General features: G+C 36.1%; 5 protein-coding genes across 5 annotated transcripts; 2 read left to right on the top strand and 3 right to left on the bottom strand.

Moving 5' to 3' along the window:
* The first annotated feature begins 20,046 nt into the window (after positions 1 to 20,046).
* On the top strand, positions 20,047 to 21,365 carry LOC144555128 (uncharacterized). Its single transcript, XM_078303359.1, has 4 exons — positions 20,047 to 20,302; positions 20,448 to 20,542; positions 20,879 to 20,997; positions 21,275 to 21,365. Exons 1-4 carry the CDS (start codon positions 20,104 to 20,106, stop codon positions 21,354 to 21,356), a joined length of 495 nt encoding a protein of 164 aa, XP_078159485.1. The 5' UTR covers positions 20,047 to 20,103; the 3' UTR covers positions 21,357 to 21,365.
* A 1,453-nt stretch (positions 21,366 to 22,818) lies between these two features.
* On the top strand, positions 22,819 to 24,850 carry LOC144555280 (uncharacterized). Its single transcript, XM_078303560.1, has 4 exons — positions 22,819 to 23,086; positions 24,145 to 24,239; positions 24,324 to 24,442; positions 24,739 to 24,850. The coding sequence occupies exons 1-4, from the start codon at positions 22,819 to 22,821 to the stop codon at positions 24,848 to 24,850; spliced, it is 594 nt and encodes a 197-aa protein (XP_078159686.1).
* Positions 24,851 to 25,461: 611 nt separating this feature from the next.
* LOC144555077 (beta-glucosidase 22-like) lies at positions 25,462 to 33,153 on the bottom strand. The gene is made up of 13 exons (XM_078303288.1): positions 32,966 to 33,153; positions 32,068 to 32,131; positions 31,261 to 31,319; positions 30,026 to 30,101; positions 29,786 to 29,857; positions 29,615 to 29,702; positions 28,532 to 28,790; positions 27,639 to 27,754; positions 26,914 to 27,134; positions 26,800 to 26,828; positions 26,571 to 26,679; positions 26,295 to 26,385; positions 25,462 to 25,819 (listed from the first exon to the last, which is right to left on the bottom strand). The coding sequence occupies exons 1-13, from the start codon at positions 33,104 to 33,106 to the stop codon at positions 25,594 to 25,596; spliced, it is 1,551 nt and encodes a 516-aa protein (XP_078159414.1). The 5' UTR covers positions 33,107 to 33,153; the 3' UTR covers positions 25,462 to 25,593.
* A 1,640-nt stretch (positions 33,154 to 34,793) lies between these two features.
* Positions 34,794 to 37,244, bottom strand: LOC144555082 (beta-glucosidase 5-like). The gene is made up of 4 exons (XM_078303294.1): positions 37,082 to 37,244; positions 36,755 to 36,863; positions 36,492 to 36,582; positions 34,794 to 35,193 (listed from the first exon to the last, which is right to left on the bottom strand). Exons 1-4 carry the CDS (start codon positions 37,106 to 37,108, stop codon positions 34,968 to 34,970), a joined length of 453 nt encoding a protein of 150 aa, XP_078159420.1. The 5' UTR covers positions 37,109 to 37,244; the 3' UTR covers positions 34,794 to 34,967.
* An 8,705-nt stretch (positions 37,245 to 45,949) lies between these two features.
* LOC144555078 (beta-glucosidase 22-like) lies at positions 45,950 to 52,970 on the bottom strand. Its single transcript, XM_078303289.1, has 13 exons — positions 52,778 to 52,970; positions 50,735 to 50,798; positions 49,766 to 49,824; positions 49,410 to 49,485; positions 49,203 to 49,274; positions 49,041 to 49,128; positions 48,568 to 48,826; positions 48,230 to 48,345; positions 47,487 to 47,707; positions 47,361 to 47,389; positions 47,160 to 47,268; positions 46,897 to 46,987; positions 45,950 to 46,417 (listed from the first exon to the last, which is right to left on the bottom strand). Exons 1-13 carry the CDS (start codon positions 52,913 to 52,915, stop codon positions 46,192 to 46,194), a joined length of 1,548 nt encoding a protein of 515 aa, XP_078159415.1. The 5' UTR covers positions 52,916 to 52,970; the 3' UTR covers positions 45,950 to 46,191.
* Positions 52,971 to 72,089: the final 19,119 nt, after the last annotated feature.

Genomic DNA, 72,089 nt, shown 5'->3' on the forward strand with positions numbered 1-72,089 from the left:
TTAAAAATTAATTAATGCTAACCTCTTCTAAAATTTGGTTTCAATGTCTATACTGGAAGAGAAATTATGGTCTCTGGCACTAATCTGTCAACCATAAGCTGCTGTCTGCCACTAATCTGTCAACCACTCAACCAACCAACCAAGCAAAAAGAAAAAGAAAAAGAAAAAGAAAGAACGAACGATGGAAATTAATAGGTTAAGATGGATTCTTATATTATTTGAAAAGGGATAGTGGTAAATTGGTAATCATGAATATTCTCCAGAGAAAGAATGGAGGATATCACACAATAAAGATATCATGATATAAGCGAGAGAGTAAAGAATGTAATACCGACAACATTTTGTTTTTTGAAGAAAAATTTTAGGTACAAAAATTTAATTGGGTCTAGACGTCAATGCATCTGTTCAAATGGTTCAGTTTGTTTGGTTTTTAGTCAAACCGACCGGTTTATATTAGTTCGACTCTAATTTTATTAGTGTCATAATGATTTTATTAAATCAAATTGGACCGAATCAAACCAAACTTCAATTGTTGTGTATGACAATGTATTATTTTCGTTAATAATGATATCAATAGATTTACTTTGATTTGAACCGAATAAACCAAAATTTACTTCGGTTTGTTCAGTTCGGTTCTTAATCGGTTGATAGGTTCAATTGGTTCGGCTCAGTTTTATTTTTATAAACCGAAGAAAAGTTTAGTTTGATTATTTTATTTCGGTTTGAACTGAACCGACTGTTTTAAAGACCCCTAAATGCAAAGATTGGTTGACTTCAAATATAAAATATTACGGAATTATACGGAATAAATTATAGAATTTACGAAAATTTACAAAATAAATTATTAAATTTATAGAGTACAACTAGGGTGTTCTTAAGCTCACCAAAGTGTTTGGTGAGCTTGACTCCAAAACTTGTCAAATCGGTTTCAAATGACGAATCTGAATCGTTGGAACCCGTCTATTTTACGTGTGATGCGTCTACATGTGAAATTTTTTAACTTTCGAATTAGTTTAGTATAAAGTCAATTGGTCAAAATTAGAAGGTTAATAAATTAATTTTAGTGCATTCATTTTTTGAACATGTTTTGACCGCTTGACTTTATACTAAACTAATTCGAAAGTTTAAAAATTTCACATGTAGATGCATCACACGTAAAATAGACGGGTTCCAACGGTTCGGATTCGTCATTTGAAACCGATTTGACGGATTTTGGAGTCAAGCTCACCAAACACTTTGGTGAGCTTAAGAACACCCTAGTTCTACTCAAATTTATACACATAAAATGAACAATAATGATTATTGAAATGTGCGGAAATAATTGCTCGGTTATATGTCGAAAACTATTAGAATATCTTTCTTTTCAAAATGATTGATATTAAATTATTAATTCACATACCTTTTAAAATTTGTACTATTCTATAACGAACTTGGTTGTAACAACAGAGAGATGGTTTTGCTCTCTGTTTAGCTCTTTGCAAGAAAACAACAATATTCTGATTTTGCGAGATGAAGGAGAGAAACTGGTTGCCATACAAAAAAGGTATGTGCTAAATTCTAATATAAATCAAGTTTAAATATGTTATTTTGATGGAGCCTGATAATTATACCTCAAACAAAATCTCCGAGCGTGTCCCCCAAGTAGTTTAATAGAAGAAAACTTTCAATGTTATATAACTTATATTTCCAGCGCTAATATCCAAACATTTAAAGCTCTTCTTATAACATTTTACAATGCTACTCGCAAGCATTTAAATCTCTGTCTGTAAGCATTAAAATTCTAAATCTGTATAGTTTTAACTCCTAATTACATTTTTTTTTCAAGTCAAAAACGGAAAGATTCATTTCACCCACTTTTTTATTTTATTTTTTCTCTGATCATTCTCATCTATTTTCTCGACGATTCGTGATGGATTTTGCGAACCTAAAAATATGAACGTTTTTTATCTGATTTTCTCTTTCAAATGAGATCCATGAAGAATAACTTTCGAGTTATATTTGTGTCGTAATTTTTTTTACCACTTTAAATCGTTGTGGCTTTCAGTTTTTTATTTATTTTGCTTCAAAATAATTTAAACATCTGTTTACAAGCATATAAACCTCATGTACAAGCATATAAACCTCATTAATAACACTTTAAATATCTAGAATAAAACATATAAACCTCAACAATAAGTCAATAACATTTCAAAGTATATAAACCTCAACAATAACACTGCATTTACAAAGCATATAAACCTAATGTACAAAGAATTAAAAGCTCAACAATAACATTTCAAAGCATATAAACCTCAACAATAACACTGCATTTATAAAACATATAAACCTCATATACAAAGCCTTGAAAAATTAAATGGTTGTAGACTGAGATTTAAAAAATTGAAATTTTAAAGTGCTTATTAGTTTTACTTAAAAAAAAAACAAATGACTTAAAAATTACTCAAAAGTATTTCTTTATGGATCTTATTTGAAAGATAAAATCGAAAAGAAAACGTTCGTATTTTTAGATTCGTAAAATTCATCACAGATCATCGCGAAAATAAATTATAATGATCAGAGAAAAAATAAAAAATAGTGGGTGAAATGAATCTTTCCGTTTTTGGCTTGAAGACAAAAGTAGTTAGGAGTTAAAAGTATGCAGATTTAGAATTTTAATGCTTTCAGACAGAGGTTTACATACTTACGAGTAGCATTGTAAAATGATATAAATATAGTTTTAAATGTTTTGATATTAACACTGGAAATGGAAGTTAGACAACATTGGATGTTTTTGCTGTTAAACTACTTGGGGGGATGCACTCAGATATGATGGCTCGGGGTACCAGAACATTTCTCTATTTTGATAGCGGCGGGTTAAATAGTATTCTGATAAAAAATATTGTATATAGTCAATTTTGTCCTCAATTGAAAATGATCATTACAAATTGAAATATATTAATTAGTACTAATGTGCCATACAAGATGTGTGCCTTTATCTTTTAATGCGCATACCATAAAATGTAATTAATAATGACTAGATAGTCCAATAGGATGGTTGGATTATAATTGTGGTTTGGTCTCCATAATACAATGTATTTTGAACTCAGAGCGGACCCACATTGACCCAGAGGTGACAACTTGGTGGATTTTTGAATTTAGTGGAAAAAACTTGCACATTTCGTTTTTGCTCCTTCTGAAAATTTGTTTGCCCTTTTCTAAATTCAATAAGTCCAAATGTGAATAAAAAGTTCAAATATAATAGTTCAAATTGACTGTTTGAACTTTTAAAATTAAAATATGAATGCATAATATAAATCGATCCGTAACATGCATATTACCATATCCTTCCTTAGGGCTGGCAACGAGCCAGCTCTGTTCGAGCTAGATCAAGCTCATGGCTCGCTCGTTTTAGCAATGAGCGAGTCATGAGAGAGCTAACATTCGGATCTGAGCTGAAAAAGTGGCTCGTGGTTTGCTTGTTTTATACTTTTGCCTTGGGTTTTATATCAATAACTTGACCAATTTTCATGCATTTAGGTTAATTTAGTTTAATTTAGTCTAGAATTACACCAAGAATCAAGTTGCTGCCCAAGTCTATTTAAATTACAGGAAAAAGAGTAAATTATAGATCTTCTCGTAAGCTTTCCGAAAAGTGGTAGTACACTGAAAACGGAGTTACGGATAATGAGTTATGCCAATTTGAAGTTTGGTTCACAGTTGAAACAGAGGCTCCATGCGGGTAAAGGTGCGGGCACCCCTGGCCGCACATATATTCGCAGAAATTCCAGCTTCCGATACCCTTTTGTATTTTGACCATATCTGGGACATACGAACTCCGTTTTAGGCAAACACAAACTTGCTGGAAAGAGGACAACGAGATCTCCAATTATAGGAAGGTAATAAATCAGAATTTGTAATGTCCAAGTCACAGAAATCTTTTTAGAGAGGCACCAGCTGGTATCTAAGTAAGATAAAAGAGCATTTAGAACCCTAATAGAACACTCCAATTGAAGGTATTTGGATTACTCTAGTAGTGTCTCGAGATGGCGAGATAATAGGGCATTTACAAACCTAATACCACACTCCAATTGATGGTGTTTGGAGTACTCTATTAGTATCTCCAGATGGCAAGATAATAGGGCAGTTACAACCCTAATACAACATTGCAATTGAAGGTGTTCGGAGCACTCTAGTAGTGCTTCCAGTTGGCAAGATAATAGGGCATTTACAACCCAAATACAACACTCCAATTGAAGGTGTTTGGAGGACTCGAGTAGTGTCTCCAGAAGGCAAGATAATAGGGCATTTACAACCCTAATACAACACTCCAATTGAAGGCGTTTGGAGCACTCAAGTAATGTCTCCAGACGGCAAGATTATAGGGCATTTAAAACCCAAATATATCACTCCAACTGAAGGTGTTTGGAGCACTAGAGTATTGTCTACAGATGACAAGATAATAGGACATTTACAACCCTAATACCACACTCCAATTAAAGGTATTTGGAGCAATCTAGTAGTGTCTCAATTTGGCAACATAATATGGCATTTTCAACCCCAATACAACATTCCAATTGAAGGTGTTTGGAGCACTCTAGTAATGTATCCAGATAGCAAGATAATAGGGCATTTACAACCCGAATACAACACTCCGATTGAATGTGTCTTGAGCACTCTAGTAGTGACTCTACATTGCAATATAATAGAGAATTTAAAACGCTAATACAACACTCCAATTGAAGTTACTTGGAGCACTCTAGTAATGTCTCCAGATGACAAGATTATAGGGCATTTAAAACCCGAATATATCACTCCAACTGAAGGTGTTTGGAGCACTAGAGTAGTGTCTCCAGATGGCAAGATAATATGGCATTCACAACCCCAATACAACACTCCAATTGAAGGTGTTTGGATCGCTCTAGTAATGTATCTAGATGGCAAGATAATAGGGCATTTACAACCCTAATACAACACACCAATTGAAGGTGTTTGGAGCACTCTAGTATTGCCTCGAGATAGCAAGATAATTGGGCATTTACAAGCCTAATACAACACTCCAATTGAATGTGTTTGGAGTACTCTAGTAGTGACTCTATCTAGCAAGATAAAAGAGCATTTACACCCTAATACAACACTCCAATTGAAGGTATTTGGAGCACTCAAGTAGTGTCTCCAGATGTCAAGATAATAGGGCATTTACAAACCTAATACCACACTCCAATTGAAGGTGTTTGGAGCACTCTAGTAGTGTCTCCAGTTGGCAAGATAATAGGGAATTTACAACCCTAATACAACACTGCAATTGAAGGTGTTCGGAGCACTCTAGTTGTGTTTCCAGATAGCAAGATAATAGGGCATTTACAACCCTAATACATTACTCCAATTGAATGTGTTTGTAGCACTCTAAGCGTGTCTCCAGATGGCAAGATAATAGAGCATTTACAACCTTAATACAACACTCAAATTAAAGATGTTTGAAGCACTCTTGTAGAGTCTCCAGATAGCAAGATAATAGGGCGTTTACAACCCTAATACAACACTCCAATTGAAGGTGTTTTGAGAAGTCGACTAGTGTCTCCAGATGGCAAGATAATAGAGCATTGACAACCCTAATACCGCACTCCAATTAAAGGTGTTTGGAGCACTGTCGTAGTGTATCCAGATGGAAAGATTAGAAGGCATTTACAACCCTAATACAAGACTCCAGTTAATGGTGTTTGGAGCAATCTAGTTGTGTCTCCAGAAGGCAAGATAATATGGCATTTACAAACCAAATACAACACTCCAATTGAACGTGTGTGGAGCACTCTAGTGGTGACTCTATATAGCTACATAGTAGGGCATTTCCAACCCCAATACCACACTACAATTGAAGGTGTTTGGAGCACCCTAGTAGGGACTCTACATAGCAAGATAGTAGGGCATTTACAACCCTAATACAACACACCAATTGAATGTGTTTGGAGCACTCCAGTAATGCCTCGAGATAGCAAGATAATTGGGCATTGACAAGCCTAATACAACACTCCAATTGAATGTGTCTGGAGTACTCTAGTAGTGACTCTATATAGCAAGATAACAGAGCATTTACAACACTAATACAACACTCCAATTGAAGGTATTTGGAGCACTCTAGTAGTCTCTACAGATGGCAAGATAATAGAGCATTTACAAACTTAATACCACACTCCAATTGAACGTGTTTGGAGAACTCTAGTCGTGTCTCTATATGGTAAGATAATTGGGAGTTTAGAACCCAAAGATAATAGGGTATTTACAACCCTAAAACCACACCCCAGTTAAAGGTGTTTGGAGCACTCTAGTTGTGTCTTCAGAAGGTAAGACAATAGGACATTTACAATCCTAATACAACACTCCAATTGAACGTGTGTGGAGCACCCTAGTGGTGACTCTATATAGCTAGATAGTAGGGCATTTGCAATCCCAATACCACACTACAATTGAAGGTGTTTAGAGCACCCTAGTAGTGACTCTATATAGCAAGATAATATGGCATTTACAACCCTAATACAAGACACCAATTGAAGGTGTTTGGAGCACTCTAGTAATTCCTCGAGATAGCAAGATAATTGGGCATTTACAAGCGTAATACAACACTCCAATTGAATGTGTCCGGAGCACTCTAGTAGTAACTCTATATAGCAAGATAAAAGATCAATTACAACCCTAATACAACACTCCAATTGAAGGTATTTGGAGCACTCTAGTTGTGTCTCCAGAAGACAAGATAATAGGGCATTTACAAACCTAATACCATACTCCAATTGATGGTGTTTGGAGCACTCTATTAGTGTCTCCAGATGACAATATAATAGGGCAGTTACAACCCTAATACAACACTGCAATTGAAGGTGTTCGGAGCACTCTAGTAGTGTTTCCAGTTGGCAAGATAATAGGGCATTTACAACCCCAATACAACACTACAATTGAAGGTGTTTGGAGCACTCTAGTAGGGTCTCGAGTTGGCAAGATAATTGGGAATTTACAACCCTAATACAACACTGTAATTGAAGGTGTTCGGAGCACCCTAGTTGTGTTTCCAGATGGCAAGATAATAGGGCATTTACAACCCTAATACAACACTCCCATTGAAGGTACTTGGAGCACTCTAGTAGTGTCTACAGATGGCAAGATAACAGAGCATTTACAAAGCCTAAAACAACACTCCAATTGAAGGTGTTTGAAGCACTCTTGTAGAGTCTCCAGATAGCAAGATATTAGGGCGTTTACAACCATAATACAACACTCCAATTGAAGGTGTTTTGAGAAGTCGACTAGTGTCTCCAGATGGCAAGATAATAGAGCATTTAGAACCCTAATACCGCACTCCAATTAAAGGTGTTTCGAGCACTGTCGTAGTGTATCCAGATGGAAAGATTAGAAGGCATTTACAACCCTAATACAACACTCCAGTTAAAGGTGTTTGGAGCACTCTAGTTGTGTCTCCAGAAGGCAAGATAATAGGGCATTTACAAACCAAATACAACACTCCAATTGAACGTGTGTGGAGCACTCTAGTGGTGACTCTATATAGCTAGATAGTAGGGCATTTACAACCCCAATACCACACTACAATTGAAGGTGTTTGGAGCACCCTAGTAGGGACTCTACATAGCTAGATAATAGGGCATTTACAACCCTAATACAACACACCAATTGAAGGTGTTTAGAAGGCATTTACAACCCTAATACAACACTCCAGTTAAAGGTGTTTGGAGCACTCTAGTTGTGTCTCCAGAAGGCAAGATAATAGGGCATTTACAAACCAAATACAACACTCCAATTGAACGTGTGTGGAGCACTCTAGTGGTGACTCTATATAGCTAGATAGTAGGGCATTTACAACCCCAATACCACACTACAATTGAAGGTGTTTGGAGCACCCTAGTAGGGACTCTACATAGCTAGATAATAGGGCATTTACAACCCTAATACAACACACCAATTGAAGGTGTTTGGAGCACTCTAGTAGTGTCTCCAGATGGCAAGATAATAGGGCATTTAAAACCCTAATATATCACTCCAACTGAAGGTGTTTGGAGCACTAGAGTAGTGTCTCCAGATGGCAAGATAATATGGCATTTACAACCCCAATACAACACTCCAATTGAAGGTGTCTGGAGCGCTCTAGTAATGTATCTAGATGGCAAGATAATAGGGCATTTACAACCATAATACAACACACCAATTGAAGGTGTTTGGAGCACTCTAGTAATACCTCGAGATAGCAAGATAATGGGGCATTTACAAGCCTAATACAACACTCCAATTGAATGTGTCTGGAGTACTCTAGTAGTGACTCTATACAGCAAGATAAAAGAGCATTTACAACCCTAACACAACACTCCAATTGAAGATATTTGGAGCACTCTAGTAGTGTCTACAGATGGCAAGATAATATAGCATTTACAAACCTAATACCACATTCCAATTGAAGGTATTTGGAGGACTCGAGTAGTGTCTCCAGATGGCAAGATAACACTGCAATTGAAGGTGTTGGGAGCACTCTAGTAGTGTCTCCAGTTGGCAAGATAATGGGGAATTTACAACCTTAATACAACACTGCAATTGAAGGTGTTCGGAGCACTCTAGTTGTGTTTCCAGATGGCAAGATAATAGGGCATTTAGAACCCTAATACAACACTCCAATTGAATGTGTTTGGAGCACTCTAAGCGTGTCTCCAGATGGCAAGATAATAGGGCATTTACCACCCTAATACAACACTCCAATTGAAGGTGTTTTGAGAAGTCGACTTGTGTCTCCAGATGGCTAGATAATAGAGCATTTACAACCCTAATACCGCACTCCAATTAAAGGTGTTTGGAGCACTGTGGTAGTGCATCCAGATGGAAAGATTAGAAGGCATTTACAACCCTAATACAGACTCCAGTTAAAGGTGTTTGGAGCACTCTAGTAGTGTCTCCAGAAGGCAAGATAATAGGGCATTTACAAACCAAATACAACACTCCAATTGAACGTGTGTGGAGCACTCTAGTGGTGACTCTATATAGCTAGATAGTAGGGTATTTACAACCCCAATACCACACTACAATTGAAGGTGTTTGGAGCACCCTAGTAGGGACTCTATATAGCTAGATAATAGGGCATTTACAACCCTAATACAACACACGAACTGAAGGTGTTTGGAGCACTCTAGTAGTGTCTCCAGATGGCAAGATAATAGGGCATGTAAAACCCTAATATATCACTCCGACTGAAGGTGTTTGGAGCACTAGAGTAGTGTCTCCCAGATGGCAAGATAATAGGGCATTTACAACCCCAATACAACACTCCAATTGAAGGTGTTTGGAGCGCTCTAGTAATGTATCTAGATAGCAAGATAATAGGGCATTTACAACCCTATTACAACACACCAATTGAAGGCGTTTGGAGCACTCTAGTAATGTCTCCAGACGGCAAGATTTTAGGGCATTTAAAACCCAAATATATCACTCCAACTGAAGGTGTTTGGAGCACTAGAGTATTGTCTACAGACGGCAAGATAATAGGACATTTACAACCCTAATACGACACTCGAATTAAAGGTATTTGGAGCACTCTAGTAGTGTCTCAATTTGGCAACATAATATGGCATTTTAAACCCCAATACAACATTCCAATTGAAGGTGTTTGGAGCACTCTAGTAATGTATGCAGATAGCAAGATAATAGGGCATTTACAACCCTAATACAACACTCCGATTGAATGTGTCTTGAGCACTCTAGTAGTGACTCTATATTGCAATATAATAGAGAATTTAAAATGCTATACAACACTCCAATTGAAGTTACTTGGAGCTCTCTAGTAATGGCTCCAGATGGCAAGATTATAGGGCATTTACAACCCTAATATATCACTCCAACTGAAGGTGTTTGGAGCACTAGAGTAGTGTCTCGAGATGACAAGATAATATGGCATTTACAACCCCAATACAACACTCCAATTGAAGGTGTCTGGAGCGCTCTAGTAATGTATCTAGATGGCAAGATAATAGGGCATTTACAACCATAATACAACACACCAATTGAAGGTGTTTGGAGCACTCTAGTAATGCCTCGAGATAGCAAGATAATGGGGCATTTACAAGCCTAATACAACACTCCAATTGAATGTGTCTGGAGTACTCTAGTAGTGACTCTATATAGCAAGATAAAAGAGCATTTACAACCCTAACACAACACTCCAATTGAAGGTATTTGGAGCACTCTAGTAGTGTCTACAGATGGCAAGATAATAGAGCATTTACAAACCTAATACCACACTCCAATTGAAGGTATTTGGAGGACTCGAGTAGTGTCTCCAGATGACAATATAATAGGGCATTTACAACCCCAATACAACACTGCAATTGAAGGTGTTGGGAGCACTCTAGTAGTGTCTCCAGTTGGCAAGATAATGGAGAATTTACAACCTTAATACAACACTGCAATTGAAGGTGTTCGGAGCACTCTAGTTGTGTTTCCAGATGGCAAGATAATAGGGCATTTACAACCCTAATACAACACTCCAATTGAATGTGTTTGGAGCACTCTAAGCGTGTCTCCAGATGACAAGATAAAAGGGCATTTACAACCCTAATACAACATTGCAATTGAAGGTGTTTTGAGAAGTCGACTTGTGTCTCCAGATGGCTAGATAATAGAGCATTTACAACCCTAATACCGCACTCCAATTAAAGGTGTTTGGAGCACTGTCGTAGTGTATCCAGATGGAAAGATTAGAAGGCATTTACAACCCTAATACAGATAGTAGGGCATTACAACCCTAATACAATACTGCAATTGAAGGTGTTCGGAGCACTCTAGTAGTGTTTCCAGTTGGCAAGATAATAGGGCATTTACAACCCAAATACAACACTCCAAATTGAAGGTGTTTGGAGGACTCGAGTAGTGTCTCTAGAAGGCAAGATAATAGGGCATTTACAACCCTAATACAACACTCCAATTGAAGGCGTTTGAAGCACTCTAGTAATGTCTCCAGACGGCAAGATTATAGGGCATTTAAAACCCAAATATATCACTCCAACTGATGGTGTTTGGAGCACTAGAGTATTGTCTACAGATGGCAAGATAATAGGACATTTACAACCCTAATACCACACTCCAATTAAAGGTATTTGGAGCACTCTAGTAGTGTCTCAATATGGCAACATAATATGGCATTTTCAACCCCAATACAATATTCCAATTGAAGGTGTTTGGAGCACTCTAGTAATGTATCCAGATAGCAAGATAATAGGGCATTTACAACTCTAATACAACACTCCGATTGAATGTGTCTCACTCTAGTAGTGACTCTATATTGCAAGATAATAGTGAATTTAAAACGCTAATACAACACTCCAATTGAAGTTACTTGGAGCACTCTAGTAGTGTCTCCAGATGGCAAGATAATAGGGCATTAACACCTGTAATTCAACACACCAATTTAAGGTGTTTGGAGCATTCGAGTAGTGACTCTATATAGCAAGATAATAGGGAATTTACAACCCTAATACAACACTCCAATTGAAGGTGTTTGAACCACTCTAGTAGTGTCTCTAGATGGCATAATAATATGGCTACAACCTTAATCCAACACTCCAATTGAAGGTGTTTGGAGCACTCTAGTAATGTCTTCAGATAGCAAGATAATAAGGCATTTACAACCCTAATACAACACTCCAATTGAATGTGTCTGAAGCACTCTAATAATGACTATATATAGCAAGATAATAGGGCATTTACAACCCGAATACAATACACAAATTGAAGGTGTTTGGAGCACTTTAGTAATGTCTCCATATGATAAGATAATAGAGCATTTAGAACCTTAATACAACACTACAATTGAAGGTGTTTGGAGCATTCTAGTATTGTCTCCAGTTCACAAGATGATAGGGCATTTACAACCCTAATTCAACACTCCAATTGAAGGTGTTTGGAGCAATCAAGTAGTGTCTCAAGATGGCAAGATAATAGGGCAGTTGCAACCCTAATACAACACTCCAATTGAAGGTTTTTGGACTACTCTAGTAGTGTCTCCAGATGACAAGATAATAGGGCATTACAACCCTAATACAACACTCAAATTGAAGGTGTTTGGAGCACTCTAGTAGTCTCTCCAAATGGCAAGATAATATGACATTTACAACCCTAATACAACACTCCAATTGAAGGTGTTTGGAGCAGTCTAGTCGTTTCTCTAGATGGCAAGATAATAGGTCATTTGTAATCTTAATACAACACCCCAAAAGAATTTGTTTGGAGCACTCTAGTCGTGTCTCTATATTGCAAGAGGCAGTTGCAACCCTAATATAACACTCCAATTGTAGGTGTTTGGAGTACTCGAGTAGTGTCTCCAGATGGCAAGATAATAGGGCATTTACAACCCTAATATAACACTCCAATTGAAAGTGTTTGAAGCACTCTATTAGTGTCTCTAGATTGTAGTAGGGCATTTACAGCTTCAATTGGAGTGTTGTATTAGGGTTCTAAATGCTCTATTATCTTATTGGAGGTGTTTGGAACACTCCGATCCGAACCGCTCAACATGATCTCCATATTGAAATGTGGTTGGAGACCAAATTTTAGATTTTTTGAGCTTTTTTTACTATTTATTAAGCATTTTTGAAAATTGCTGATCTGATGATCCCGAAAATTTTACTGTTCATAGCAAAACAACAATTTTAAAAAATACTTAATAAATAGTAAAAAAATTCCAAAAAATGTAAAATTTAGTCTCCAAGCACATTTCAATATAGAGATCACATCTAACGGTTCCGATCGGTCGTTTGGATTTTCAAAATGAAAATACAGCGTGGAGTACAAACGCGTTTTACTCCATGGCTCACCGCAGCCCATCCCTATATATATACACATATGGCCTTCTGCATGCATGAACAAAACCGCATTTTAAAACACTGGTGTCTCCAGATGGCAAGATAATATGGCATTTACAACACTAATAAAACACTCCAATTGAAGGTGTTTGGAACACTATAGTCGTGTCTCCAGTTGGCAAGATAATAAGTCATTTAGAACCCTAATACAACATCCCAATTGAATGTGTTTGGAGCACTCTAGTAGTGACTATATATAGCAAGATAATAGGGCATTTACAACCCTAATACAACACTCCAATTGAAGGTGTTTAGAGCACTCAAGTAGTGTCTCAAGATGGCAAGATAAAGGGCAGTTGCAACCCTAATACAACACTCCAATTGACGGTGTTGGAAACACTCTAGTAATGTGTCGAGATGGCAAGATAATATGGCATTTACAACACTAATGTAACACTTCAATTGAAGGTGTTTGGAGCACTCTAGTCGTTGTTGTGTATTTTAGGTGTAATTATTTTTGGGTCTAATTCGTACACTTTTTCGCTTTAAATTTATAAAACCTAAGTACGCAAAGAAGATTGAATTGCAAGCGTATAATCTATCTTTGTAGTAAATGAGGTATTGATCCAAAGACTAAGGCAAATATATTTTCTATTTTAACTAAATTAAAACTAATTAAATGTAAGTAAGTAAATGGGAGGGGGGTTTGTTGCAAAGTAACCAAATTTAGGTTCAATACCCGAATAAGTTGGTTTGTAACAAGAAGCTAAATTAAAGGTAAACAAAAGGGGTTTTGTAAATCAAGTTAACAAGGTCTAAGGGCTTTTGGTCTATAACCACTAGGTTATTCTATTTACTTTTGGAGTTCTCTAAATTCATGTCATCGTCTTGATGGGAATTCCAACTAAGTTGGCCTATTTCTAGTTCTTACATATACCTTTCGTAATTCATGACTTCATGTTAATATACCTCTTAATTAGGGCTGTCACCACCTAATTGAGTTATTTAATTTAAGGCATCTACTACTACTACTACTTGGTACAATATTTGGTTCTATGATTCCGGGGGTAGATTTAAGTCCACCTTATCTGCCATCCTAAGGTTATTTGTGTACAATGAAATGGTTTCTTCTTTATCATCATGCATAACTCACAAATATATATAATAAAACCAAACATCAAGCCAAAATAATACATCATAAAGATAACATTCAAGTAAATAAACTAACACAAGTTCATGCTACAACCTAAGCCCTTAGAGAGAAAATTAGCCTCTCATGAGTGCAATCACAAAAACAATAACATCCATGATAGAAAACAAGAAATCTAATACAAGTAAAACAAGTAAATAATAAGAGAAATATAGTACACCAATTCCAAAGTTATGCCTCAGTTCTTCCTTGCAAAGTCCTTGAGATCCGCTAAGTTCTTCAATCCTTCGCACCTTTGATTCACTTGAGAGAGATGAGATGAATGAAAAAGATGATTAGGGTTAAGTGGAGAAGAATGGTGGTATCCAAAGATAAGTCTCCAGATGGCTGCCTATTGTCTTTTATAACAAAATTCGTGACTTGGGAAAAATTCAAGTGCAATCTGGAAGTGAATCGGGCGAAGATTATGTAATTAAATCATGAAATCTGCCAAAGATCTGGCTAGTGCGGCCCATGGTGCGGCCTAGGGAGGCCTCACAGGCAGGGGTAGCCGCAGCTCAGGTCGCACCTTAGGCCCTGTCTTGGGGTTTCAGCTGAAAGTGCGAGCCAGGCAGGCCGCAACTTCACCCGCAGAAGCTTTCTGCCTTTTTGGGTCCATTTGTTGAGGAGTGCAGCTAGTGGTGCGGGCAGGGGTGGTCGGATGGGAGGCCACACCATCTGTTCTGTGCATGTCATTTGACGATTTTGAGAGGTGTGCGGGTTGGCTAGGCTGGACCTTAGGCCACACAACCTCTCTGACTTGGCTGATTTTTGTTCATTTTGATCGAGGCTTCTTCCAAAAAATTGGACACGGTCGCACCAAGTGCCCCAGAGACCGTTCCAAAGCTTGCAAATGCTCCAAAACTACAAATAAAATGAGCAAATGGCAGTAACTTAGTTCTTGGTGTATTTCAAAGCTAAATTAAGTTAAATTAACCTAAATGCATGAAAATTGGTCAAGTTATCGATATAAAATCCTAAGCAAAAGTATACATAATTTATGCTTATCAAATTTCTCCAAGCTTAAACCTTGTTTGCCCTCAAGCAAAATCCAAACCTAGGCATCGGGCCGGTATCTAAACTTATCAAAGTTCCATTTAAATTCCTAAATGCGAAAAACTCACATGATCTTGCCATTATTAAAAACCTTGATAACCCTTTTGGATAACAATTTGGACTTTCCTTGATTAATTTTAAGTCACCCCACAATTTGATTAATCAAATTTCATATTCAAACATGCCTTAATATTTGCAAAAACTAATCATTTGAACTTATCAATATTTCATTTTTCTACCAAAATTATGCCAAAATTTTCACCCCCTAAGCTTGGAACAAGTTTAGGCTAGAAAGTTATGGACTTCGTGTGTTGATATCATGCAAAATTCAATTTTTTTTTTCTTTTGTTGCTTTTATTTTTGTGACAATATAATCTTTATTCTTAGTATAAAACCGGCTAGTTATAGGTAGTTAACCATACCCAACCGTTATAATTCAAAAGTACATTTGCATGCTCTTGGTTCAACCCTTCCATGACACGAGCTGACACTTGTGATGTAAACTCGGCCACTTTATCGGGCAAACTAGCGGAGCAAAGTGTCAAAGACTCATTACCATAAGTACATCATGTCGCCGTAACATAGGCAAGCGAAGTCCTAATTTATTTCTAAAAATTTTTCAATTTAACCCTTTTTTCAACAATTTTTGCAAAAATATCATGAATACATACATCCAAAGATATTATTTCATACATATGGATATCCAAATCTTTTTATTGTCTAAAAATATCAAATTCTCTATTTTAAAAGACATAATTCGGTTTCAAATCTCCAAATTCATATAAACATAGTTCACAAAATAAATAAATGCATACAAAATTCACACAAATTCATACTAATTTACAAATTCATACTTGGACCGAGCTGGCTCGCGAGCGAACCAGGCCCCAGCTCAAACTTGTTAATTTGGGATCGAGCTAGTGATGAACTGACTCGTTAATAGCTCAGTCCACTAATGAACGAGTTGTTAGCGGTGAGTCAGATACGAGTCACTATCGATCCACGAGCTACAAGCTTTTTTGCCACCCCTATCCTTCCATGATATGATAATTATATTTTCCATGTTTATGGTAGTAATTTATCTCTGATAAGTAGGGATGTCAATTTAATCCATCAGCTCAGCGGCCCGCTCGTACCCACTTGGCCCGGACCTTTACTCGTTCGGCCCGACACAATAACAGATCAGGCCAGGCTGGGCTTATCGGCGATAAGTATCTAAAGCTTCAATTGGGCTTGAATTATAATAATCAAGCAATGCTTTTTGTGATGCCTTTCTCTTATTCAAGAATGTATGAAATTGTCTGACATTTCAAATTTAATTCTATGCATAATAACAAGCTCGTTAATTAATTTGGAAAATAATAATTTCAAGTTGGTGATTTAGATATAATACAAATATAATTCGATAACAATTGTTTTTATAATTAAAGATAATATATCAGAATACTAATATTAAAAAAGTAAATAAAATTTTGGTATATTTTGTGAATAATATGAAATAAATCATGCAAAAAAATTGTAAATTTTGTTGAATTTGATCAAAATAATTTTGAGGAGGTTAAAAATTATTGTAATAGTAGTATTCTGATATATTATTTGACCTGATCTTAAGTCTAAAAAAAAAATCTAAAAACTGACTCAATCCGATCGAATCCGACGCGTCCGATTCACATCTCCACTATCGATCCGCTTCATTGGATGCTGAATAAATGGTATAATTTATAAATGTTTTCTTTGAATATATATATATATATTTTTAGAGCAGCCTGCCATTAGAAGGTATCTTGTCCCTGAAACGAAAAAAAAAAAAAAATTCTAAATAGAGTCAAACCAAAGAGGCTCATTGCAAGATCTAATTTAACTATTCCATCAATTTATTCTTTTTAGTCTCTTTCCAATTTTTTTTTTTTTTTTTGAAAAACATGGTAGGAGCTACCAGCATCTCTCTTTCGAATTTTCTGATCCAAATATACTTCCATGAAAGTTTTAAATGAGATATGTTACAAGTTGTGAACCTTCGTTGGTAATTATGACAATGTAATTAAAATGTCAAAATTAACGAATATCTTTATATGATATATAAAGAGTTGGGCTATGGTGAGTTGCAAATTAAAGTAAGATGCTTGTTTTATTTTACGTTTATATCTTCGTTTCAAAGTCTAAACAGTCGATTTGAACCGCTCAACATGATCTGCATATTGAAATGTGCTTGGAGATCAAATTTTACATTTTTTGAGATTTTTTTACTATTTTTTTAGATGGGTAGAAAATCGTTGTTTTGGATGGATTATGAACTATAAAAAAACATTGATTTAAAAAATTTCTAAATAAATAGTAATAAATTTTTAAAAAATGTAAAATTTGATCTCCTAGCACATTTCAATATGTAGATCATATTGAAAACTCTTATTTTGTAACTCACCATAATCGAGCTCGATATATAACTATAATATACTTTCGCAACTCACCATAGACCATCTCAATATATAAATATAACAATATATAAATTTAATATGCTTCCGGAAAAGAGCAATGAAGCTCCGTAGCTTTGAGTTTCTTTGACAACATATATAATTGAATTATTTTATTATTTTTATGTACTGTCTACTAAGTTGAGGATGAAGATGAACCAAAGGAAGATACCAGAAGTTGAAGGAAGATATAATTGAAACTAAAAAATGTTCAAAAACCTAGCTAGTACAAGTAACTTATGGAACAAAACAAAAAGAATGTTCCAGATCCAAATTAATGTAATAAACTTAAGGAATTGACCAAAGTTATAGAAAAAAAAAAAATTCAATCTTTCTTAAATAAAATAATATGTTGAGAAGTCCCAAGACAAACCATTTAATTAAAAGTATGAATATCAAATTCTATGTAAATAATTATTTGTTTCTGGACGACCAAAAGGTTGTTCTTCATTGGATCTCTCTCTAAATGCTATCGGAGAGAAGGTAATTAATGTTTGAGTGAGTCTATGGTAATATGCATATCACGATTTGGCACCGTGCTACGGCTCTATATTTGAGTTTTCAAATCCTAACGGTCGATCTGAACCGTTCATCTTATTCTCCATATTAATATGTGTTTGGAGACCAAATTTTGCATTTCTTGAAATTTTTTTACTATTTTTTTAGATTTATTGAAAATCACTGTTTTTGGATGGTCCAGAATTTTCAGATCAAGTGATTTTCTAAATATCTAAAAAAATAGTAAAAAAATTTCAAAAAATGTAAAATTTGGTCTCCAAACACATATTAATATGGAGAACAAGATGAACGGTTCGGATCGACCGTTAGGATTTGAAAACTCAAATATAGAGCCATAGCACGGTAACAACCCGTGATATGCATAGTACCATAGACTCACTCTGTTTGTTTTATCTACAAGCTATGCATAAATTGACACATTAAATTGGAATTTGCAGCTCAGGCAGTGCACTAGCAAGCAAGAAATGTTATAAACCAGAAACATTATTACTGATCCGTGCACGGATGGAATACAAGCAGCCAAATCACTGTCTTACAGCATTTTTTTTTTAAGAAATTGAAACATTGATTTGTCAAAAAAATATATTGTTGTTTTTTATTATTTGAAAAACAAACAAGAACTGAACTATGAGTGAGTCTATGGTACTATGCATATCACGGGTTGTTACCGTGCTACGGTTCTATATTCGAGTTTTCAAATCCTAACGGTCAATCCGAACCGTTCATCTTGTTCTTCATATTAATATATGTTTGGAGACCAAATTTTACATTTTTTGAAATTTTTTTACTATTTTTTTAGATTTATTGAAAATCACTGTTTTTGGATGGTCCAAAATTTTCAGGTCAAGTGATTTTCTAAATATCTAAAAAAATAGTAAAAGAAATTCAAAAAATGTAAAATTTGGTCTCCAAACACACATTAATATGGAGAACAAGATGAACAGTTCGGATCGACCGTTAGAATTTAAAAACTCGAATATAGAGCCGTAGCACGGTAACAACCCGTAATATGCATAGTACCATAGACTCACTCCTAAACTATTGATTCGGTCATAATAGTTTGGTCCGACTTTATTGACAACTCCATACGGCTGGTCACACAGATTCTCCTCTGAAGTGACTGAACCATTGATTCGGTTCAAGTGCAATTTTAAGGAAGAAAGAAAGGGAAAGGGCCCAAATTTGAAATCCTTTGTGGAAGGAAACAATGGTTCGGGTACCCCTTTTGAATTTTTATGTCACCAGTCGTGTAAAGATGTGATAAATAGTGATTGAACTATTGATTCAGTCACTTCACTTGGATCGAATCAATGGTATCCTTGCTATTTTGGAGAAAAAAAACCCATCAATCTGTTTCTGGGCAAATCAACTTTTTTAATTTCTAAATATAAAAAAAACTAGGAGGCCGGGTTCAAATGCCTCCATTTTTAAAACGTTAATAATTCAAAATTTAAAACATAAATGTCAAAATAAAACATTAGATGTGATCTATATGATGTTCACTGCGTGCTTATATAAAAATATCACATTTCAATTTTGTTTTTATAAGAATATATAAGTTGAAACTGAACGTCTAAACATTATTCAAATCACTACATTTTTACAAGCTCTTGATGACAAACACAACAAAGTTAAAATATCATAATTTTTTACATGTGCATAGATAAAATGATGTAGATTATATTTAACGATTTTATTTTGACTTCTAAATTTTATTTTTGAATTATTAAAGTTTTTAAAACTGAAGACATGAAGAAACAAAAAAATGAAATCATTTAAATCCTCATAAAAGAAATTGCGCTTACATACCCAGTTGGGAACCCACCAATCAGTGAGTTATAGATTCATGCACCTAGTCCAAATTTGTTATCTTTCTTTTACTTTGTAGTCATCAAAAGAAAATTTCTTCTCAAGTTATGATCAGCCTCAGTTGTATAAACACCTGTGACGGTTCCATATTTTGCTTCCTTCCTAACAAACCAAATTTCATCATTCTTGGTTTCTCCAAAAGTATCAAAACTATCTTGACCAACAAAAAAGAAGAAGGATGGCATCAAGTTCAAATGGAAGCAGGATAGGAAACATGGTGCTGATGGTGGCACTGAGCAACAGCGAAACCAGCTATCACGCGCTCGAATGGACACTGGAGCATTTTTTCTCTCCGATGCGTGCCGGAAACCACAATCAGCTTGTTCTTATCCATGCAAAGAGACTCGCTTCATCTGTCGCTAAAGTAGCTGGCCCTGGTATGCATATATACCCAATTTCTAACTCAATGCCAATTATCAGACACAATGTATTTCATGTTTTGGATTTCTTTCTATTTCTGAAGTTCAAAAAGTTCCAAATGAATCGTATATATTTATTCATTTCTTTTTATAAACAATGCAGGTGCAACTGAGATTGTGCCAGAGGTGGAATCTGAATTGAGGAAGATTGCCATGGAGACGGTACAGAATGCGAAAGCAATATGCGCAGCGCATTGGGTATGTAATCAATCATTCAAACACTGGTTTATTTGGTTAATTTGTTTGTGTTCAAGCAAATATCGTACTACGGATTATTTGCACTATTAGAATGAGGCAGCAAATAGGTCCGGTCGGGTCGACTTTGGGTTTGGTCATACAGGGTTCTGATAATTTAGCATTCGGTCAGGTCAATTGATGTTTTAAACTTTCCTTATGTTGTTTTTCGGTTTGGGTTCGCATGCATAGAGAGGCATCCATCCAGCAACATTATCTATTGAGCATTTTACATTAAATTCATTTTATTTTCTTGATTACTGGCAATCCTGTATAATACTGACACTAAGAAGTAAACAGGTTACACCCCTAGTTGAAGTTATAGAAGGTGATCCCAAGGTTGTTCTCATGGAGGCAGCCAAAAGGTACAAAGCCGAGATACTCGTAGTGGGTAGCCATGGCTTTGGAGCAATTCAAAGGTTTCCTTTTAATTGTCATGCAATCTTTGATTAAATTCAGTCTTAAATTGATACTACAGTTCGGTACCGATCAGGTTGGAGACCTTACCAGTATCTGCATGCATAACAAATACTGTTACAGGACATAATCTGCAAAATAATTTTGATGCGAACATAAGAATGCTTTACATTACAAAATAACAATGCGCAAAGCCAAAATTAAATGCTGATATATATATGAACTTGATCAACTGAACTTACTAATTTCTTTTGCAATTTGCAAAATCTTGATTCGCAGATTTTTTCGGGGTAGTATCAGCAACTACTGTGCAAATAACGCGCAATGTCCAGTGATGATTGTGAAGACGCCGAAATCATAATTATTTAATTGATGGAAATACTATTTCATGTATGGTGATATATAATCAATGTATGAGTAGTATATGAAATCAAAATTCCCATATTGGTTTAATTCCTTTTATCTCTGTACTTATTCCACAAACAAAACATAGCCTCATGTAAAGAGTTGACTTGGATTAATGTAAAAAGGTGAAGTATTTTCATTGAACCTTGTATTCTATATCTCAATTTGGTAAGGGTTAACTTATAATTGATACTTTTCCAGTATTCAAATTTGTCACCCAATCAGCCCTAGTTTGAAAAACAGAGCATATGAAGTGAAAACAGAGCATTAGAATGGGTCCAAGACGGATCCGAATCGGCTGAAATCCGAGACCAGTGAACAGTATCTCTAAAATTCCTGAAATCTAGCTATCGTTTCGAGATGCGTTCTTGAAAAAAATTCGACTTCTGAATTCGAATTACAAAGATTTCAGAGTTACTGTTCACTGATTTCAGAATTGCAGCAGATTTATTTTCAGCCAAGACAATCATTGACAAATAGTGCAGTTTAACTTTTAAGCAATTCTATGATCAAAATGAGATTTAACATCTGAAAAATAATTGAAACACACTATTGATGCGGCTCTAAAAACCTACACATGGTGAAATTATACCATTAATGTAGTTCTATCTATTTTTTGAAGGAAAAAAAATAATTATTAAATGTAAGCATTGTATCATTAGTGGGGTTTACAATTTGTTTTTACAATATTTACTCTCGGCTTTAATTTGTTATTGAAGGGAAAAATGTAAGCCCCAACATTTTGTTTATTACTAAAAGAAATTGATACATACACAATGAAATTTATTTGAGAATTCTATTACTACCAATCTAAGTAATTATAAAAATTAAAAAAAATTATAAATATTTTCTCTACGTTATTGATAGGTTGCGTATTAAATTTGATATAATTTAAAATTAAACATTTATTTTTTGAAAAAAAATCGTTCGACGAATATCAATGAAATTTCAAATTTTACAAACTTAATACATAAACTATTTAAACTATAAATTCTTGTTTATTCTTTAATAATAGGTTAATTAATTATTATGTTGCGTTAACGTACGTGAGACATCTTAATTAATTTAATAGCACGCATTCATACTCCAAAATATAGACCTGATTCAACCAATTAACATTTACACCATTGGCCATTAAAATGACTCTCTGAGTTGTGGGCCACAATTGTGTGGGACCCGCCATTCAGCTTGCCTCAATGCGGTCAAACCTTATTGTACCCAATAAGAAATTTAGGAGCCAAGTTGACCTAACTGGACCTGCACTCAGCTCTCTTATTCTAATTACACAAACCAAACCAAAAAGAAGTCTTCTTCTCTTAATTAAAACCCAGCTGTTCTTTTCCAAGTCTTCTCTCTCTCTCTCTCTCTCTCTCTCTCATTTCAAACAAACCAAACTTGATCAAAGACAAAGCGAAAAAATGTCGTCATCAGGATCATCTCGAGGTGACCACATCACACCCGAACTAGATGCGAGTAAGGTGGAGAAGGGATTATACCACCAGGCAAAACAAGGGAAGATAACTATGGTTCTGGCATTTGACGACAGCGAACATAGCTTCTATGCGCTTGAATGGACTCTCAACCATTTTTATTCACCTGCTACCGGAGGCGGAATGGGGTTCCAGCTCGTGATCGTGCACGCAAAGAGAGTGATGTCGGCAGTCAATGTCAGCGGGCCTGGCACGAGTGAGCTCCTTTACCTCTAAGTCCTTCAAATTCTCTTATTTATTTTTCTCTCTGTTCATTGTTTTGAGGGTAGAGGTACTCAATTAAGCCCCTCTTGGAGGTAATTGTGTTTCCTGATTCCATTTTTCTCTTGCAAATATTTTTGTTAGTTCTAGGTATATAACTCTATGTCTGTGACATGTAAATTATGCACCAAGGACCAAGGTATTTTGAGGTAAGAGTGATGCTATGGTACTATGTATAGCGCATATTGATCAGTACTGTAAATAAATTTTCTCATTTTTAAAGTCCAAATAGTCGATCTAAACCGTTTAACATTATCTCTGCATGAAAATATACTTGCAAACTAAATTTTATATTTTTATATTTGTTTATCTTTTAGATAGTTAGAATATCACTACTTTTGGATGATCTATAATCTTTGGATCAAATGTTTTCTACATATTTAAAAAATAGAAAAAAAATGTAAAAAAATGTAAAATTTGATTACAAGTACAATTTCATATGAAAATCCTGTTGAGCGGTTCAGATTTACTGTTTAAACTTTAAAAATAGAGATATCAATCCATAATATGAACCAATATGTACCATAGCCTCACTCTTGATGTAATATAATACATTCTCATCCTGGAAAACAGTTTTACATCTAAGAGGGCTAATTCATAGATTATCATCCTATATTTTCTGTTAGGATTTTAAGTAAAAATTGGTCTAGCATCCCAATAGCCCTGATACATGCCCATATTGGACAAATTATTTTAGAAAAGTTTTTAAATCTTAATCAATCTTTGTTTGTTGAAAAAATCATCTAAATATACCTGATAAAGAAGAATTTTTATGATAAGGTAATTGTAATGGCAAACACCCTAGTTCTACTCAATAGCTAATTGAAATGGCAACTTTAACCACACAGGAGGTGTTCGACAAATTGCCAAATCTAACCTGTGTTAGAGAAAATAAAACCATAACAAATTGGTTATTTGCATGTTAGTTGTTATTTTTTTAAAACTAAAGAAGTACAATTCATGACATTTTTCTTCCCGACAATATGTACATAGGTGCCGAGGAGGTGTTACAAGATGCGGAGATGGATCAGAGGAAGCTTTCTGCAAAGACAGTTGAGAAAGCGAGAGCAATCTGCGCTGCTCATTCAGTACTTTTCCATATACAATTAAGTCTGATTTTATTTAAATTTAGCTTAATAGCAATAAATAATGACAAAAATATATTTCAATAGGTAGCAGCTGTGGTGGAAATCATGGAAGGCGATGCGAAGCATGTGCTCATGGATGCAGTTGCAAAACACCATGCTGATATTCTAATTTTAGGAAGCCATGGTTATAACAATGTTCAAAGGTTTCCTTTATAAATCATTTTTTTACCACTTTATAATCTTTTTTATCCTTTATTAGTAGGTATTTCTTTACCAAACAACCTCATCATTTATGGATGTAATTAAGTGATAACTTTTATTGTACCTTTTTTACTTAAAAAGATACTTTTATTGTATTTTGGAAACACCGATCGAGTCAGTCAAGTCCTTTGCTGGTACGAAGCCAGCTTACCACAATACCACCATACAAGAATGAATCTAAACTCCAACATAAAGAAAAACATATTGATTTATAACAATTTGAAATTATTGTTTGCAGAGCTTTTATGGGCAGCGTGAGCGATCACATGGCGCACCATGCTCAATGCTCAGTAATGATCGTGAAGAAGCCAAAACAAAAAGATGCCAAGAAACAGCCACAGAAGGCATAATGCATGGTGTTAAAACATGTATGAAATTAATGTGTTGGTACTTTATATTGCATTATTTTTTTCATTATTTTCTCCCCTCAAGTTTTGTTCTTAATGTACTTTAGACCGCAGAAAGATGTGTGTGTGGGTGTGTGTTCGGATGGATATTGTGGTGATATGTCTCGATTCATTTTATGCGATTTAGAACTTGCAGAGGTACGTACCAGTAAGATGTAAGGCATTTTTTGTTTTGCAAAGACGCATATGTGCAGTTTAGATTGAAGTTTAAACCCCAGTAAGTATATACAAATTGTGAAATACATGATTTTCTATATTGTTTAGAGTAAAATATTATGGGTACTGTAAAATTAATCTCTATACTTTATATGATTGATTCTAATGTGTGTTTGAACATCATAGCTTGAAAATTTGTGGTTCCTCCATGAAAAGTAGTACTAAAAAAAGTTCTAAAATGTAGAATATCCTAAAAAATGTTCTAACTGGTACTATAAAAAAAAAGATCCTTATGTCTAGAAAAGTTCTAAAATGAATGTATCCTCTTACACCAACAATTATGCAAACTTCCCCAAAACAAAGGTATTATTGATTACAAAATTACTAAGTTGGTCTTGCAAATAACATTCTTATTTTATTTATCAATCAGTTTATACTACATATTTTCCTTTGATTAATATAGAAATGATTGAATTTAGAGCATTTTGAGTAAATAAGAGAACTATAAAAGAGTAAACTATAAACAAAAGTTATTGTTCAGATCGATGCTTTCCACCTGGCAAAACAAAGGTTGTATTCGTGCTGTTGTTTTTTAGGAATTGGGAATACCAATGAGCTGAATGCTTCGGCCTTCTTGTTAGATCATCAGAGTTGAAATCTACTGAGAATAGACCAAAAGTTGTTTCATACCCCGTCATGTATTCAAAAAGATCAATGAATGACCATACAAAGTATCCTCTTACGTCAACACCGTTCCTTAATTTGAACAAAATTTGGAAGAATACATAGTTAGCATTTTGGTTTTAATGAAAGGTTAAAAGGTGTTCTTCAGTTTCTGAGCAGCTGTTTTGTTCTGTTTTTTCTGCTCTGCTCTGTTCTTTTCTTTCTGTTTTGGTGTTTGTACTCAGATTAATTATGACTGATAATTAAATGCTAAAATGAAATGGGTAATTCCATTTATACCTATGCAAAAAGGGAAAGGGTTTAAAACAAAAAAAAATAATGTATACTCTTAATAATTAGACATATGAGATATATGTGTGTTCCAATGAAACATGAAATTGATAATTATCAAGAAGCATGAACAAGAGAAACTTAATTTTGAAAGTTAGTCATATGTACCAGACGGTCCAGACCACTATACCAAATGACAAGATACAATCTTATATTTTTATTGATTTTTTATTAGGGGCTGTATTCTCGGATAAAGAAGTAGGTTCTAATTTTTTACCTGATAGCATTTAGGGTTCTGCCGATGTAACTCCTGACATACTCTGTCCTCTCTGTATCTTCTAAACTGCTGTTCGATGCCAATCCACGGCCTAATTGTAGATATTATGAAAAGTAATGAAATCAAATTAAATCTGCATTACAAGGTACTGTTACATATAGTTATTAATGTGAATCAGAATTTCAAGGTTAATAGATGACTGGTTAAGTATGATCCAACTTTATATGTTATAACTTGTATATATAGATATACACTTCTGTATTATGTAGAACTTACCATTTTCTTGGATATATATAGGAGGATTGCCGTATACTTTTTTTAGATACTCGAGCATATGCTGCAAGCCATCAGGATCTGGTTCCACATTCCTTCTATCCGGAGTAAACTGAAACCAAATTCTAAAAATTACAAACTCTAAAATCCAAAAAGATTAAAAAAGAAGAAGTCGGGATTAAAGCAAATATTATTGAAATCACAAAAGACACTAAAAAACAACGAATAGTACCTGACTACCCGGTGTTGCATTCCTGTTATCTGCATCAAAAAAGTATAAAAATAACATATATTTTTCCCAGTAAGCATTCTGATAGAAGGGAAATGAAAAGAAAAAGGGACTAACCAGTAATTCGCACCATGGTATCAGCACTGTAGTCACGTGGGCCAGAGTTTTTTTTGTTGGAGTAATCCATGACATACACAGTCATATAGTGATTTAATCCGATAAAATCAAAGGAACCCTTCAATATTTGAGATTCTTGTTTGGTAAATGTCGGTAGCCTGGAACCCACTGCTTCTCTCATTACCGAAGGATAATGTCCGAAAGCTAAAGGATCTAAAATCCTGATGTCACATGAAAAATTATATTATGTGGATTGATAAAATAGGAAATAATACAGAGAAGTTTTTTCTTTATTTAATGGACATGAATAGTCTAAACAGTATATTGTAGAGCAATCTAATAGTGTTCCTCTTATTGCATTAAAAGTGAAAATTACTCCAGTACAGTTAAGTTTTTGTGGATGGTTATGCTATGTTGTTGAGATTTCCTCAAATCAAATGATACTGATACAAGTAATTTTATTAGAATTCATACTTATTAGTGAATATATTTTACTAATGATTAACATCAGTTTGATCAATCTTAGTCTCCAGTTGGCCTAACATGTTAATCAAGAAAGATACAAGTGAAGAACAACTACAAAAGGAAATCAGAACATAAGAATTTTCCAATTTGGCACCAAGTTTCTGTGGATTATACAAAAAGGGTCTATATAATCACATAAATAAGAAAGATTAAAATCTTTTACAAACATTTCCATAAACCGAAATACAGGGGCCACATACCAACCAATAAAGAAATCACGAAATCTTTGGGCAGCTTTTAGGTCAGCAGCTGAGTCTGAAAATGGGAGAAGCCCAAAGGAGTAAACATTGATTCCTACCATTCCCTTTTGCGCTTCCTGTATTTAGAGGTAATTAGCATAACAGGTACCAGAGATGTACTAGGAATAACTGGCCAGTACGGACTGCAATACTGGTCTTTTCCAAGCTGGATCACACAGGTACTGGAACAATCCGGTACAATAATGGGACCAGAGAGTCTTGGATTAAGGGCTTAGAGGTAGGTCAAAAAAAAATTGACAAAATTTTAGAGGAGATCAAAACCTAACCCAACAAGTAAACATGGTGCTTGTTAGATCCATATTATCTTGTAACAACCCAATTCTCAAGCAAAGAATTTAATATTAAATTTTCTTAATTTAAAAAAGAACTAACTGTCAGTTTAATCTCCAATATGTACATCAAAACACACACAAAAAAATGGATGAACATGTATCCAATAGGTATTAAACCCCATACACAAATGGCATTTCTACAATTTGGTATGTTTTTATTAACTTGCACTGTTAAAAAATTGATGTGAGAGATTAGCTCGTCCAAGTTGATCCATATCCTCTGAGGTAATTGAATATTTCTGCTTAGATTCGGACCGTCCGATCAAATTCTGGGCCAATTCAGTGTGAGGTTGAATGCACAGGACTCCTTTAATAGTTGTGCTTATTATGATCGAACGGTCTGGATCGAAACAGAAATATTCTGTTACCTTAGGTGATATGAATTTGGTCCAAGTTGGGTATGGATCAGTTTGGGTCTGACCCAATTACATTCTCAATATAAAGTTTCTCATGCAATCCAACTCAAAAAATAAAAGAAAAAAAAATGAGAGAGAAACTCACATAATAATTATTGCGGTAGAGATTGTACACGGAAGCATGAGACAAAAGGAGGTTGTGCATGACAACATAGGGCTCCACAGTAGAATTCCCACTTGTGCAATTTACTACACCAAACGGCTTTGAACATCGCGATGGTGGCCAGCTGCCTTGGTCATAACCGGCAAGGCTTATGATGTTGGGTTCGGCCAAGGTAGTCCAGTGCTTGACCCGGTTACCAAATTCGCGGAAACAGACGTCTGCATAAGCTGTGAAGTCGTCTCTGTAAATGTTATAATTTAAAAAGAAACAATGGTTAATTAAATTTTTTTTTTTTGGCATTGATTGGCATAGTGATGTCTTTTTTGGTAACCAACTGTTGTGGTAAAGTTCACAGATTAACCAAGAGTGAGGCTAAGGTACTATGCATAGCACACACCGGTCTGTACTATAGATTCATAACTTTATTTGCAAAGTCTAAACAGTCGATCTGAACCATTCAACATAATCTCCATATGAAAATGTACTTGTATGACAAATCTTACATTTTTCTAGAATTTTTTTACTAATTTTTTAGATATGTAAAAAATCACTTGATCTAAGGATTCTGAACCACTCAGATGTAGTGATTTTCTACCTATCTAAAAAATAGTAAAATAATTATAAAAAATGTAATATTTGACCTCCATGTACAATTTTATATGGAGATCATGTTCAACTGTTCGGATTGACTATTTGGACTTTAAAATTGAAGATATAAATCCATAGTATGGATCGATGTGCCCTATGCATAGTACCGTAGCCTCACTCGACCAACCAAAGACTATTATTGGAAGAAACTTATTTTATTCTGGCCAGGCAACAGCCTTGCACGAACATCATGTCGACAATAAAGGAGACTCATGTAGTACTTTATTTGTTAATAGTAGCCAAAATAACATCCGCAAAGGGGGTAAAGAATCACACAAAAATTTCTTGTATTTTGTATTTAATTTATCCACTTGTGTAGCTTTTACTCAATCACATCTGAAATTATCCTAATATAGCCTTGTCTACCTTAATTTGTGCAGAGAAAACATAAAACCATTTAAAAATTAGATATCTTACATGATTTCGGGGCTCATCCAGCCTCCGTACTCATCTTGTAGTATTTCGGGGAGATCGAGTTGGTAAAGCATTACATGAACTTGAATTCCTGCTTATTATTTAAAGGACTCTGAGTATGAGAAATATCAAAGAACTTTTCATTTGCTTAGTTATGTTTCCTTTTTAAATTACCATGTTTCACGAGTTCGTCTATGAGATTGTTGTAGTATTCCAATCCTGCTGGATTAGGATCTCCTGTTCCACCTATGCAGTAAAAATAAATAAGACAGTACTTTAACATCTCATAGGAGATTACCATCTTTTTTTTGTTTGTAAATTGCATACAAAGTTTGAAGGTTATATCAATAATGCTTTTAAATATTGTATGGTTATGCAAACATTTTTTTTTTCAATTTTTTTTTTATCGAGTACCAGGAATGAGCCTCGACCAGGATATGGAGAACCGATATGCCTCTAGACCCATATCAGCCATCAGCTTCACATCATCCTGAAATTTGTAAGCATGTAATTAATCTAACTAACAACCAAAAAAAGTTATTATAATGTCTCCCAATTTTTCCCTTGAGTTGTGGGTGTTAAATCAAATACGATAAAGAGTAAAAGACCTTGGCCATATCACTATATCAAGGTAGGCAAGTGCCTACCCCAGGACCTCTTTGAATCTGCTCATGTGTATATGAAATAATTCATCGAGTACCTTGTGGTTCAACTCTCAAAGGCAATTCATCAAGCATTATGTGTGCATTCAAGACGACGCACACACCATAACATACATATTCAACCCAACTATATGCGTACAATTAATACTAACACAAAGCATCCAAGACACCACAAGTAGAGAAATTATAAAGCCAAAAGCATGAAAACAGGCACAATCAAGAAAACAATTGTCACTCTCTCCCTCTCTCTTATGTCTTTCTCTTTGTGTGTGGAGATGACCATACAAGAGATCCCACAATTTGTCAGTAATTAATAAACTAGGTGGACTATTTTGGGTCGTAAGTCCAAAATTTTGTTAGTTTATCATTGAGAAAGTATGATGCTTTATTAAACAAATAAATATAAAAAAAAAATTCATCAACATGAAAATATTTACGATGTCCGGTAGTGTTGTGTGATCCAATTATTATAAAAAAAGATATATAGACAACCATACTTTTTTGACAATTTTAATATAAATATTATGCTCAATTATTATCAATAAAAAAATTAATTGTATGTTGTCTAAGATTTAAGTAATTGCCAATTATTTTTAAGTGTAATTTGGAACCTTTTGCCATTAATATTTTTATCGCTTGTGTAGAATATTATCAATGATTTTCCAATTGAACTAAAATTTAGACATAACATATTTAAATCATAGAAAATTTTAATTCCTTATTTTGATAATCTTTGAGTCGGTTGTCATGGTTTTAAAAAAATAAGTTATCAATATACTTTTTTTTTTTTTCTAACTTTGTCATCCTTAACTGATCAGTACTTAAACTTTATAATTTATAAATAATAATTAAATAACTACATAATATTATATGAACCAACAATGCTCGCAATAAGACCACTATCAACATAGTTAAACCCAAGAAAAGTTGAGGAGTATATATATATATATATATATATGGCGTGATAGTTCTTCATAAGCAAAATACCTTGTATTTGTGGTATCCATCTGCAGCAATATCACCTGTACTTTTGTCCGGCATCATTCCTGAGTTAAAAATGGGTTTAGTTAGTTAATTATATATATATATAGACACACACACACGAGGTAAAGTATATATATTCCCGCTTCAGTATTCTTATATATGAAGATCAGAATTTTCATTTGGTTGTTGTTGGATAATAAAATCCTAACACAACAGGTCATGCCACTTATGCTCAAGCTCGGATATGGAGACAAAGGATCATATATTGTGGGAATGTAGATATGCTTCTATGTTCTAGCAGAGTTTACGGGCACACTACAATATAAGGTTGCGAGGGGTCACAAACATAGAGGAGGCTTGGATACAAACCGGAATACCTATGTCTCAACAGCAGAGGGTGCACTGGAATGTTATCTGGGCTGCAGGTGCCTGAGCACTCTAGAGGGAGAAAAGCAGAAGACTCTTTTCTGATAAGAGCAAATTGGTGTCGCACCTAATCAATGAGTACACGACTTTGGAAATTGAGAGATGGCTAGACAATGGCTAGGTTTGAGGCGTGATGGATTCCCCCTAACGGGTCCGTGGGATTTAGTTTGTAATATAGCGTGTAAATAATCAGCTAGTTAGGGAGATCAACATCTTACATTTCTTTTTTTGAATGTATATAAACCTTCTTTCATTATCAATATATCTGTTGTCGCCGACAACCATAAAAATAAAATGTTTGTAAAGTGTGTGTGCGTGGGTGGGTTTGGAGAGTGAAAGAGAGATTAAATAATTGAGATTAGAGAGATATATATATATATATACCTTGATGGGTAAACATATCCCAAATGCTGGGAGTCCTCCCATCTTCATATGCAGCTCCCTCTACCTATAACAGCCAGACCAATAAAATTCCTATTTAAAAATGTATGAAATGGACATATATATATATATATATATATATATATATATATATATATAGAGAGAGAGAGAGAGTAAGGCTACGCTACTTCGCCAATTAAATGGGCTGTTTTAATTCGCGCTCATATCTCTAGTTTTGAAATCCAAATAGCCGATCCAAACCGTTAGATGTTTAATCTATATTAAAATGTGCTTGGAGACCAAATTTTACATTTTTTGGCATTGTTTTACTATTTATTAAGATGGTTTGAAAATCGCTATTTTTATTAAAATTCTGCACCATTAAAAAACAGTAATTTTCAAACCATCTTAATAAATAGTAAAAAAATTCAAAAAAAAATGTAAAATTTAGTCTCCAAGCACATTTTAATATAGATTAAACATCTAACGGTTTGGATCGGCCATTTGGACTTCGAAATTAGAGATATGAGCGCGAATTAAAATACCCCATTAATTTACGAAGTAGTGTAGCCTTACTCTTTCTCTCTCTATATATATCAACCGAGGCGGTACCAATACGTACACCTGAGGTACATAGTTGCTTAATGATACATTTGCACATAATTATACATGGCTTGATGAACTGGGATCCTTATATATATTAATATATGGTGTTACTGTTAGAATTAGCATTTGATACATGTATTGAACATATATATATATATATATATGAACTTTTTATTATATTCAACAAATAACACCAACATCTTACAGACATAATATATTAGAAATTTACTATATACCTTAAAGTGGGAAAATATATTTACAAATTAAATATATATATATATATATATATATATACCTGATAAGCGGAGGTGGCAGAACCAAAAACAAAACTGGAAGGAAAATCAGACCGTGTAAATTCCAAGCCAGTGGCTTTTACCAGTACAAACAAGCAGCAAAGCACACCAACTGAGGAACACAATCTCCTTTCAAGTTCCATTTCTTTCCTCTTTTTTTCTTGTAAGGTCGCAGGATTATAACAGCAAGTATATATAGACAAAAAAGAGCTGAGGCAGTAAAGATCAAAAGTCTAGAAAGAGACCATAGAAAGCACCACAAGTCAATAAAATAAAAAAGAGAAAAATATTCACACATCTTACATGTCAGCAAATTTAGCGAACCATGTAGATGTTGTTTTCGTCTTTTTGCACCACCGTGATTAGAACGCCGCAGAAAAACATAAAAATTCGCACCAAGGTCTAGAGTGGAAAAATCGTGTGGTGCCATGGTTTTGGTTTCGGATCAAGTTAATTTTTTATGTGCCATGTCATGTCGTGATCAAAATAATAAGAGATGATCACGGCACGTGAATGGTTAGGTCACGTGAGTCACGTTGTGTTTAAACATGCTGTGATTAAATGTGACTCACGTGACCATCATAATTTATGTTAGTTTATTTAAAATTTATCATTTAGTCAAGATATAACGGTTCTGATTACACGTGACTTGCGTGACCACGTGTCGTACTGTGCTGTGAGTAAATCTTTCGCGTGACGTGCCTTACCAAGTTTATAAAAAATGATCATGACATGCGAATAGTTAAGGCACATAACACACGAGTCATGTCACGTAATTACCGACTCTGTCATGTCATTTTCTCACTTTACCTAGGCCCTAGCACAGGACAACACACAATGGGTGGGTTACTTGTAAAAAATTAAAGTTGATCGGATGATTTGAATCCGACTTTAACTAAAATTTATCTTAATTTTTTTAATACAATCTAATTATAAATAATTTTTTGTTAGGTTTGCAGTTATTCCGTGAATTTTTCTTGGAAACACTCTTCGTACTTCAATTTTTTTATCTGGAAAGAAAGACAATTCCGGAGTGGTGTCACAAGTTCTTCTACCATCCAATATTTACAAATTGCAAACTTTTATTATTTTATTTAAAATTAAAATATAAAAAATGATCTTGTTTTTATTGCTAGAAATTAATATGTCCCGCAAAATGAATTAATCTAGTTGAATATTATATATTAATTTAAGTGCATTTACTTTTTGGCTTGTAATTAAAATTATAAAAATTTATATGGATGCATCCACCGAAAAAGAGAACAAGATCAATAATTAATGCAAAAATAATTTAATTATATGTCTTATATATTTCTGTTTGCAAGAAGACTCAAGAATAATTAGAATTGAGATTTGCTCTTCCATAGAATACATAATAGAATACATAATAGTTTAGAATTAAAATTTTGAAAAATTAATACAAAATGTTGTGGCATTTCAAATGCTAATAATTTTGAAATAATAATAATAATATTATAATCATTATTATTGTTATCGTTGTTATCGTTGTTTATCAGCTATTGTGGGTTCTTTGTTTTCTCCTATGATGGACCCTTGCATCTCTCGACCACTAAGCACTCTAGATGCAGCCTTTGCCCATGAAAGATAATTTTTGCCATTGAACAGAGTGTTTGTGAGCTTGGAGGTATAATTGGTAGCCTCGTGTTCTCTTGAGCCATTTTACTCTTTTGCTGATTTTTCTGTTATGGGTTTTTGCTTGTGTTGTGAATACCAGTTTACTGGTACAGTATTGTAGTTATAGTTGCGGTCACAAAACTTGATGCTCTGATACAATGATGATTTTTGTAGAGAGATGGACAACTGAGGAGAAAAAGATTGTATTTTGATATGATATATTATTTGTTGAGTTACAAGATGGCTATTTATATTAATTACAAGGTTCAATATGACCGTTGGAGCTATTTCTACTTTTTGCTACAGCAAACTGTTTGACTTATTTCCTAAGTCCTCTAATACACTTTACATATAATCTAAGATCATTCTTCAACATTCAGCATGGTAACCTTCATTTGACAAATCAGTTGTTGAAATAGTGCCATTATTTTTTAAGAAATCCGAGTACCAATGAGCAGAGAGCCTCGGTTCTCTGGTCTTCTCTTCAGACTCGAAATCAACCAAGTATAACCCAAAAGTCGTGTCATAACCCGCAAGAAATTCAAAAAGGTCTATGAAAGACCATACAAAGTATCCTCTTACATTTGCACCATTCCTGTAAAGCAAGCAATGTTTAACTAATTAAGATAATTAATGGTTTCTCCGAATTATTTTAAGGCTAACAGTATTGTAGATTGGAAACCACCATTGGAGTATCAAAAGGGAAGATTTCAAATTCGCCCTTGTCAAATGCTGGAAATATCACATGTATACCTCTCTAAAACATGAAAAAAAAAAAAAATTCAAGTACTGTTGTCCCAATAAAAAATTTAAGTGCTTTCTCTATGTTGTTTGATTCACAAATTTTTCTAGAAAACATTTTTTTTATCCCCTTGATCTTATTCTCCTCATTTGTATTTCACCATATATTCTTTTTTCAATTTTTTTGAGGGAGAGAAATGTCCACATCATTGTTATGGTTTTAATAAATAATAATGATCATTTGAATGTACATCCACATTTTTAAGATGCATCATTTATCTCTGCATATATCATGAAAATAATTGTTGATTCTTAGAAAGTAGAGAACTCATTTCCTAGTTTCAATAATAGCATCAAATTGAGTATCTTCTATATAAGAAAATTGGGTTAGGATTCACTGACAACCACTTATCTTGGCAAACTTACATAATTTATCAAAACATACCCAAAATATTTTTTAGAAATAGAAAAAATTATAGACGTGTTATTTATCAAAACATGCCCAAAATAATTGTCAGTCTATCAATTTTCAAGCAATTTAAGTATCATTTGATACTCTATAAAATGCCATGAAATATGGAGTGTGTATAGCAATTGGCCAAGGATGCTCGTATGTGGTGCAGTAGTGTACCAAAAGATCCGTAAATGGCAAGATTTTTTAATCATAACTTTGTCACACTCAACCTTCACGCATGATAGGGATGCGGTTTTCCAGTTGATGCGCAGCTATTTCAGAGCCTTCCTTGGTTATGTTCCGAGTGATGGCTCTTCTATCACCTCAACACGTGGTGTGGTTGGTCTTTTGGGACAGTCTCTTTCTGATATTTACAGTCTGTCTCCTGGTATTTTGTTCTTACGTACCTTCCATCTTTTTCATGATCCGCACTTCTTTACTGAGGTGATATTGAAGTTGGTAATCGAGTGTGCATGTAATCTTGATCAAGAGTGCTCCTCGAGCAACCCCACAAGGTTAAAAATTATGGACTGTCACAAATTATCATGTTATTTGATGAACGACGAAACTTTTGTATCAAATTTCATTATTTTTGAATCATATTTTGATGTCTTGGATCCGCCCTGGGTATGAATCATATTTTTGATGTCTAGTTGTGGCACAAATGACAACACAAGGAAAAGTAAAATGGTCATTACCTGATAGCAGTAAGAGTGCTTCCAATAAAACCTCTTATAAATTCGATCCGCCTTTTATCCTCTAAACTGCTGTTAGTTTTCATTCCCAATCCTAATTACAAAAATTGTGGATAATATATATCAAGGCAGTATAACTTGAAACTTGAAAAAGTTTAAAATGTGAATCCAAAATTGAAGTCTAATTGAGGAACCAATGATTTATTTATTTCTATAAACCACAACTTATTAAATGGATACTGGTATATTTAATTAATAAAACTAACCATTTTCCTGAACATATATTGGAGGATTATCATAAGTTGCTTTTAAGTACTCTAGCATATGCTCCAAACCATCTGGATCAGGCACAACAGCACTTGGATCGGGGACATACTGGTAATTAAAATAATAAAATAGCAAACAACATAAACTTCATTGAAACTTAGAAATTATGACAAAAAACCAAGTATTTTCTAAGAACATTACCTGGTCACCTGGAGTTACATTCCTGCTAGCTGCATAAAAAGATATCAGCATAAAACGCGCCATTCTAATTAGGCATTCTCAAGAAAAAAAAAATTTAATTCAAATATAGAAGAAAAAGGACTAACTTGAACTTTGAGCAAAAGTATCAGCATAAAAGTCACGAGGGCCCGAGTTTGTATTATTGGAGTTATCCATGATATAGAGAGAACTATAGTGATTCAAGCCGATAAAATCAAAAGCACCCCTCAACATTTCAGATTGATACTTCGTAAAAACTGGTAGTCTGGGACCCACTATTTTCTTCATTATTTGAGGGTAGTCTCCGTAAGTTATGGGATCTATGATCCTAAGTTTAGATAGTTTGATATCATGAGTTATTAAGAACATTCCTGAAAGAAATACTTGCATAATAAAAAACAACAAATTGGACAAGAGAAAGCTTCATCTCCATGACAAGACAACTTTTGTTATATGAAATATCAATACTTGTTAGGACAACCCAAGAAGACAAAAATGATACAAAAAATGTGTATAGTAGTATTTTAATGGGTTCGAGAATGGATTTTTTCGAATAAGAATAGGAGCTAGTAAAACAAAGAAAAAAATAACATTTATAGGCAGTCACGAGTATCTAAGAAATGAAACCGGAACAAAAGGGATTACCTACCAACCAATGAAGAAATCACAGTAAAAAAATAAAAAATAAAAAATAAGAAATGAATTCGGAACAAAAGGGAGGAAACTAGAGGGGTACTTGACTGGAGCGATTACTGAGTCGGCTAAGGGTACTCCAGCATGGGATGAGTGGAGGTCCACTCACATGCTGGTGTACGTTTGGCTCTTGAACTCGATGACTCCACCGATTGCGGCCAATGTTGATGGTATGGAGGATGTGAGGTGTGTTTGGGAGAAGCTGAGGAAGACTTATGATGGAGTGGGGAACAACCTGAGGGTTTACCAGATCAAAGGGGAGATCGCTGCTTGTGTACAGGGGGAGAGGACTGTGCAGGGGTATGCCATAGAGCTGGAGTGCTTATGGCTGGATCATGACTACTGCACGAGGACATTGTGTTGCCCAGGAAGACTGAGGCTTGCATGCATGATAGAACCATGGGGTTCCTTAGGGGTTTGGCTCCAGCATTCGAGCAGAGGACTGCGATGTTACTAGCTCAGCCGAAGACTCCCTCACTTGAGGAGGCAGTTTCGGCGATGATACAGGAGGAGACCCGGATTGGGCTAAAGACTGGAGCATGGGGACTTCCAGGGGCGAAGTCAGCCCTAGCCATCTCCAACTCAGGTGATACCAGGTCTAGGGGTGAGACCCGGGAGTGCTACAACTGTGGAGAGGTAGGTCACTTGAAGTCGGCTTGCACTAAGCCACCAAAGGTGAGGAACCCTGGTGGACGCGGACAGTATGGAGATCGAGGCCGTGGTCGTGGTCGAAGAGGAGGTGGAAGAGGGGGCTACCGGGCAAACCTGATGGTAGCATGCGAAGAGGAAGAAGGGGGTGTGCAGGATGAGGACCTTTCTGCGGAGGATCAGGAGCTCTTGAGAGCCTACTCCCAGCTACTTAGGAGGAAACAGAAAGGCGCGGTAGAGGATGCATCCACCTTGGGTAACATTACCTCTTATGCTCATTCAGTTACAGGTACTAGTGACACACACGCTCTTGCCTCTATATCCACCATTAGTTCACCATGGATTGTTGATTCTGGTGCTTCCAGACATGTGACGGGTACTGTTGGGGAGTTTTCTTTCTATACTCACCTGAAAGTCCCTGAGAGTATCCAGACAGCCGATGGTACAGCCCAGCCCGTGGTGGGTAAGGGTACTGTGCGATGTACCAACTCCTTGACTTTGTCCAATGTTTTGCATGCTCCTTCTTTCCCTGTAAATCTCTTATCCATAAGTGCTATTATTCTTCAACTGAAATGTGTTGTCTCTTTTGATATTCCCAAGGTCATCTTCCAGGAGAAGGGGACGGGCCGGAGGCTTGGGACTGACACATGGCATAGTGGTTTGTGGTTCCTGGATAGAGAGGGGATGGACTCAGCCCTTTCATCTATGGTGGAGAGATCTGGAGGAGTTGGGAGTAGTGTGGAGGACTTATTGTTGCTTCACCACAGGCGTATAGGTCATCCTTCTTTTAGTCTTTTGAGTTGTTTGTATCCATCTATGTTTGAAAAGGCTAATAAAGAGAAACTTGTTTGTGATGCTTGTGAGTTTGGCAAGCACACCAAGAGTTCATATGTCAGTTCAGGTAGTAGGAGCTCCTGTGTTTTTGATTTGGTACATTCTGATGTGTGGGGACCTTGTTCCACAACTTCTATGAATGGATTTCGATATTTTGTGTCTTTCATTGATTGTTTTTCTCGTGTGACTTGGCTTTACTTGATGAAAAATAAGAATGATGTGCTTGCTTGTTTTAAAGATTTCCACAAAGGGGTTCAGACTCAATATGGGGGCAGTAGTGAAGGTATTGAGGTCTGACAATAGGATAGAGTACACGAACAATGCGTTCAGAGAGTACTTGTCATCTCAGGGAATGCAGCATCAAACCACGTGTCCGTACACACCAGAGCAGAATGGGGTGGCAGAAAAGAAGAGCAGGCATCTCCTTGAGGTAGCGAGGAGTATGATGATTTCGATGAATGTACCAAAGTACATGTGGGGGCAAGCAGTCCTGACAGCTGCGAGACTAATCAATAGGATGCCCTCACGTGTGTTGAAGTGGAAGTCTCCATTTGAAGTATTGAAATGTGGGAATGGTGATAGTCTTCCTTTGAGAATATTTAGTTGTGTGTGTTTTGTGCAGGACAACAGACCAAATGTGGAAAAACTGGATCCGAGGGCGGTCATATGTATCTTTGTGGGATACTCGGCCACCCAAAAGGGCTACGTATGTTGGAGCCCCGTGGAGAGGAGGTTGTTCGTTAGTATGGATGTCACATTTCGAGAGCATGAGCCATACTACTCCTCTCAGGTTACATCACCTTTTGGAGACTCGCTCGATATAGGAGGTATGACGCAAGAGGGGGAGAGTAGCAGTGGTAGTGAGAGGAGGATGGTGAGTGTGAGGGATGTCCCTTATGCACCGTTTGTTGAGGAGTCGGCCGTTGTGCCAGAACAGGATGGGAATGGTCTCAAGAATGGTGGAACTCAAGCTCAGGGGGAGCTGAGAGTATACACGAGGAGAAGAAAGCAGAATGAGGGAACCGTGCCTACAGTGCCGTTTGTGCCAAGTCCCTTGTCCCTACCTACACCGACTCCTGAGACACCTACACCATCCACAGACTCAGAATACACAGGTGATATGATTCCTCTCTATACTCCTCCCACTCCCCTATTGATAAGGAGGACTTCTCGCGTCAATGCGGGAGTTCCCCATGATCGATATGGTTTCCCACATGATATTGCCCAGTTTGTTTCTTACTCTCACATATCACCTGCACATGGAACATTCATTGCATCTTTGGATATTGTCTCTATTCCTAAGTGTTAGCAGGTTGCTAAAGAGGATCCAAGGTGGAAAGCTGCCATGCTTGAGGAACTTGAGGCTCTTGCTAAGAACAAAACCTAGAAGATTGTGTCACTACCACCAGGCAAGAAGGCGGTTGGATGCAAGTGGGTCCTTACTGTGAAGCAAAGCCCAGAGGGTCGGGTTGAGCGTTACAAGGCCCGATTGGTGGCGAAGGGGTACAGTCAGACTTATGGCATCGACTATGATGAGACCTTTGCACCCGTGGCGAAGATGAGCATAGTACGAACACTTGTTTCCTTAGCAGCGAATGGGGGGTGGAAGTTGCACCAGCTCGATGTGAAGAATGCCTTCCTTCATGGTGATTTGTTGGAGGAGGTGTACATGGAGGTCCCACCGGGTTTTGGCACAAAACAAACGGAGGGTAAGGTGTGCAGGCTCAAGAAATCTCTTTATGGGGTGAAGTAGTCCCCTCGAGCCTGGTTTGATAGGTTTAGAAGGGCTATGGTAGACATGGGATGTCGGCAGACCAATGCAGACCATACAGTGTTCTTTAGGCAACATGGAGTTCACATTACGATGCTGGCGGTGTATGTGGATGACATGATTATCACTAGTGATGACGAGGGTGAGATTGCCTCGTTGAATGAGAGATTGGGTAAGGAGTTTGAGGTGAAAGACTTGGGGCAACTCAAATACTTCCTTGGGATTGAGATAGCTCGTGGTGTAGAGGGGATTGTCTTATCTCAAAGGAAGTATGTGCTAGATTTGCTGACAAAGACAGGTATGCTAGGGTGCAAGCCTGCGGTGGCTCCTATCGATCAGAAGTCCAAGCTGAGTGCTGAGGCAGGAGAGCCAGTTGATAAGGAGAGGTACCAGAGGTTAGTAGGTCGCTTGATCTATTTGAGCCACACTCGTCCTGACATCTCCTTTGCGGTGAATGTCATGAGTCGCTACATGCATGACCCTAGGGAGGGTCACATGGATGCTGTGTACCTGATCTTGAGATACCTGAAGAATGCACCAGGGAAGGGGTTGATCTTCCGTAAGAATGGGCATTTGAATATTGAGGGATATTGTGATTCAGACTGGGCTAGTTGTGCCGATGATAGGAAGTCCACGTCTGGATATTGCATGTTTTTAAGAGGCAATCTGGTCTCCTGGAAGAGCAAGAAGCAGTTAGTGGTTGCAAGATCCACAACCGAGGTAGAGTATAGGGCCATGGCTTTAGGTGTTGCGGAAATGTTGTGGTTGAGAGCTCTGCTGGTGGAACTCAAGATGGACCGAGGGGCCCAAATGAAGTTGTGGTGCGACAACAAGTTAGCTATTAGCATTGCCAATAACCCTGTGCAGCATGATAGGACCAAGCATGTGGAGATTGACAGGTTCTTCATCAAGGAAAAGCTAAATAGCGGACTACTTGAGCTGGGACATGTAGCTACTAGAGAGCAAGTGGCTGACTGTCTCACTAAAGGGCTTAGTTCGTTAGATTTGTCGAGACTATGTGACAAGATGGGCCTAGTGGATATCTTTCGTCCATAGGCTCATCTTGAGGGGGAGTGTTGGTATGTTTATTGTATTATGATAGTTTTGAGGACCTATCGGTGAATAGGCTATTATGGAATAGTTTAGGGGTTGTTTGTAAGAGTACTTTGTAAGGCTTTATATAAGCCCAAATCATTAATCAATAAAGAAACTTTTAGCTGAAATTTTTAGGAATAAAAAGATTTTTGAAGGGCAAGAGGTACCGATCATGGTTCCGAAAATCGGCCGAGTCGACTCGGAATCGGTGGTGTCCGGGCCGAGTTTTACCCGATTCTCGCGCCCGTGCGATTTTTTCAGCAAAACTCGGATGAACAGTGCCGAGTCAACCGAGTTTTCCGATTTTTTCGGCCGAGTCAGCCGAGTCAGCCGAGTTTTACCCGATTTTGCCCGATTCTCACTAACCTGTGCGAGTTTTGTCCGATTATGGTAGGCTGAGTTGTGCTGAGGAGACGAGAAGAATCGGATTTTGGAGGAAAAAACGGGTTGAACAGTGTAGAATCGGCCGATTCTGCCAATAGCCGACGAGACGGGCTCGTATGGCATAGAGGCGAGAGTGGGGAAATCAAATCCCGTCGTTTCTTTCTCCTGGCAGGAAGGAAAAGAGAGAGGGGGAAGGCGGAGTGGGCCCCGTGCTCAGTGGCAGAGAAGGAGAAAGAGAGAGACCACTCTTGCGTGAAAGGGGGAAGGAGAAGGAAAAAGGAAGAAAGGGGGTCTGTGGGGCCCGTCGGCAGAGAAAGGAAAAGAGAAAGGGGTCATGGACCCGAAATTTTAACTCAATGGTGCTTATTCCCCAGTTTCAATTCCATTCAGAGATAAAAGGGTGAGATAACTTTAGGATTTGTGCTTGATTTAATCCAAAGGTTCAAAAAAATTCAGAATTTCAATATGAACTCATCTAATCTAATTCAAAATCAAAGGTTGAGATGACTTAAAGATCCGTGCTATGATGAGATCCAAGGGTTAAGACAAATCCAGAATTAAAATGGGGTTTCCAACTAAATTGGTTTGAAAAGAAAATTTTCGTTATAATATTCATATATGCATATAAATATCTAATTTGGCTATATAATTCATTATGATCGAGGGTAATATTGTCTTAATTAACATAGTTTTTTTTACAAATTATTTTTATCAATTTTTTCCTATTTTTTGGCTACAAAACAAGGGTTCTGCCAAAAAAACCCGAGTTACCGATCCGATTCTTCCGATTCCGGCCGATTCATCCGATTCTGACTCGGCGGTCAAAAATCCGATTCCGATTCCGATTCCGAGTTTCAGAACCTTGGTACCGATTAAGGCAGTGGAGGAGAACATCTTGCAAGACGCAAAGTTGTGGATGAGATTGTGTTAGAGAGGCCTTAGTAGCTGTTGTTTTTCTGTTTTTTTGTTTTTTTTTTATAATTTCAGACACTGTGACACTGACAGTCACTGTCAGTATTTTTCAAAAAAAGGATAACCCCAAAGCTATATATATACAATTTTATTTTGTTTTAATTATCTAAAAAGGTAATCGGTTACATCTTCATCCGTACTCTTATATGTTTGACTAATAAAAATACTATTAGAATATTAGATGAATTGTATTTATATAATTATATTTTAATTTCATAGAAGGAAGAAAATTAGGATCGAAAAAAAATTTGGTTATTTAGAAATTCTTAATGGCATATGCGTTCATCATTACGGCATGGTCCTCTTTTTTTTTTTGGTAAAGTTGTAGCTAGGATTATAACAGCAAGTATATATAGACAAAAAAGAGCTGAGGCAGTAAAGATCAAAAGTCTAGAAAGAGACCATAGAAAGCACCACAAGTCAATAAAAAACACACACAACAGGACAACACACAATGGGTGGTGAACTTTTAAAATCAGACCGTGTAAATTCCAAGCCAGTGGCTTTTACCAGTACAACCAAGAAGAAAAGGACACCAACTAAGGAACACAATCTCCTTTTCAAGTTCCATTTCTGTCCTTTTTTTTTTTTTTTTTTTGTGGTAAGGTCGTAGGATTATAACAGCGAGCATTTATAGACACAAAAGAGCTGAGGCAGTAAAGATGAAAAGTCTAGCTAGAAAGAGACCATAGAAAACACCACACAAGTCAATAAAAAAAAACAACGAAAATTATTCACACACCTTACATGTCAGCAAATCTAGCGAACCATGTAGATGATTGTTTTCGTCTTTTTGCACCACCGTGATAAGAACGCAACAGCAAAACATAAAAAATCGCACCTAGGCCTAGAGTGGAAAAAAAAAAAGTGTCGAGCCGTGCCATGTTTTATGATTAACATGTTGTTACTTTGATCTCGGACCGTGTTGCGCTGTGAATAAGTTATTTTTTTATGTACTGTGTTGTACTATGATCAAAATGTCAATAGATAGTTACGCTACATAAGTCACGTCGTGTTAACGTGCCGTGACCAAATATGACTCGCGTGATCATTTAATCATAATTTATATTAGTTTATTTTTAAGATTTACCATTTAATCAAGATATAACGACTGTAATTACACGTCTCGCGTAACGGTCACGACATGGAACACGTGAGTCACGACACGTAATTACCAACACACACGCATACCGTGCTGTTCTGTGATACAACCATGTCGTTCCATAATAGAACCGACTTCGCCATGCCATTTTTCTCACTCTATCTAGGCCCTAACACAGGACCACACAATGGGTGGGTTACTTGTAAAAGAATTCTAGTTGTTAACTATATTCTTTCAAAAAAAAGAAAAAATACCAACAGAAGATGACAACTTTAGTATCTGAAATAATTAAATGACAAGAATTTAAAGTATGAATACTTGCACGACGAGATATCAATATTTTTTCGACAATGATGAATACTTGTACCACGAGATATGAATACTTGCATGAAAGAGAACCTGAAAGTACTTCATCATGAATTTCATTTGAAACTTAAAAGTGAAAAATACGCTGAAGACGTTCGTGGTTTTATATTCGCAAAATTTCTCATAAATCGTCAGAAATATTGACGAGATTAAACAGAAAAAATAAATCATCTCTAAAAATGTGTAAAAAATGGATGTGTGGTGAGAGAGATGAAAGAAAATTGATGTCCAGTTTTTTTTAGAAATATTTAGTATCTTAAGTATGAATACTCGAATTTTAGAGATGAATACTTGATATTTTAAGATGAATACTTGAAATTTTAGAGATAAATATTTCATTATGGACCTCATTTGAAATAAAAAAATTACATAGAAGACGTTTGTGGTTTAGATTTGCAAAATTTCTTACAGATTTTTAAAAATTTTGACAAGATTAAACAGAGAAAAGAAAACCCACCTCTAAATTAAAACATGTAAAATATAGATGTGTAATTAGACAGAAAAGAAAGTTGATGTCCAGTTTTTTTTTTTTTTAATACTTGATTCCTTAGGTATGAATAATATTCATACATTCACACGTCAGTTATAAATTTTTTCAAATATAGGCGATTCTCCAAGTAGTTAGTGGTCTTTTCAAGCAGTTAGTGGTCCCTTAGATAGTTAATACTTAACTACCTGAGAGATAGGGTGTAAACGGTCAGATACGTATCGGATAGTGGTCAAACCGTATCCTTATCCGTTATAATTTTTCGGATACGGATATGGATAGTCTCAGATACGAATCAGATATTAAATAGAAACTGATACGGATCGGATATTAAATGGATACGGATACGGATCGGATATTGGTTGGATACGAATACGGATACAGTCTCTCTCAAAAATTCTCTAAATGTTCTCTCAGATGTAATACTGCTCGGATTAATTATTGCAGATTAATTTTAGTTACACTTATTTGATCCATTTCAAAATTTATAAGAGGTGGATCACATTTAAAAATTCGCACTAATATTATGATGGTGGCGATTATACGACGAGGACATTTCACTCTGGTCCAATGTTATCACCATGCTTTATGCATATGCAAGAGGGTTGGTATACCAAGCAGCATAAACAATCTTTCATTTGTCCTTCAAAAAATTTTATTTTTACAAAAAAAATTATAGTAAGTACTGCTTCTGGTACTTAATATTAAGTAACAAAATTTATGACAAAATTTATACATATAACATTTTGCATTATTTTTTAATTAGTAATTTATGACAAATTTATATATATACATATAACTTGGCAGCAACTGCCAAGCTTGTTATTGAGAGAGAATTCCTTATTCATACGAAAAAAGCCAGAGATTATTGTTCAGCATAGTAACCTTCATCTGACAAATCAGTTGTTGAAATAGTGCCATTATTTTTTAAGAAATTTGAGTACCAATGAGCAGAGAGCCTTGGCTTTCTGGTCTTCTCTTCAGACTCGAAATCAACCGAGTGTAACCCGAAAGCCGTCTCATAACCCGCAAGAAATTCAAAAACATCTATGAAAGACCATACGAAGTATCCTCTTACATTTGCACCATTCCTGTAAATCAAGCAATGTATAACTAATTAAGATAATTGATGGTTTCTCTGAATTATTTTAAGGCTAACAGTATTGGCCAGTAATAGATTGGAAACCACCATTTGAGTATGAAATTTGGAAGTTAAAGGACACTACTAATAAGCACCGTAATTAATATTAGGGACATAGGTGTGATTTCTAAATTTTCAGGGGTATGAAATTTTATGGAGATATGTAGACTCGGACCAACTTTGCCCCCTCATTAGAATAAATTTCTTGAATTCGGATTGGTAGTTAGAATTAGAAGTCCGAATATTGGATTATAAGTTAGAACATTGTTTTTTATCGAGTATCTGATTAGCTATTTAAACCTGATTCGCTATTTCCCCTGCCCTCTCCCTTCGACGAAAATCTTGAATTTGCCCCTGGATATGAATCATATTTTTGATGTCTACTTGTGGCACAAATGACAACACAAGGAAAAGTAAATGGGTCATTACCTGATAGCAGTAAGAGTGCTTCCAACATAACTTCTTATAAATTCAATCCGCTTTTTATCCTCTAAACTGCCCTTAGTTGTCATTCCCAATCCTAATTACAAAAATTGTGGATAATATATATCAAGGCAGTATAACTTGAAACTTGAAAAAGTTTAAAATGAGAATCCAAAATTGAAGTCTAATTGAGGAACCAATGATTTATTTATTTCTATAAACCACAACTTATTAAATGGATACTGGTATATTTAATTAATAAAACTAACCATTTTCCTGAACATATAAAGGAGGATTATCATAAGTTGCTTTTAAGTATTCTAGCATATGCTCCAAACCATCTGGATCAGGCACAAAATCACTTGGATCGGGGATGTACTGGTAATTAAAATAATAAAATAGCAAACAACATAAACTTTATTGAAACTTAGAAATTATGAAAAAAACCATTTATTTTCTAAGAATATTACCTGATCACCTGGAGTTATATTCCTGCTAGCTGCATAAAAAGATATCAACATAAAACGTGCCATTCCAATTAGGCATTCTCAAGAAAAAAAGAAATCAAATTCAAATATAGGAGAAAAAGGACTAACTTGAGCTTTGAGTAAAAGTATCGGCATTAAAGTCACGTGGGCCCGAGTTTGTATTATTGGAGTCATCCATGATATAGAAAGAAATATAGTGATTCAAGCCGATAAAATCAAAAGCACCCCTCAACATTTCAGATTGATACTTCGTAAAAACTGGTAGTCTGGGACCCACTATTTTCTTCATTATTGAAGGGTAGTCTCCGTAAGTCAGGGGATCTACGATCCTAAGTTTAGATAGTTTCATAGCAAGAGTTATTAAGAACTTTCCTGAAAGATACTTGCATAATAAAAAATAACAAATTGGACACGAGAAAGTTTCATCTCCATGACAAGACAACTTTTGTGGTTCTATAAATGTATTACTCTACAAGGAGGCAGTGCAATAGGCATTAATTAGGATATATATATATTGAGATATTTTTCCTCAATTGTGAAACGAAACCTCATCAGTTGACTGTTGAATTATAAAATCACCCAAAGTTGTTTGGGGAATGCAGAGACAACCCAAGAATCAGAAAAATGATACCAAAAATGTGTTTAGTAGTATTTTAATGGGTTGAAGAATTGATTTTTTTGAATAAGAACAGGACCTAGTAAAACAAAAGGAAAAAAAAATAACATTTATAGGCAGTCACGAGTATCTAAGAAATGAAACCGGAACAAAAGGGATTACCTACCAACTAATGAAGAAATCACAGTAAAAAAAAAAACTAAGAAATGAATTCAGAACAAAAGGGATTACCGACCAACCAATGTAGAAATCGCGGAATCTTTGAGCAGCTTCTTTGTCAGCATTTGAGTCTGAAAATGGATAGATCCCAAAGGAATATACATTTATCCCAACCATTCCGCCTTGCAACTCCTGCATGCAGATGCTTTTAGCATAAACCAGACCAGAGATGTACTGGTACAGAAAGAAACTGCCTCTATTGGTACTTACTGATTGGTATACAGAGGTAAATTATTCTATGACATCTACGGTAGGTGTTGAGCAATACAGATTTTCTACAAAATTGGTACCAAACAGTGTTCCAACCCAAGATTCAATATATGGTTAAATCAGAGGTCTGAAATAAAGAATTACATGATATTTAGTATGGTAAAGATTATAAACAGAGGCATGCGCCAAGAGAAGGTTATGAACGGCAATATAGGGCTCCACCGTAGAATTCCCAATGGTGCAATTTGTGAGCCCAAATGGATTCGAACAGTGTTGTGGAGCCAATATGCCCAAGTCATAACTGCCTATGGCTAGAACGTTAGGCTCGGCCAAGGTGGTCCAGTACTTGACTCGGTCACCAAACTCTCGGAAACAGACATCTGCATATGCTGTAAAATCCTCTCTGTGTATACCATGGATTAGTACTTGTTAGAAGGTAAGATAAATTAGAGGTTATATTAGAAAGGTAGCTTTTGCAACTTAGCTTGGAGTTGGGCATATTTTAATTCCATTGTGTAATAACAAAAAGGTTACAGAAGTTATATGACCAAAGGGCTATTAATTGGTCAAATAATTAAAAAATAATTTTGTAAATATATACAAAGCCAAGAAATTACATGATTTTAGGGCTCAACCAGCCTTGGTACTCATCTTCAAGTACTTGGGGTAGATCGAGTTGATAAATCATTACATGAATTTCAATTCCTGCATTTCAAAGCACAAAGATATTAGATGCTAATTGTTTTCTTTAATTGTTCTTCTTTCTGCCAAATACTAACCATGTTTGACAAGCTCATCTATGAGGCTATTGTAGTATTCCAAACCCTTAGGATTAACCTCTCCTCTCCCATCTGCACAATCAAATTAACAAAGTCAAAATAAACACAAAACAAGAGGAGGCACAATGGAGGCACAAAAAATGGAGACATTTGAAGTTTTGAACCCTCCTCTTCAAAAATGTGGCTACAATATTTAGCAAGAGGCACCTGGGATAAGCCTCGACCAAGAAATGGAGAATCTATATGCCTCCAGACCAGTATCTGCCATTAACTTCACATCTTCCTGAAATTCAGTAGGAAATTTTTTAAAATTTACTTCATGCCAGTCAATTAATAGCTCTATGCAGTACCCAAAATGTTAAACATACCATCTGTCAATTTGATTTCAAAAAAATTTTTGTAGTATTTTTTAGAGTTAATTTATGGTTTACCAAGTTTAGGCCAGTCGAGCAGTAACATCGAGATAGATAACATCAATGTATAATACTATAATTCATTGGTAACATAACATTTTAGCCTTTACCAGCATTAACAGTACAATTATCATGATAATACCGTTGTACCTTATATTTGTGATATCCGTCTGAAGCCACATCACCAGTACTGTTGTCTGGCATCTTTCCTGTATTGCAAAAGATACTACCACTGTAATTCGGGAATAAACGGATTTAATACAGACAGATAATGGCAAACCATATCCATATCTGTTTTTCAGTTTCAGATATGTATACAGATATGAATACGAGGCATATATTTGAAGGAATAGGATACAACTCGGATATTAAACAAATGCAAAAACATACATTAAAAGAACACGGATACAGCTCGGATATTAAAATAGATCTATCACACAGTTCACAAAAAAAATAATCACCAAGTATTATTGTTCTATTAGTCAAAATATACCAATAAATTATAAGTCTTAAAAGAAGACAAAATGTGAGTAAATGTAATTGAGTTATTAGATGTAAGAATTATTAATTTGATTGACAACAAAATTTTATATTAGATTCAAAATCTCAAAATTAAGGTACTACATGGACCTCTAAAATGGATATCCAGATATATATAAAAAAAACATAAATGTATATTTATCGGTATTTGTCTCTGTATCCATAGTCACTTTCGAATTGTAAACTGTATATGTTAGCAATTAAATATCTGTGAAATATCCAGAAATGAATCTGAATACAGACGGATACATTCGGTCAGCATACATCCCTAATTGTAACTGCTAAATGAAGTAGCGTATATGCATAATCCATGAGATATTTTATTCATCAGTATATATGGTAACTTTAGTATTATACAGATATTTTTCTTAAGAGAACTTATATCTGACCGCCATAAAACTATTAAAATTAATTCATTGTTCACCCTCGTAGTTATATTTATGTTCAATGGATGTGATTATTGTATTGATATATACCTTTGATATGGTACTTGACCCTCATTCAAAATAATTTAGCTCTGAACTATTTATACGTATTAGATAGAGATAGTGGTAAATTGAGAGAGAGCGAGAGAGAGACCAGCATGAGCAAAAGTATCCCAGATGGAGGGACTTCTCCCATCCTCAGCTGCTGCTCCCTCCACCTACACAATAAAAAAAGATCAAGGTTCTATCAGAAAAAATTAGCAAATTTAAACTATTGTCAAAAAATGTCAATTCAGCAATAAGATATTGTAACAAATACAGAAGGGTTTACCTAAAAAGTTGTATTGTAAGCCAATAAAAAGGTTACTAAATATGTAAAGTTTGGAAATGTTCAATTTTCAACTCAACAACATTCCTCACTGTAGTTTGTAATGTTCAAAATTATTACCTTGATCTACACGAACATGGGCCCAAAGTATTTATGGAAAAGTAATTTGTGTGTGTGTGGGGGGCGGGGAGTTGGGGCATGGGACCAAATTCAGTATGATGTCTGAATAGAACAGTTCGATTCGCATCAAGATTCATGTGCACTTGATCTACACTAATCTTTAAGTTGGCCGTGCAAATCTTCATACAAATCGAACGGCTCTGACCTAACATTAGACAGAATTTGGTCATATGCCCATCAGACCACTCCCGATTCCTTCATGGAATTACCACTTGAGGCAACAAAAAGGGAATATTCGCTTTATTGAGGTTTCTACTATAAAAATGAGTAAGACTGTGCTAATACGCATATTACAGATCAATCGGTGCTCTGGATTGATATCTCTACATTTAAAGTTCAAATAGTCGGATTGATCCGAACTATTAAACATGATTTCCCTATGAAAATGTATTGGGATGGTAAATATATATAACCCATATAGGGTAAGGCTACGGTGCTATGGGTTGCATAGAGGGCTACGGTGTTACGGCTCAATATTCGAGTTTTCAAAACCCTAACGGTTGATCCGAACTGTTCATCTTGTTCTCCATATTAATATGTATTTGGAGTCCAAATTTTACATTTTTTGAAAAAAATTTACTATTTTTTTAGATAGATAGAAAATTAGTTGATCTAAAAAATTCTGCACCATTTAGATATTTGATTTTCTACCTATCTAAAAAAATAGTAAAAAAATTTCAAAAAATGTAAAATTTGGTCTCCAAACACATATTAATATGGAGAACAAGATGAATGATTTGGATTGACCGTTAGGGTTTTGAAAACTCGAATATTGAGCCGTAGCACCGTAACCCTCTATGCAACCCATAGCACCGTAACCTTACCCTATATATATGTATAGAGAGAGAGAGTGACTAATGTGCATTCGTATGTATATGGCCCGATATGCATACGGTCCAAATTTAAAATTTCATAATCCAAAACGTCGATCCGAACCGTTCATCTTGTTCTCCATATTAATATGCACTTGGAGACCAAATTTTACATTTTTCTGAATTTGTTTACTATTTATTAAGCCACTTTGAAAATTGCTAATCAAACGGTGGCTGCTGATTTTACTGTTTTGTTAAGCCATCGTTGGATCAACAATTTTCAAATTGGCTTAATAAATAATAAAAAAATTCAAAAAAAATGTAAAATTTGGTCTCCAAGCACATATTAATATGGAAAACAAGATAAATGGTTCGGATCGACATTTTGGATTTTAAAATTTCAAATTTGGACCGTATGCATATTGGGCCATATGCATACGAATGCACATTAGTCTCTCTCTATATATATACATATATATATATATATATATACATATATATATATATATATATGTAAATCACTGTTTTTGGATGTAAAAAAAAAAATAATGTAAATTTTGATCTCTAGGTTAATTTTTTATAGTAAAAAAATAGAGATATGAATGAAAAATCACTCATCAATCGATAACATGCATATTACCGTAGTTTCACTCATAAGAAATAGAGATATGAATCCAAATCACGAATCGATCCGTAACATGTAGTTTTACTCATAAGAAATTACTTAGTTGTGAGATTTCTACTTTCTATGGAACATCATGGGCTAAAATTTTAAACTGAATACAGCCTCAACATAGGATCAAAAATTCAAGTATCTTAAAAATTCACACCTTGCTATCAAAAAATTCGGGAAAAAGAATAGGCAAATTATGAAAACCTGATAAGCGGAGGTAGCAGAGCCAAAGACAAAATCAGAAGGGAAATCAGACCTAGTGAACTCCAAGCCAACCGCTCTCTGCAGTATAACCAAACAAAACAATACTGCCATGAACAAGCGCGCTCTTGCGTCTTCCATCTTCAGAGAAACTCAGATGGAACTCTAGAGAGAGAAAAAAAATATATATATTGATAAGGCGGGTGAGGTGGAAATGCAATTAAGTAGGGGACTGGGCTGGGCTGTATATTAAGCCATTAATATGCCCACGGGCTTCTCAAATTCCCATCTCCTCAGGTTACCTTACTGAGTACGATTAAATCGGACGGTCCAGAATTGTTCTTTTAACTTGACACGAATCTCAAAGCACAAATAATGCTGGACCCTGCGCTATCCAAATAGGCACTGTCTTGAGTCAAGTAGATGGATCCGGGCTTCTCTCTCAGTGAAAACAAAGAAAAAGGAAGCCATTGATACAGACAGGTATGGCTGATTCCAACCATACAAAGTAATTGATATGCCTACGGGCTCCTCTCAAGAAAAACAAATTCACTGATATTTGATGCAGACAAGTAGAACTGACTCCACCATACCAAGAGTTAATTTGTATCGTCTCAACTACGGTACAAGTGGAGTTCTTAAAATTATGGTTCAGATTTATTCCTATTCAAATCAAAATTTAATTCGGTATCTATTTAGAAATTGGGGGTCCGCTTTAAGATTTGTGTCATGTTAGAACGGACTGAATTTAATAATTGAACATGCAGTGGTGAAGGCGATCCGAATTTCCATACTAAAAAATGTGAATTCGGAAATACTCCCATGCGTTAAAAATAATTTATATAATTGATTCCTATTTAAGTTTGACCCCAAAACTTAAGTATGCCTCTATCTCTCTTGAGATTTTTGTCAAATTAAAACTATAATGTTTTGACCCAAATTGCTATATGGACCCATTATATACTCTTGTCATGAGAGAGAACTAAGTCTAATTAGAATTCAATTTGAGTTGTCTCTTTGACTCTTACTCTCTTTCTCTTCTCAAACTCTAAAAAACATAACAAATTGGTATCAGAGCCACCTCGCCGTCTGATAAGGGTCAAATTTGTTATGATTTTCCCCATCACTCAACTTATATTATTGTCATTTATCGAGTTATAATTATTTATTTTCTAGAGAAACACATTATTTTTTTGTTATTTCACTTTATTTTAAATAATTGCAGTTTTTCAATGATCTTGGAGCAAGAACAGGCATAAAACATGCAATCCTGACACCTCAGCCTCAGGCGCACAGATGCGCCATCCGCATGCTATCCAGAAGTGCTACCGCAGACGGTTATGCCGCCCGTGTAGATCTCAACCAAACCGCATGCTATTCCGGCATCCGCATGCAGAAACTGTCAGAACAACAGTTATAGATCTAACTTCCCAATTAAGGTCTATTTAAGCAAATTGACGCCTGGGAAAGAGGGCTCTAGCTCGGAACTCAAACCACAGAAGACAATACACATCTGAGAGCACTTAGAACTAGGGTTTCACTCTAGTGAAGGCTATACAAAAGGAAATCACTAAGTAATAACAAAGTCTCAACTAGAAGAGAAGGAAAGAACAAGGCATGAAGACGGCGTGCATGAGATAAGGGGCAGCATAGGTGTTCTCCCTCCATCTCTCTCTATTGCTCTCCCTCTTTATGTACTTTGTTTCTTTTGTTGTTGAACCCGCCATGAGCTGCTAAGCAACCCTATTCTAGGGTGAAGACATGTAATCTTGAATTTTTATGAGTTTAATATAGTTGTTCATCTATATTATCTTTGCACTATGATCTGAATTCTTGCTGAGATTTTATGCCTTATGATCTTGTTTATTGTGTGCTTAAAGTGTTCTCGTATGTGTGGAGTACGCAATCCACTCATACCTAATTGGGGTTAACCAATATCTAAAGAACATAAGTTATCCTAGGTACAAGTAGAATAGACTAACCAGTTGACCGCTTGTATTCGAACCACAGTCAATGGACCTATTGGGAAGTGGTTTAGCAGACGAATGTCGCATTCCATCACCGATAGTGGGGTAATCTTGATTATTTATATTACCAAAGGTTAGAGGAAGGACCGACCAAGTGAACTTGGCCCTTTTGTAATACAAGTAATTAGGATTTATCATTAATCTTAATGCAACTGAGCCTTACTAAGTATCGACAGGTATTTACTCAGTTAGAGTGTTGTGAGTCTGACCAGAGATCAACACTAGAATAGGATTAGCAGCTCTCAGATCGTAGAGATACCAGTATAAGGCGTGTGCGGTTCTGATCAAACCGTATACGATTCCGACTGGAGTGGAAACCAGACCTTGTACGGTTTACCCAAAACGTGTGCGGATTGTGATAGAGCCGCATGCTATTGAGTAACTTTGCAATTGACAGGTATTAGCAATAGCATGCGGATGGTGACAGAACCGTGCGTTATTGTTATAACAACCAGAACCTAGATTAAACAAGTTTGAATAATATAATGTCTGATTTCCTAAAAGCTCATCTTCTAAACACTTAAACTACTATCACTTCTTTGTTGTAATCCAATATTACAACTGAGAAACCAACAATCAAACAACCAAACACAATCCACCCACATAAAGGAACCGATAACCTAGACCTTAGTTTACATCTTAAATCTCTTAATACACCATCCATACGGATCGACACCCCAATCTATACTACATGCTAAATTTATGCGCTTGTGAATCGACAGTAAGTATAAATTAGAGTTATAAATATTTATTAGTATTGATTTCCATCCTATCACCGTCGGCAATCCGATTGACGATTTCAGGGTTCTCATATCAGTCCGCTGCTGCTAGGGTTTCAGAGTTGAAATTCGCTTCCCAGCGTGTACACTGCGCATAGACCGCACTTGTGGAGATCGCGCCATCTTGTGAGCCGCGATCCTACACCAGCGTTGAATTGAGGCGTGTCTTCAGTGGACCGCGCAAGAACCGAAAGGCTAGGCGCTGAATTTTGCTTCCGAATCTGTACACCACGCAAGAAGTGGAGTTGTTATGGTTTGAATTTTACGAGCCACAATTTTCTCATTTTGCTACACCGCGATCTTCTTTGATTTTTTTTCTATGTAGACCGCGCAAGAAATACAGTGAGCCCAAATTTACTCATTTCCGAAACCAAAAATATTTGATCAAACTTTGACCTTGCGGAAAGACCGTCAATTACAATTTTTTGTTGCATTGTAATTTTACAAAGTTGAATTTTTGTAGTGAATTGGTAATTGAGTAATTTTGTTTATTTGGGTAAATTGATTGATCGGGTGTTTGATAAATTGAATGGATATATCGGCGAATTATGATATTGAGAAGTATGATGAGAAGATGAGTTTTGCATTATGGCAAGTGCGCATGGTGGTAATTTTGTCAAGCCAAGACTTTAAGGATATCATTTTTGGTAGAGATAATTTGATTGATACATTGACGGATAGTAAGTGGAGAACTATAGATGATAAGACACTCTCTATTATCCAATTGTGTTTGAACAATTCGACATTGCAAGAGGTCCTATCGGAGAAAACCGCTAAGGGTTTGTGGGAGAAATTGGAGAACATTTACATGAATAAGTCTCTCACCAATCGATTGTGGTTGAAATTGCGCCTCTACACCCTTCGCATGGTTGAAGGTACATCAATTTCCTATCATATTTCGGAGTTTGCATCTATTTTGAATGATTTGGGTAAGATTGATGTTAAGGTGGAGGATGAGGACCAAGTGCTTTTGTTATTGTGCTCATTACCCACATCATACAATTGCACTTGACAATGTTAAGAGCAATTTGCAAGCCAAGTTGAATATTGATAGTGAAATGATCAATAATGAGAAAGGGAGTCAAGGTGTTGGTTTGGTTGTTGATCGAGGTAGGTCGTGGGACTGAAACTCGAAAGATACAAGGTCCCGTTCAAAGTCTAGGCACAAGAATTTGACATGTAACTATTGTAAGAAGAAGGGACACATTAAGGCCAATTGTTTCAACCTTAAAAATAAACAAAAGACGGATACTAAAGGTACTTTTTCGGAGAAGGCTAATGTGGCCGACTGTGACACGATTGATACTTTTTGTGTGGTAGACACCAATGTTGATGACAAGCATTGTTGGGTGATGGATATGGGTGCTTCGCAACACATGACTCCGAATAGAGATTGGTTTGAGACTTATGAGCCTACGGACGGTAAGATTCTCATGGGGAACAATAACATGTGTAAGGTTGCTGGAATTGGTTCGGTGACAATTAAGTTCCATGATGGAAAGGTCCGAAGGTTGACGGGTGTGAGGCATATACCCGATTTGTCAAAAAATTTGATTTATTTGGGGTCTCTTGATGAAAAGGGGTGTAAGTTCCAAAGTGAAGGTGGAGTCCTTAGGGTTTCTAAAGGAGCTCTCACAATAATGAAAGCAAAGAAAATTGGAACTCTTTATTTCCTACAATGTTCCACGGTCACGAGCTCGGCCGCAATTGCGCGTTCGAGTACTATCTTGGATACGGATGCTACAAAGTTGTGGCATATGAGCGAGCGAGGAATGATATCTCCATATTATATCTAAATTACGGCCCTGATTTACACTGAAACCTGTGCTTTAAAGCCTATAAATGTGGACTTTTTACTTATATTTCGATGAAATGTGGTACTGCTATGCTTTGTTTGGTATTTTGCAGGAAAAAAGGGCGAAAAACTGGATCTGACAATTTTTCATACGGCCCGTATGACATTCCCTACGGGCCGTACAAGATCTGCCCAACCACACAGAAGGTTCCACAACAGAAGCACAAAGTCTCCAAGACAAAGCACAGGCATACGGCCCGTACGGGGTCCCATACGGCCCGTACGACGCTAAATTGGAAAATCCAGCTGGAATCTGAAATCAGCTTAATTTAAGGAGGCCGAAAAAGAAGCCTCTGCAGACGCAATCTGGGTCATTAAAGGAGATATTACACACCAGAAAAAGGGGAATTAGGTCATGGAATAAATAGAATCCTTCTTGGAGAGATCAAGGGGCATGAGAGAGAGATCATTCCTCATCATGGGGGGATCAACCTAGGGTTTGGGAGCGACGGCTTGGCTTGGAGAGCAAGTAGAGAGGAGGAAAACGAGAGTTTTGCGACGGATCTTCTTCGTTCCTCGAGCTTTGCCATGAGCTCCCTTATCATTATCTTTACTTGTTTAATTTGCTTTCTTTTCTTTTAGTTTCTAGGGCTAAGATGTAGTTTCTAGTTTGGTTTTGTTTGTATGTTATTTGGATTTCGTGTTGAATGCTTTGTTTTTACCTTGTTGTGTAGTATTTTGATTGCTTTATTTGTGCTTGCTTGAATCGATTAGTCATCCCGTTAGATGAATGCGCACATCTAAGTGTTAGGAGCCAAGTCTGTGACATTTAATCCAACCGAATAAAGTATATGAAGTAGGGTGAAACCAAGGAGTACCCGAAAGGTGAAACTTTCCTTGAGGCGAAAGTCCTTGGATACTTTTAGTAAACTGACAAGTGACTTAGATAAATTAGGCCAAAATGCGAAAGTTGAGGTTTAACGCATCTAAGAGGGAAGTATTTGAGTCCGGTAATTGGGTACTAGGCCAAAATGCGAAAGTTGAGGTTAGGTATCTAGATCTGGTCGATAGAAACCCTAAACATTAGCACCAACGCAGAAAACAGTAGCTGCAGCATTAACTCGGGGTCCCCTACGGGCCGTATGCCTCGGGGCTGGACAGAAATGAAATCTGAACCCTGGAAACGCCTTTTTATTCTTATTAAACAAAACCCCAAAAATATTTATTGTTTTTAATATCATTATTTATCTTTTTAAAACACCAAAATCACATTTTTAACTTCTAGAGTTTATTTAATTTAAGTAAAGTCCAGTTAAGTTTCAACTGTCCCTGTGGATCGATACCTGATAATACTACGCGATTAGGATTGTACACTTGCAATCTGAGTCGAAAGTGTAATCAAGGTTAAAAGGTACAGCTTGCTGTACTGAAACTTTGTGCATACTTTTGTGCGAACAAGTTTTTGGCGCCGTTGCCGGGGATGGCATCGAAATTTTCTGAATTTTGCTTATTTTGATAAATTCTAGATTTTAATTTGTATCTTTTCTTTTCTTTTCTTTTCTTTTCTTTTTCTCTCACCACAGGAACAAGCTGGAATTCGCTCCTCCTCCCAAGGGCGATTACCATCTGAGGAGCAGAGGACCATCGTCCGATACGGCCCGTACAGATCTTCACGCGGACCGTACAGCTCCTCCATTCTCCATTCTCCAGCTATTCCTGCTCAATTGCCTCTTCACACAGTCCTACACCCTACACACGGTCCGTACACTCCATATCTGGTTAGTTTCCATGTTTTCTTTTATTTACTCTTTTTTGTGTGAATTTAAGCATTGAGGACAATGCTTCATTCAAACTTGGGGGTGAAATAGAAGAAAATTGTATCTGCATTTAGGTCATGTTTATTTTGCAAACCTTTTAGGATTTATAACCTTGATTTTTACTTGACCTTGAATAGAATTTGTGATTTTGAACTTAATTGCTTGAGATTGCAAATTTGTCAAGATGTTTTACGAGGTTATGAAAAATAGAGTCTTGCATAATTGGACTTCATTGTCTGAAAATGCATAAAGTATAAACCTCATGTTTATTTTTCAAAAATTTGTGTGATTGTTAAAATTAAGTACTTGTTTGAAAAATTTTGGTAGTGATTTGGATGACTTTGAAAGATTAGAAATAACCTCATGTTTGATCAAAGAATTGCATAGGATGGGATGTTTTGAGACTTTGAGAAAATGAAAAGTTGAATTGTATTGAAAAAAACCATTTTGAAACTGAACTGTGCCTTTTAAAATAAGGAATTGGGGATTTTAAATAGTAGAAAGATTGGGATATCCATTGGTATGAAAGAATACCTTGGATGTGTGTATTCATGATATATGCAAATGAAATAAATGAAAAGATGGAGAAAATAAGAGTACTGGCAATAAGTCCTACTGGGCGCCTTTGAGCTCGTCTCCCAAAGAAAAAAAGAGTACTGGCACAATCCGACGGGATGCCTTTGAGCTCGAAAAGTTTCAAAAATATTTGCAGTTATCAACACATGAAATCCGCGACTTTCTAACCTAAGCTTGTTTCAAGCTTGGGGGGCGAAAAAGAAAAAAATCACCACAAACAAGGGCATAATTTCAATGTAAGAATGAAAGATTGATCAATTCAAGTAATTAGTTTTTGCAAATATTAAAGCATCTCAAAATATGAAGTTTGATTAGTCAATTTGTGGGGTGAATCAAAATTTATCAAGGAAGTCCAAGTTGTTATCCGAAAGGATTCTCTAGGTTCTTAACAATAGCAAGCTCATGTAAATTTTCACATTTAGGAATTTATCTGCATTTAGGTAATCCAAAGACCAACCCTATACCCATGTTGGGATTTTTGCTTGAGGACAAGCAAAGTTCAAGCTTGGGGGAATTTGATATCTCCATATTATATCTAAATTACGGCCCTGATTTACACTGAAACCTGTGCTTTAAAGCCTATAAATGTGGACTTTTTACTTATACTTCGATGAAATGTGGTACTGCTATGCTTTGTTTGGTATTTTGCAGGAAAAAGGGCGAAAAACTGGATCTGACAATTTTTCATACGGCCCGTATGACATTCCCTACGGGTCGTACAAGATCTGCCCAACCACACAGAAGGTTCCACAACAGAAGCACAAAGTCTCCAAGACAAAGCACAGGCATACGGCCCGTACGGGGTCCCATACGGCCCGTACGACGCTAAATTGGAAAATCCAACTGGAATCTGAAATCAGCTTAATTTAAGGAGGCCGAAAAGGAAGCCTCTGCAGACGCAATCTGGGTCATTAAAGGAGATATTACACACCAGAAAAAGGGGAATTAGGTCATGGAATAAATAGAATCCTTCTTGGAGAGATCAGGGGGCATGAGAGAGAGATCATTCATCATCATGGGGGGATCAACCTAGGGTTTGGGAGCGACGGCTTGGCTTGGAGAGCAAGTAGAGAGGAGGAAAACGAGAGTTTTGCGACGGATCTTCTTCGTTCCTCGAGCTTTTCCATGAGCTCCCTTATCATTATCTTTACTTGTTTAATTTGCTTTCTTTTCTTTTAGTTTCTAGGGCTAAGATGTAATTTCTAGTTTGGTTTTGTTTGTATGTTACTTGGATTTTGTGTTGAATGCTTTGTTTTTACCTTGTTGTGTAGTATTTTGATTGCTTTATTTGTGCTTGCTTGAATCGATTAGTCATCCCGTTAGATGAATGCGCACATCTAAGTGTTAGGAGCCAAGTCTGTGACATTTAATCCAACCGAATAAAGTATATGAAGTAGGGTGAAACCAAGGAGTACCCGAAAGGTGACACTTTCCTTGAGGCGAAAGTCCTTGAATACTTTTAGTAAACCGACAAGTGACTTAGATAAATTAGGCCAAAATGCGAAAGTTGAGATTTAACGCATCTAAGATGGAAGTATTTGAGTCCGGTAATCGGGTACTAGGCCAAAATGCGAAAGTTGAGGTTATGTATCTAGATCTGGTCGATAGAAATCCTAAACATTAGCACCAACGCAGAAAACAATAGCTGCAGCATTAACTCGGGGTCCCCTACGGGCCGTACGGGAATCCGTACGGGCTGTATACCTCGGGGCTGGACAGAAATGAAATCTGAACCCTGGAAACGCCTTTTTATTCTTATTAAACAAAATCCCAAAAAGATTTATTGTTTTGAATATTATTATTAATCTTTTTAAAACACCAAAATCACATTTGTAACTTCTAGAGTTTATTTAATTTAAGTAAAGTCCAGTTAAGTTTCAACCGTCCCTGTGGATCGATACCTGATAATACTACGCGATTAGGATTGTACACTTGCAATCTGAGTCGAAAGTGTAATCAAGGTTAAAAGTTACAGCTTGCTGTACTGAAACTTTGTGCATACTTTTGTGCGAACAAGGAATGACTATTTTGAGCAAGAAAGACTTGTTGTGTGGCCAATGCAGGGGCAACTTGGAGTTTTGTGAGCATTGTGTATTTGTCAAACATAAGAGGTTGAGCTTCTCCACGGCCATTCATTCGACCAATGGAACATTGGATTACATTCATTCAGATTTTAGGGGACTTTCTCGTGGGCCTTCCAAAGGTAATGGTTCTTGTTACATGCTTACTTTCATTGATGATTTCTCAAGAAAGGTTTGGATTTATTTCTTGAAAGAGACAAGTGATGTGTTTCGTAACTTCAAAGAATGGAAGTCACTTTTGGAGAACCAAACAGGAAGAAAAGTTAAAATGTTGAGAACCGATAATGATTTGGAGTTTTGCAACCGTGAGTTTGATAATTTTTTGTAAGACCGAAGGGATTGTTCGGCACAAGACAGTGGTTCACACTCCTCAACAAAATGGTGTTGCAGAAAGAATGAATAAGACACTACTTGAGAGGTCTAAGAGTATGCTTTCAAATGCGGGTTTGGGTAAAGAGTTTTAGGCGAAAGCGATTAACACATCTTGCTATTTGGTGAATCAATCTCCTACCACTTCAATTGAGTTGAAGACACCCAAAGAAGTGTGGTCAGGTAAGCCGGTTGACATTCAAATTTGATGGTGTTTGCTTGTCCCGCTTATGCACATGTGAATGAAGGAAAGTTGGAGCCTAGATCAAAGAAGTGTGTTGTTAACCCAAAATGTAGTACAAAGTTTCAGTACAGTAAACTGTACCTTTTAAACCTTGACTTTACTTTCAATTCAGACTGCAAGTGCACATTCCTATTGTGTAATATAATTAGGTATCGATCATGAGGACGGTTCAAATCTAAACTGGACTCTACCTAAATTAATTAAAAACTATAAGTTCTGCAAAATGTTGGTTTTGATATTTATATTTCCTAAGTGATAACCCTAAATTATATACACATTTGCCCAAGGGCTTCCACTCAAAAAAAAAAAAAAATTATATACACATTTGATCTGATTTTTATCACAAAATAACACCAAATATCTTGTATTTTGAATATAAAGTGAATAGAATACATCTAGGATCAAGTTACTGCGTTTGTTTGGTTTTAATTTGAAGAAAAATGTCCAGTGCAGACGCACGGTTTGTGATACGGCCGCACTAAGTACTTAGATGGATTTCTGGACGCGCACCAATTTTAAAAAGATATAATAAGCTATTCATCAAATTCCGTGCGGACGCACGGATTTTGATGCGGCCGAAATCTGGACGCACAGGCAAAACCGAGCTCAGTGCGGACGCACTGTAGCAGAACGCATAACTGGAGCCTGAACTTAAAATAGCCATAACTTTTCACTCGTAACTCCGTTTTGTGCATACGACCACTTTTTGGAAAGCTAGCAAGAAGATATACAATATAAGGAACTAAAAAAGGAAATTTGGAGTCAGTCGGACGCACTAAACTCACAGACAGCCAAAATTACATGGTTTCTATTTTTGGCGCACCAAGGATGCGTTTTGATAGCCAAATGTGGACAATGCAATCTTGGAAAACAATCCAAATATAGCACCTACTAACTCCACTTTCTAGCCTCTTAATTGGACATAGCCCTTGGTTATAAAAGGGGGGTTCATTCTCCATTCAAGGCATCTCTTCGCAAAGATCAATTTAATCTCTCAAAATATCTTCTCCACCAATACTTAGCGTAAAATTCTGCAATCAAGGAAAGCAATTCAAGGAGGAGTGAGAAGAAGATTTCAAGAAGAAGGCAAGAATAAGGGTTATTCATCTAGAGAAAGGTGTAATCTATTTCTCTATTTAATTTCTTTTTATTTTAGCCAATCTTTGTAATGAATATTTTGTTGAATTCTTGCATCTCCATTAGAAGCTAGTTTTCCTCTCTAGGGGTTTAGATCAATGCATGAACTTGTTTAATTGTATCTTATTCGGTTATTTGTTTTTGTTATGATTGTTTTATGAGATTTGATTGTTAATTTCTGTGATTTATCATTTGTGTTAATTACATAATTAGTACTTGAATTGTAGTTATCTCGTTTTGGATTCGAAAGAACCAAAATTGACTAGGATCAATAGGATAGTACCAAATTATGAATGCAAATACCCTAGGTTTGGATTAGGATCTAACCAATTTGTAATCTAAACCGGAACTACAGAAATTAAGGTTAGGAACTTGGTGAATGACCTAACCGTGAGGCCATACCCTAATTAGGACATCTCAAATCGAATTGGGTATTGGTAGACTTAATTGTGAAGTACCAATATTTGAGGAGATGAGAGACTAACAAGAGCTTATGGTCTAGGTAGCTAGGGTGAAGGACCTAATCGTGAAGTCTGAATTACTTAGACATGTTATTAATTTCACGAAAGTGACCCTTAATGACATATTAGGTTAGAAACCTCATCAAATCACACATGAACTTAAAAAAATACCGAATAGATAGAATTAGCAAGGGATTGTAGACCGAATACCCCTAGATCTCCTTTACTTGAAAGCAAACCAATCTTTCTTTCCTTTATTTATTTTTATTGTTCAAAACTCCCTTTTCGGGTATTGAACCCAAACTTAGGAATTGTTAGAACAACCCCCCCCCCCCCCCATTTACTTTATTGTACTTTATTTTATTTACTTTTTCTGAAATTAATTGATAAAGTATAAAACCTAGCTTTTAATCATACTCTTGTTGAACTAAGGGGCACCTCTAATTGCCTCAAAAACTGAAAATAAATGCAATTAAAAGTAAATAGATGAGTTTAGAGAAATTTGACACGGGGGATGATAACAGAGTTCGGCAAAACAAAGGCCTACGTCTCCGGGGCGTCACAACCTCTTTCTAGGTGCGCCTTTTTATTACCCAATATGAAAGGATTACAATTGTGAACCGTGAGCCCTTACAAAACGGGAAGTCACAGCCAACGAGAGATGAGCGCCAGCGAGCCCTTACAACCAAGGGAAGTCACACGAGCAACTCGAGGTTTGAGCCGGCGAGCCCTTACAAACAAGGGAAGTCACACAAGCTACTCAAGAACAAGAGAAACACTCAATAGATCACTCTAACCTAAACTAATTAGAGATTAGTGAAGTGGGTTTGAGGTTGTTTGAGATTGATTGAGAGATATTGAAGTTTTAAGCTCAATCAACAATGGTGGAACCAAGCTCTCAGAAAATCGTCTCTTTTGCAATTAGGGACGGCTAGGTTGAGTGGGGAAGAGACCCCACTGCTCTATTTATAGAGACAGCTCCAGAAAGAGCAAATTGAGCTAAAACGTTACAACGTTTTATCTTATAATGCGATTTTAGGTTTTCAATTTTCTGACAGCTCAGCTAATCGATCTAAAACGTTACATAACGTTTTTTTCTGTAAAATCTTGATCAAAAACAGGAATTTTTGAAGCTCAGATTTAATTAAAACGTTACAACGTTTTAAATTTGAATTTAGCATTGATACAAACGATCCTAAAACGTTATAACATTTTTGTTACGTTATGAAATTTTTACAATTAAAGTCGAATGATTTAAAAGAAAGAATCGATAAATCATGTTAATAAAATGGAAGTTTAAACCTTAATTAAGGTTCCCCTAAATAAGTAAGTTAATTGTGAATTGAAACCGCGTCGAAATTTCGAGATTTCGGAATTTTATAGCCCCAGTGCGGATTAGGTTGACCGCAGTGCGGGTGGAAGCCATCCGCAGTGGCTCAGGCTTTTTCTGGAATTTTGCCAAAAAAATGACTAAGTAGTGAGTGCGGGTGAGGGATCCGCAGTGCGGATGAATTTAGCCGCACTCATGAATTTCTGTATTGCACTGAATTTTCCTGAAATCGGCTAAGTAGTGAGTGCGGATGAGGGTGAACCGCAGTGCGGATCAGGTTCATCCGCAGTAGGCTCGGACTTTTCCTGGATTCGGCTGACAACCGACTAAGTCTCGAGTGCGGATTAGGTAACCCGCAGTGCGGATTGGCTAATCCGCATTCAGGGTAATTTTAACCCTAAAACCCAAATTAAACCTTCTCTCTCTCTCACTTCACCATTATCCCCATTTCTAAGTTATTTTCGGTTAAGAGAGAAGGAAAAGATCCCGTGAGTTTCCGTTTCTTCCAGACTCCCGATTGTTGCGAGAAATCGAGTTTGGAACCGAGAAAGCAGCCGAGGATCTCTCAGAACCCTTCTATTTGGTATTTCTTTCTCTCCTTTTTACTTTCGAAACCTCGAATTTTCTCGATTTCTCGGATTCTCGTTTTAAACCCGAGATTTGTGCTCGAATTGCTCGAGGACTAGTTCCTCTACACTTCTTACTAGTTTGTTTGTCATTCTTTTTCCCGATTTCTTCCGATTTATGAAATCTGATTTCTAGGGTTTCGTGCCAAAATTGAAAGTTGGCATAATCGTGATTTGATTTGCCTAACCCGACCAATTAGACTTGTAATCGGTAGGGTTGCCTCCTGATCGTGAATTTTTAGAACATTTAACGGCCGATTTGAGGTTTTGACCAAATTAGGGTTAACCAAACGGTGGATTGAATTGAACCGAGAACCAAAGTAGTGAAACGGTGATTGATGGTCACCAAATGGAGTTTGTATGGTCCCGAGGACCTAGATGAATTTTGTGTGGTTTTAGAGGATTTTGGTAAGAAATAATGAACCGAACGAATTGATACCAAAAACATCGAAATTGATTAGGGAAGGTATAAGCCCTAGAAGTAACTCGAGTAAACCTCTCGACCCTGAACCAATGTTAAACCTAGTATACGTATGATATAGGTGTAGGCTCGGTCGAGCAAGAACTTGCGAGACCATACGAGACGTCCGATCCTTAGCTTAAGCGGTACGCTCGTCAAAAAGGTGCGGGATTCTTGGACTTGTTTGATACTTTATTTTCAGGAATTAAACTGTTTATTCGTTTGTCATGTTGAATGATTAATTGTTGCATATTTTGGAATTCATGCTGCATCTTGATTCTTGCATAAATGAGAATGATTGAATTGATAGGTTAAGTTTAACTGGCATGTTGGTATGGTTATTAGTTGTTTAGTTCTATTAATTGTGCTTGTTGTGAATGAATCTGCCAGGCCGACCTGTTTAGGTGGCTGGTTAAGGTAACGGTGGCCTATCCGTTGACCGGTGTTTATGAATTTGCCAGGCCGACCTGTTTAGGTGGCTGGATAGGGTGACGCTGCTGACTTATGCGTTTGACCTGTTAGAATTTGCCAGACCGACCTGTTTAGGTGGCTGGATAGGGTGACGCTGCTGACTTATGCGTTTGACCTGTTATGGATTTGCCAGACCGACCTGTTAAGGTGGCTGGATAAGGTGACGGTGAGCTATCCGTTGACCATGTGTTATGATTTTGTGAGACTAACCTGTATGTGTGGCTTTGAGATATATTTGCTTGAGATTTAGCAAAGTTGACCTGTATAGGTAACTTTGATTCCGTGTGTTGCATTTGTGTCAAGTTGACCTGTATTGGTGACTTGTAACCGAACCTTAGGAAATGGTTAAGCCAAACAGCAATTGCAGATGGGTGTCCGATAAAGGTTCAGCTTGGTTGGCCATCTGTAGGCGCTTGTAACCCTACAGATGTGGGTTTGATAACGGTTCAGCTCGAAAGAACATCTGTAATTGCTACCAGCCCTAATGAACTGAGTTAGGAATCGAGTTAAGCCAAAATAGATGTTGTGTTTTGAAATCCATATTGAAATTCCGTAAACTGTGTTTCAGGTTGATTAACTGTTGTCGAGTAGTGGCATTCTGTTATTTATGTTTTCTTATATACTGTTGCATTGTTATTGTTTGGGTTTCATTATTGAATATAGAGTTTGATTGCAAGTCCAATAATTCATATGTGGCAAAATTCGCACTGAGAATTTATTCTCACCCCCACCTTCCCCGTTATTTTACAGGTATTGGTGCGATGGATTCCGTAGAGGCACGAGAGTAGTAGGCCTTAGTAGCTTACCAGTATACGACCCTAGATATGTTTTGTTGTATAGATTTAGGGTAGGCCTCGTGGTTGGTATCCGGATGAGATACTTATATTGTATTATTTACTGTCCAGACTGTGTACTCTGATTATATATATTAGAAACTTGTTTTGAATTGCGTGTTGTTGGTTTAAATTTTGATTAGCCTTGTAAGCATACACGGCGTTGTATGCTTACGGCGGGGGACTGTTACTACCCGTGGCCGCGGGGTGTGACAATTTTATAAAAACGTTATAACGTTTAAGTTGTTCTGTACACTTGTGCTTTAACTGTTTTGACACTCCTAAAACGTTACAACGTTTTAAGTTGTTTCTGAGTTTAATCAAGCTTTTACTTCAGTGTTTTTGACAGAATTAAAACGTTACAACGTTTTATAAACGTTACTAACGTTTTATAAACGTTACTAACGTTTTATAAACGTTACTAACGTTTTACCTCTGTGAAAACAGCCTCAAACTTACTTTACCAAGCTTCTGATTTTACAATTTGTATTCTTGATAAAAGTCTTCGTGATTTCTTCAGTCCAAGCATATTACATTGCAATTCCAACTCTTCTTGAACCTACATAATCTTAAAACAGAAGAAATCGTAAAATTCAATAATTGTATGTTTTTGCAAATTAGTCAAATAGACGTAAAAGATTATTGTACGAACAATAACTCCCTGTGGATCGATACCCGATAATATACTACGCGATAGGATTGTATACTTGCAATCTGAACCAAAAGTGTATTTAGAGATAAAAGGTACATCTTGTTGTACTGAAACTTAGTACTATACATTTTTGGTGGAACACTAAGCAATTCAATAACAAAGATTAAAAGCAAGAAAGTAAATGAGTTTGGTTTTAATTCAATAATAAAAGGCATTTTCAGGGTTTTTGATATCATCTTCAACTTTGCCTCTCAATACCTGACGCGGGCCGTGTACTCTCATACACGGTCCATGTGGCCCTCGAGTTAATATAACAGTTATTCATTTGTGTAGGTAATTTTGTGTAGGGTTCTATTGACCATACCTGATGTTCCTAAACCTCAACTCTCGTTTGTTGGCTTAATAAACTCGGTACTGGAATTGCAATTTCTACCCTCTTTGGTTTCTAAACCTCAACTCTCGTTTGTTGGAATTCTACCTAAGTTACTTGTTTGGTTTACTAAAGATATCCACCATCTCTCGACGCATGGAAAGTTCACCTCTCAGCTACTAATTGGTTTCACCTCTCAGCTCACAAACCTACCTCATGTACTTAGTCTAGTTGAGAGAAAGATCAATGCCAAAATACAAGAAAGATGTTGCAGTTCATCTAACAATAAACCAAGAATAATCCAAACAATTTCAACTAAGCAATACCTGTAAAATTGGTAAAATAAGCTTGAGATTGACCTAAGTAAGGCATACCGTTGCAACGGTCATTTATTCCGTGACACAACGGTTAAAATAATCCTATAATGGTAAAATGCGGTTGACACTCTCAAAACTCCAAAGGTAGACCGTTATGGGACCGTTAGGGTTAATGGCATTCAAACCCGTCGTAACTTGGCTGACCGTTATAACGGTCCATGAACTGTTATAACGGTTTGAACCAAATTACTTCATTATGATCGGCTCTCTATAAATAAGAGAAATTTTGGGGTTTGGATTATTACTCTAGCCACCATTAACTTCAATACATGAATTTTCAAATCTCGAAAAAGTCATTGTAGCTTGTGCACTTGAACTTCAATATTCTACACAATCTCAAGCTTATTCAACCAATACACAAACTCTTAGAGTGATCATGTGAGATCAACACACTTATACCTTGAGTATTTATTGCTCACCCTTTGAGCCTTTGTTGCTCACCTTGTTTTTTTAGCCTTTAGTGCTCCTTGAGCCATTTGCGTGCTCAGGTTGTGTGGCTTCTCATAAGATTGTAAGGGCACACCGGTTCCACTTTGTACTTATTTCTCATTGGGTAAAGAAAGGCGCGCCATCTTGAAGGTCACAGGCCCCGGAGAAGTAGGCGTTAGTTCCGAACTCCGTAAATAACTCTTATGTCAAGTGTCTCTAAACTCTGCTATTTATTTTATTATTTTTAGTTTAGATTCAAGTTATTCTAGTTTCCGACGATAATAATTTATAGACACTTTAGATAATTTAACTTGGAATAAAAATTATAAAAATGCTCTATTCACTCGCCTCTAAGTGTCGTTGGGACCAACAAATGATATAAGAGCAGGAAAATCAAATTAAGATTTGATAATTGATTATTAGATCATATAATGGCACACAATATTCCTAAGTATGTTAGAGAACCTCTAATGTTGACTCACTCTACTAAGAACTTTAATTATTGAAAAAAGGTTAATAGTTAATTACCTCAACATAATATATGTATGGGAAGCCATAGAACAAGCATATACTCCTATCTTTATTGGAACTACCACCACCCTTACTGCTGAGTCCAAATTGGCCAAAAAAGTAAATGATAATGCGATGAATGACATCATGGATGCAGTACATGAATCAATTTCTATAATATTCTCTAATGCTAGCAACGCTAAATAAATGTTGGACGCACTTGTTCACAAGTATAAGGGTAATGACCAAATTAAACGAACCAAACTTTCTGGACTAGAAACAAGATTTGAAAATTTTAGTGTAGACAATGGTGAAACAGTAGAGGATACATATAATAGACTTTTACAGATTCAAAACGAATTTGTTGAACTTAGACAACCATTATCTAACTAGAAAATTGTTCAAGTTCAAAATAATTACAGCGCTGCCACTCGTTATGTACACCATCTGTACGGCAGCACGTTCGATGATAAAAATGTTTTTTGTAGTAGTGTACGGCATCAACCTTTTTTTTTTTTTGGTAAGGTCGTAGGATTATAACAGCAAAAGTATATATATAGAGACAAAAGTGCCAAGGCAGTAAAGATCAAGTCTAGAAAGAGACCAAAGAAAGCACCACAAGTCAATAAAACAAAACAGAGAAAATTATTCACACACCTTACATGTCAGCAAATCTAGCGAACCATGTAGATGTTGTTTTCGTCTCATTAGAACGCAACAGAAAAACATAAAAATTCGCACCCAGGCCTAGATTTGAAAAAAAAGTGTGGTGCCGTGCCGTGTTATTATTAACATATTGTGATTTTGGTTTTGTGTCGTATTGTGCTATGATCAAATTAATTTTTTATGTACCGTGTCATGCAGTTATCAAAATATCAAAAGAGGTCATGATACGCAAATGGTCACGCCACATAAGTCACATCGTGTTAAACGTGCCGTGACCAAATATGACTCGCGTGATCATTTGATCATAATTTATATTAGTTTATTTAAGATTTACCATTTAGTCATGATATAACGGTCCTAATTACACGTCTCGCATGATGGTCAAGGCACGCAAATAGTCACAACATATATAGAACACGCGAGTCATGACACGTAATTACTGACACGCATACCGTACCGTGCTGTTCATGCCACAACCGTGCCGTTCTATAATAGAACCGACTTCGCCATGTCATTTTTCTCACTCTACCTAGACCCTAACACAGGACAACACACAATGGGTGGGTTACTTGTAAAAGAATTAAAGTTGATCAGATGATTTGAATCCGATTTTTGTTGGAATTAATTTCAATTCATTACAACATATGTGGGCTTATGTGTAATATAAATATATATTGAATAATAGACTGTCAAAATTAGACCCGTTATGAAGTGATCAAATTAAGTATTATTTATTGGGTTCAATATGTGTCATGAGAAGTGGGGCCTTTAATGTGTAGAATGCGTATTAATAACTTTATGATTTAGTGATGGTCTAAATTATATAAAGTTTGATAATAATACAATTATGCTATTGGTCCCTGGGGAACACAATCAAATATGGCAATGTTCCGTAAATAAGGAAATACCCAATAAGGCAAGTTCTGAATTCAGACCCGCTAAGGATCCAATAAGAAAATAGGCTACAGATCAAATAAAGAAACAAAATTAATTAATTAATTAATTAACTAATTAATTAATTAATTAATTGATAGGTGCGCCTATTCAATTGGATAAATGAATGGGTCTGTATCATCCTCAAAAGATACGGCTATATATCCTCTTTGATTATTAATTGAAAGGAAAGATAGATATATGAATCTGTCACGCCTCTCTGATATGATTCACGGCTCTACTCTCTCTCTAAAAGATATACAGAAAATACTGTAATAAGAGATAGATTAGAGTAATTAAGAAGAGGAGTTTAAGTTCAGAACTTGAATCGGGTATCGGGTATCTCCTTGTGTGAAAGAGAACGTTGCCGCT

Source organism: Carex rostrata, chromosome 6 (genome assembly GCF_964058835.1).
Source record: "Carex rostrata chromosome 6, lpCarRost1.2, whole genome shotgun sequence".
In the NCBI taxonomy this organism is placed as follows: domain Eukaryota; kingdom Viridiplantae; phylum Streptophyta; class Magnoliopsida; order Poales; family Cyperaceae; genus Carex; species Carex rostrata.

Coding starts and splice junctions, on each gene's coding strand:
- LOC144555128 (XM_078303359.1), top strand. CDS start 20,104: ATGGCATCAAGTTCAAATGGAAGCAGGATAGGAAACATGGTGCTGATG. Junction 20,303..20,447: donor CGCTAAAGTAGCTGGCCCTG/GTATGCATATAT, acceptor TAAACAATGCAG/GTGCAACTGAGATTGTGCCA. Junction 20,543..20,878: donor CAATATGCGCAGCGCATTGG/GTATGTAATCAA, acceptor AGAAGTAAACAG/GTTACACCCCTAGTTGAAGT.
- LOC144555280 (XM_078303560.1), top strand. CDS start 22,819: ATGTCGTCATCAGGATCATCTCGAGGTGACCACATCACACCCGAACTA. Junction 24,240..24,323: donor CAATCTGCGCTGCTCATTCA/GTACTTTTCCAT, acceptor ATATTTCAATAG/GTAGCAGCTGTGGTGGAAAT. Junction 24,443..24,738: donor GGTTATAACAATGTTCAAAG/GTTTCCTTTATA, acceptor TATTGTTTGCAG/AGCTTTTATGGGCAGCGTGA.
- LOC144555077 (XM_078303288.1), bottom strand. CDS start 33,106: ATGGAACTTGAAAGGAGATTGTGTTCCTCAGTTGGTGTGCTTTGCTGC. Junction 28,791..29,614: donor TGGATGAGCCCCGAAATCAT/GTAAGATATCTA, acceptor TAACATTTACAG/AGACGACTTCACAGCTTATG. Junction 25,820..26,294: donor AGAACCCTAAATGCTATCAG/GTAAAAAATTAG, acceptor GTTCAAATTAAG/GAACGGTGTTGACGTAAGAG.
- LOC144555082 (XM_078303294.1), bottom strand. CDS start 37,108: ATGCTGATACTTTTGCTCAAAGTTCAA. Junction 36,583..36,754: donor AATATATGTTCAGGAAAATG/GTTAGTTTTATT, acceptor TTTTGTAATTAG/GATTGGGAATGAAAACTAAC. Junction 35,194..36,491: donor AGCACTCTTACTGCTATCAG/GTAATGACCATT, acceptor CTTGCTTTACAG/GAATGGTGCAAATGTAAGAG.
- LOC144555078 (XM_078303289.1), bottom strand. CDS start 52,915: ATGGAAGACGCAAGAGCGCGCTTGTTCATGGCAGTATTGTTTTGTTTG. Junction 50,799..52,777: donor CTGCTACCTCCGCTTATCAG/GTTTTCATAATT, acceptor TTTATTGTGTAG/GTGGAGGGAGCAGCAGCTGA. Junction 49,129..49,202: donor AGATGAGCTTGTCAAACATG/GTTAGTATTTGG, acceptor TTTGAAATGCAG/GAATTGAAATTCATGTAATG.